The 71,161-nt window shown below is 45.2% G+C and overlaps 1 protein-coding gene across 3 annotated transcripts; it reads left to right on the top strand.

The window, feature by feature from the left end:
• Positions 1 to 35,520: 35,520 nt before the first annotated feature.
• Positions 35,521 to 70,904, top strand: SMOX (spermine oxidase). Of its 3 annotated transcripts, none has more exons than XM_065921486.1 (8): positions 35,521 to 35,676; positions 57,451 to 57,684; positions 61,689 to 61,915; positions 66,135 to 66,308; positions 66,876 to 67,230; positions 67,899 to 68,059; positions 69,905 to 69,994; positions 70,438 to 70,904. In XM_065921486.1, exons 2-8 carry the CDS (start codon positions 57,477 to 57,479, stop codon positions 70,573 to 70,575), a joined length of 1,353 nt encoding a protein of 450 aa, XP_065777558.1. In that variant the 5' UTR covers positions 35,521 to 35,676; positions 57,451 to 57,476; the 3' UTR covers positions 70,576 to 70,904. The 3 variants fall into 3 exon arrangements, with proteins under 3 accessions (XP_065777558.1, XP_065777556.1, XP_065777557.1); XM_065921484.1 differs by having other exon boundaries at positions 66,471 to 67,230; XM_065921485.1 differs by lacking the exon at positions 69,905 to 69,994 and having other exon boundaries at positions 66,471 to 67,230.
• The last annotated feature ends 257 nt before the right edge of the window (positions 70,905 to 71,161 follow it).

The following is a 71,161-nucleotide window of genomic DNA, read 5'->3' as shown; positions in this document are numbered from 1 at the left end:
AGAGATTTTTAAAAAAATCATAAGTGGGTGTTGAATTTTGACACAAAGCTTTGTCTGCATCTATTGAGATGATCATATGGTTTTTATTCTTCAATTTGTTTATGTGGTGCATCACATTGAATGATTTGTGGATGTTGAGAAAAATCCTTGCATCCTTGGGATGAATCCCACTTGATCATGGTGTATGATTTTTTAATGTATTGTTGGATATGAATTGCTAGCATTTTGTTGAGGATTCTTTTTTTTTTTTTTTTTTTTGCATCTATGTTTATCAGTGATATTGGCTTGTAATTTTCTTCTACTGTGGTATCTTTGCCTGGTTTTGGTACCTGGGTGATGGTGACCTCATAGGATGAGTTTGGAGGTTTTCCTTCCTCTGCAAGTTTTTGGAACAGTTTCAGACATATAGGTGTTAACTGTTTTCTGAATGCTTGATGAAATTCTCCTGTGAAGCCATCAGGTCCTGGACTTGTATTTGTTGGGACGTTTTTCATCACAGTTTCAATCTGAGTGCTTGTGATTGGTCTGTTCATATTTTCTCTTTCTTCTTGGTTCAGTCTAGGGAGACTGTACCTTTCTAAAAATTTGTCCATTTCTTGCAGGTTGTCCAAATTATTGGCATACAGTTGCTCATATTCTCTTATAAGCCTTTGTATTTCTCTAGAGTCAGCTGAACTTCTTTTTCATTCCTAATTTTATTGATATGAATCCTCTTCCAATTTTCTTGATCAGTCTGGCTAAAGGTTTATCAATTTTGTTTATTTTTTAAAAGAACCAGCTTTTACTTCCATTGATTTTTTTTTTAATTTTTAATTTTTCAGTGGGTTTTGTCATACATTGATATGAATCAGCCATAGAGTTACATGTATTCCCCATCCCGGTCCCCCATCCCACCTCCCTCTCCACCCGATTCCTCTGGGTCTTCCCAGCCCACCAGGCCCGAGCACTTGACTCATGCCTCCCACCTGGGCTGGTGGTCTGTTTCACCACAGATAATATACATGCTGTTCTTTCAAAACATCCCACCCTCACCTTCTCCCACAGAGTTCAAAAGTCTGTTCTGTACTTCTGCGTCTCTTCTTCTGCCCTGCATATAGGGCCATCGTTACCATCTTTCTAAATTCCGTATATATGTGTTAGTATACTGTAATGTTCTTTATCTTTCTGGCTTACTTCACTCTGTATAATGGGCGCCAGTTTCATCCATCTCATTAGAACTGATTCAAATGAATTCTTTTTAATGGCTGAGTAATATTCCATGGTGTATATGTACCACAGCTTCCTTATCCATTCATCTGCTGATGGGCATCTAGGCTGCTTCCATGTCCTGGCTATTATAAACAGTGCTGCGATGAACATTGGGGTGCAGGTGTCTCTTTCAGATCTGGATTCCTCAGTGTGTATGCCCAGAAGTGGTATTGCTGGGTCATATGGCAGTTCTATTTCCAGTTTTTTAAGAAATCTCCACACTGTTTTCCATAGTGGCTGTACTAGTTTGCATTCCCACCAACAGTGTAAGAGGGTTCCCTTTTCTCCACACCCTCTCCAGCATTTATTGCTTGTAGACTTTTGGATAGCAGCCATCCTGACTGGCATGTAATGGTACCTCATTGTGGTTTTGATTTGCATTTCTCTGATAATGAGTGATGTTGAGCATCTTTTCATGTGTTTGTTAGCCATCTGTATGTCTTCTTTGGAGAAATGTCTGTTTAGTTCTTTGGCCCATTTTTTGATTGGGTCATTTATTTTTCTGGAATTGAGCTTCAGGAGTTGCTTGTATATTTTTGAGATTAATCCTTTGTCTGTTTCCTCATTTGCTATTATTTTCTCCCGATCTGAGGGCTGTCTTTTCACCTTACTTATAGTTTCCTTTGTTGTGCAAAAGCTTTTAATTTTCATTAGGTCCCATTCCATTGATTTTTAAATTGTTTTCTTTGTTTTTATTTCATTTATTTCTGCTCAAAAAATCTTTATGATTTTTTCCTTTCTACTAACTTTAGGTTTTGTTTGTTTTTCTTTCTGTAGTTGGTTTAGTTGTAAGGTTAGATTGTTTATTTGAAATTTTTCCTGTTTCTTGAGGGAAGATTATGTTGTTATAAAGTGAAAGTGAAGTCGCTCAGTTGTGTCCGACTCTTTGTGACCCCATGGACTGTAGCCTACCAGGCTGCTCCATCTATGGGGTTTTCAGGCAAGAGTACTGGAGTGGGTTGCCATTTCCTTCTCCAGGGGATCTTCCTGACCCAGGGGTCAAACCCAGGTCTCCAGCATTGCAGGCGGATGCTTTACCATCTGAGCCACCAGGGAAGCCACCTTTTGCTTCCTATCTTCCCTCTTATGGGATGCTTTTGTTGCATCCCACAAGTTTTTGATTGTTGTGCTTTTGTTTTCATTCATCTCTAGGTATTTTTTAAAATTTCTTCTTTGATTTCTTCAGTGGGTGTTTAGTAGCATATTTTTTATCCATCACGTGTTTGTGTTTTTTAGATTTTTTTTTAAAAATCATAGTTTATTTCTAATCTCATAAGTGTTGTGATTAGAAAAGATGCTTGATTTTCTTAATTTATCAAGGTTTGCCTTGTCTTCCAGCATGTGGTCAGTCCTGGAGAATGTTCTTTGTGCACTTGAGAAGAATGTGTAGTCTACTGCTTTTGGATGGAATGCTCTATATATAAATTAAGTCCAATATGTCTAAAGTGTCTTTAATTTTCTGTCCATATAATCTGCCCCTTCATGAAAGTGGAGTATTAAAGTTATTATTAATAATATTAGTAATGTGTTACTATCAATTTCTCCTTTTATGGTGGTTAGTATTTTCCTTACGTACTGAGGTGCTCCTATGTTGGGTGCATATATATATGTAATTGTTATATCTTCTTCTTGGATTGAACCCTTGATCATTATGTAGTGTCTTTCTTTGTCTCTTATAACAGTCTTTGTTTTAAAGTCTATTTTGTCTGATATGAGTATTACTATGAGTATTATGCTATGTATAATTACTATACATAATTACTAGTATGTAGTTACTGTTACAGCTTTCTTACAATTTATTATTACCATTTACATGGAATACCTTCGTCCATCCCCTTACTTTCAGTCTGTAAGTGTGGCTAGGTCTGAGGTGGGTCCCACATAGACAGCATATATACAGGTCTTATTTTTGTGTCCACCCACGCAGTCTGTGTCTTTTAGTTGGTGCATTGAATCCATTTACATTTACAGTAGTTATCAATATATGTGATCCTATTACCATTTTCTTAATTGTTTTGGGTTTATTTTTGGTAGGTCTTTTCCTTTTCTTGTGTTTCCTGTCTATAGAAGTTCCTTTGCATTTGTTGTAAAGTGGTTTAGTGGTGCTGACTTCTCTTAACTTTTGCTTTTCTTTAAAGCTTTTGATTTCTCCATTTAATCTGTATGAGAGTCTTGCTGGGTATTGTATTCTTGGTTATAGTTTCTTCCCTTTCATCACTTTGACTATTTCCTGCCTTTTCCTTCTGGCTTGTAGAGTTTCTGTTGAGAAATCCGCTGATAACCTTATGGGAGTTCCCTTGTATGTTATTTGTCTTTTCCCCCTTGTTGCTGTTAATATTTTATCTTTGTCTTTAATTTTTGTCAATTTGATTACTTTGTATCTCAGTGTGTTCCTCCTTAGGTTTATCTTGCCTGGTCCTTCCTGGACTTGACTGACTATCTGCTTTCCCACATTGGGAAATTTTTGCACCTATTATCTCTTCAAATACTTTCTTGGGCCCATTCTCTCTCTTCTTCTTCTGGGGCCTCTATAATGTAAATGTTGATGCATTTAATGTTGCCCCAGAGGTCTCTTAGGCTGTCTTCATTTCTGTTTTGCAGTAGTGATTTCCACCATTCTGTCTTCCAGGTCACTTGTCCATTCTTCTGCCTCAGTTATTCTACTATTGATTCCTTCTAGTGTAGTGTTCATCTCTATTTGCTTGTTCTTTAGTTCTAGGTCTTTGGTAAACATTTCTTGCATCTCCTCCATTCTTTTTCTGGATCCTGGATCATCTTTACTACCATTATTCTGAATTCCTTTTCTGGAAGTTTGCCTATCTCAACTTCATTTAGTTTTGGGGGGCGGATTTATCTTGTTCCTTCACCTGGGTCATAAACTTATGCTTTTTCATTTTGATTAGCTTTCTGTGATTGTGGGATTGGAGTTCTGTGGGATTGTAGTTCTTCTTGCTTCTTCCGTCTGCCCTCTGGTGGATGAGGCTAAGAGGCTCGTCCAAGCTTCCTGATAGGAGGGACTGTCAAAAAGACAAAGATAAAATATGAAAAACAACAAGAGAAAAAAGGTCAATAACATATAAGTGAACTCCCATAAAGTTATCAGCTGATTTTCATTAGGAGGGACTGGTTGTGGGGAAGTCTGGATCTTGCTGTGGTGGGCAGGGTCTGCTCAGTAAAAGTTTAATTCTATTATCTGCTGGTGGGTGGGGCTGAGTTTTCTCCTTGTTAGTTGTTTAATCTGAGGCCACTCAGCCCTGGAGTCTACAGGCTCTAGGTAGAGCTAATGGTAGGGTGAGTGGTGACCTCCAAGATGACTTACATCAAAGGGCACATCAAGACTGCTGCTGCCAGTGCCCCCGTCCCGGCAGTGACCCGCTGTAGACCCGTGCCTCTGCAGGAGACCTTACAGCACTCACAGGTGGGTCTTGCTCAGTCTCCTGTGGAGTCACTGCTCCTTTTCCCTGGATGCTGGTGCACACAAAGTCTTGTGTGTGCCCTCCAAGAGTGAAGCCTGCTTTCCCCAGCCCTGTGCAAATCCCGCAGTCAAATCCTGCTGGCCTTTGAAGTCAGATTTCCTGGGTATTCCTAGTCTCTTTGCTGAATCACTAAGCTGGCAAGTCTGATGTGGGGCCCAGAACCTTTACACCAGCACAAGAATTTCTTTGGTATTATTATTCTCCAGTTTATGGGTTGGCCACTGGTAGGTATGGGGTTTGATCTTCTTGTGATTTTGCCCCTTCTACTGTCTTATTGTGACTTTTCCTTTGTCCTTGGATGTGGGGTATCTTTTTTTGGTGGATTCCAACATCCCCCTGTCAATGGCTGTTCAAAAAGTAGTGGTGATTTTGGTGGTCTTGCAGGAGATGAATGCACAACCTTCTACTCTGCCCTCTTGAACCAATCTGAATATTTTGTACATTTTAATGTTTAAACATTTCTGAATTCTGGAAGTAAATAAACTAGGGTATGATATATTGTTGCTTTAACTATCTAGTTGGATATATATATTTTTAGAATTTTGTATTGAATTCTCATATCTATGTTTATGAGAGATATTGGTCTGTTATATTTCTTTCTCATTTTATTCTTGTTTGATTTGGACTTTCAGGATTTTCTGACTTTATAAAATAAATTGGGGCATGTTCTCTTATTTTCTGGAACAGTTTTCATGAGATTGGAATGATCTGTTCCTTGAACGTTTTGAAGAAACTGCCTATAAACCCATCAGAGACTATTTTCTAATGGGTAGATTTTTTTTAAAGTTTTGATTACATTTCTCAGATGTTTTTCAAATTATTTAGCATTTCTATTTCTTCTTGAGTCAGTTTGGGATAGATACAAAATGAGGACATTACCCATTTCATCTGAGTTTTCATGTTTAGTAGCAAAAATTTTTCATAGTTTATAGTTGTTTATGGTTTAAATTTCTGTTTTTTTATGTAATTAATTCTTACTTTTATTATTTTATTTTTTCTGCTTTCTTCAGACTTATTTTATTATTCTTTTCTTCCTGCCTAATGCTGACTGATTAACTCAACAATTTTCAAGCTTTCTATGTGTAGACTCTAGAAAATACAAGGAACTAGTGAATATAACAAAGAAGAAACAGACTTACAGATATAGAGAACAAATTATTGGTTACTAGTGGGGAGAGGAAAGGGAGGAGGGGGAGAGGATTAAAAGTTACAAGTTATTACATACAATAAATAGATATAAAGATATATTATACAACACAGAGAATATAGCCAATATTTTATACCTTTTAACCATGAATGGGGCATAACCTTTAGAATTGTAAATCACTGAACTGTACACCTATAGCATGTAATATTGTACATCAACTGTACTTCAATTAAAGAAACCAGTTTTCAGTCTTCCTTCTTTTCTACTGTTATTATTGATTATTTTATATCAATTTTATGCCATATTTCCTAGAAGTAGAGCCTAAGAGCCTAAGATAAGAATTCTTATGTATATAGTTATTGAGAGAGGGCTCTCAGAATAAGGGAGCTGAGGGAAGCTGAAAAAAGTAGAGAAACGAGTTAAGCAGGGACATGGGCTCAGTTGAAGTCTCCCTGGGCCTGATGCATGGGGAGCTCTGGAACAGGACTGGTCATAGAACTGTTCCTATCTGGAGGCAAACAGGTTGGACATTTGTATTCCTACTTGAGTTAATGACTGGTTACAGATTGCTGGTGGGAGTGGTAGTTGGGGGGCATAATCTCCCGGGTGAGATGGCTCCCATGAACTTAGTGAGGTTAATTCACTGGATGAAGGGCAGACATGAATTTCTAGCAGAAATACTCACAGATTCTGGAGACAGGCACACTGACCTGTTGAAGGGGGACAAATAGCAGCTACTACATCCAATAATATATAGGTTTCATTTTTATTATTTCATATTTGTACTACTATATGATTTTATACTAAATTTATTTTATCTATAAATGATTTATAAATGAGTTTAAAATCTTTGTTAGATTTGTAAATTAACTGTCTTGTATTAAGTGATATTTATGATACTCATTTTTTGCTATTGGTTGTGAAATGCTCCATTTTGTAAATTTATATGTGTGCTTGAGAGGAATGGTGTTTTTTTTTTAACCTCTTGTTGGGTGCTAGGTTCTACATATGCCTTTTATATCAAACTTGCTAATACTGTGGTTCAACTAATCTATATTTCTAAAAATGCTTAATATATTTTTCTCAATAATTAAAAGAAATTTAAAAATTTACTCTAATATCATTGATTTATCAATTTATTCTTATAATGCTAAGAAATTTTTCCTGTTATAGTTCATCAATTCTAAGATACACATTTCCCTCCACATTTTAACATTTTTGTGATTGGGATGCATTTCACAACTGAAGGTACCTTGTTACTGCTTTTGGCCAGGTGGAGGTCATAATGAAGTTGTCATTGCCTGAGCATGGATCACCTTAGGCATAGTTATTCTTATTAACGTCATTTCATTTGAATAATGTGTCTGTTGGTACATCATGTGTGGAATTTAATGATCATTTTACATTGCCAACAATATTACATTAACTCAGCACTGAAATAAAAGGTTGTGTACATTCTATGTACAAAAAGATAGCAGCGGGGCAAAAGCACCTAAATGATGTTGATTGAAACAATTATAATTCTTTTTTTCAAAACAGCAACCAGGGATTTTATGAAATAAAATGAAGATATCCATAGGCAGATGAAGCTGTGTTATAACTAAAAAGTCTGCTTGTCACTCACCAAGCAACGCCATGAAAGTCAGGAGAAATTCCCAAACCTCTCAAATTGAATGAAAGAGGTTTCAAAACAGTGAGAATCTGGTATGACTGAGGTGTTGTGTGGTATTTGTTGCTGAAGCTTTGAAAATCTGTTTCCCAGGGGCTTTCTGTTTTGAACAGTGCTGTTTAATTTCCTGTTATGTGATTCAATTGGGGAAAAATGAAACTATGAATTTAGGCAAATAGAGAATAATGACAAAAATTGTGCATTCTTTAAATACCTCAAAACTGTACTGTCAATTTTAAAAGCACTAAAGAAATTAATGTTACCAAAATAGTAAATCATTGTGATTTGTGTAGTTGCTGCAAACCAAAAGATCTGAGCCACAGAGCTACCGGTCTTGTTTTTGCTGAATGTATAGAGCTTCTTCATCTTAGGCTGCAAAGAATATAATCAATCTGATTTCAGTATTGAGCCATCTGGTGATGTCTATGGTTAGAGTCCTCTCTTGTGCTGTTGAAAGAAGGTGTTTGCTATGACCAGTGCATTCTCTTGGCAAAACTCTGTTAATCTTTGCTCTGCTTCATTTTGTACTCCAAGACAAAACTTGCCTGTTACTCCAGGTATCTCTTGACTTCCTACTTTTCATTCCAGTCCCCTATGAAGAAAAGGATATCTTTTTTTGGTATTCATTCAAGAAGGTCTTGTATGTCTTCATAGAACTGTTCAACTTCAACTTCTTTGGCATTAGTGGTTGGGGAATAAATTTGGATTACTGTGATGTTGAATGGTTTGCCTTGGAAAGAAATCAAGATCATTCTGTTATTTATGAGATTGCACCCAAATATTGCCTTTCAGATTCTTTTGTAGACAATGAGGGCCACTTCATTTCTTTCTAAGGGATTCTTGACCACAGTAGTAGATACAATGGTCATCTGAATTAAATTCGCCCATTCCAGTTCATTCTAGTTCACTGATTCCTAAAATGTTGATGTTCACTCTTGCAATCTCCTGTTTGATCACTTCCAGTTTACCTTGATTCATAAACCTGACATTCCAGGTTTCTTTCCAATATTGTTCTTTACAGCATTGGACTTTACTTTCACCACCAGACACATCCACAACTGGGTGCTATTTCTAATTTGGTACTGCCTCTTCATTCCTTCTAGAGCTATTTCTCTGATCTTCTCCAGTAGCATACTGGACACTACCAACCCGGGGGGTTCAACTTTCAGTCATATCTTTTGCTTTTTCATATTGTTCATGGGGTTCCCAAGGCAAGAATACTGGAGTGGTTTGCCTTTTCTTTCTCCAGGGAACCATGTTTTGTTAGAACTTTCCACCATGACCTGTCTTTCTTGGGTGGCCCTACACAGCATGGCTCATAGTTTCATTAAGTTACACAAAGCTGTGGTCCACGTGATCATTTTGGTTAGTTTTCCATGATTGTGCTTTTCACTCTGTTTGCCCTATGATGGATGAGGATAAGAGGTTCGGGTAAGCTTCCTGATCATAGAGACTGGGTATGGGGAAAACTGGGTCTTGCTCTGGTGGGCAAGGCCAGGCTCAATAAATCTTTAATCCAATTTTCTGCTGATGGGCAGGCTGATTATAGCACAGATCATCAACTCGTTATTGCCACATTCAGACTTAAATTGAAGAAAATAGGGAAGACAACTAGGCTGCTCAGGTATTCCCTAAATCAAATCTCTTATGATTACATGGGCTTCCCTGGTGGCTCAGAGACTAAAGAATCTGCCTGTGACATGGGAGACCCAGGTTCGATCACTGGGTTGGGAAGATCCCCTGAAGAAGGAAATGGCAACCCACTCCAGTGTTCTGGCCTGGAGAATCCCATGGACAGAGGAGCCTGGTGGGCTACAATCCACAGGGTCACAAAGAGTTGTACACGGCTGAGTGACTACACACTACACTTATGATTATACAGTGGAAGTGACAGATTCAAAGGATTAGATCTGATAGACAGAGTGCCCCAAGAACTATGGATGAAGGTCTGTAATGTTGTACAGGAGGTGGTGATCAAAACCACTCCCCCCAAAAAAAAGAAATGCAAAAAGGCAAAGTGGTTTCTGAGAAGGCCTTACAAATAGTTGAGAAAAAAGAGAAGCAAAAAGCAAATGAGAAAAGGAAAGATATATCTATCCAAATGCAGAGTTCCAAAGGATAGTAAGGAGAGATAAGAAAGCCTTCTTAAGTGAACAATGCAAAGAAATAGAGGAAACAATAGACTGGGAAAGACTAGAGATCTCTTCAAGAAAACTGGAGATACCAAGGGAGCATCTCATGCAAAGATGGGCACCATAAAGGACAGAAATGGTATGGACCTAACAGAAGCAGAATATATTAAGAAGAGGTGGCAAGAATACACAGAAGAACTATACAAAAATGGCCTTAATGACCTGAATAAGCACGATGGTGTGATGACTTACGTAGGACCAGACACCTGGAGTGGGTGAAGTCAAGTGGACCTTAGGAAGCATTACTGTAAATGAAACTAGTGGAGGTGATGGAACTCCAGCCGACCTATTTCAAATCCTGAAAGATGATACTGTGAAAGTGCTGTACTCAATATGTCAGCAAATTTGCAAAGTTCAGCAGTGGCCACAGGACTGGGAAAAGGTCCATTTTCATTCTAATCCCAAAGAAGGGCAATGTCAAAGAATGTTCAAATTACCACCCAATTGTATTCATTTCACATGCTAGCAAGGTAGTTCTCAAAATCCTTCAAGGTAGGCTTCAGCAGTACATGAACTAAGAACTTATAGATGTACATGCTGGATTTAGAAAAGGCAGAGGAACCAGAGATCAAATTGTCAATATCTGTTGGATCATAGAAAAAGCAAGGGACTTCCGAAAACAAAAATCTACTTCTGCTTCATTGACTATGCTAAAGTCTTTGACTATTTGGATCACAATAAACTGTGGAAAATTCTTAAAGAGCTGGGAATACCAGACCACCTTACCTGACTCTTGAGAAGCCTGTGTGCAGGTCAAGAGGCAACAGTTAGAACCAGGCATGGAAGAATGAACTGGTTCAAAATTGGGAAAGGAGTACATCAAGGCTGTTTATTTAATTTTGCCTTTTTGCATTTCTTTTTCTTGGGGATGGTTTTGATCACTCCTTAGGGGAAGGAGGCTTCCCCAAGGCCGTATATTGTCACCCTGCTTATTTAATTTATATGCAGAGTACATCATGCCAAATGCTGGGTTGGATGAAGCATAAGCTGGAATCATGATTGCCGGGAGAAATATCAGTAACCTCAGATATGCAGATGACACTGCCCTAATGACAGAAAGTGAAGAGAACCTAAAGAGCCTCTTGATGAGGTTGAAAGAGGAGACTGGAAAAACTGGCTTAAAACTCAACATTAAAAAAACTAAGATTATGGCATCTAGTCTCATCATATCATGGCAAAAAGATGGTGAATAAGTGGAAATAGTTACAGACTTTATTTTCTTGGGCTCCAAAATCTCTGTGGATGGTGACTGCAGACGTGAAATTAAAAGACACTTGTTTCTTGGAAGGAAAGCTCTAACAAACCTAGACAGTGAATTAAAAAGCAGAGACATCACTTTATCGACAAAGGTCCATATAGTCAAAGCTGTGGTTTTTCCAGTAGTCATGTATGGATGTGAGAGTTGGACTGTAAAGAAAACTGAGCATCAAAGACTTGATGCTTTTGAACTGTGGTGTTGGAGAAGACTCTTGAGAGTCCCTTGGACAGCAAGGAAATCAAATCACTCAATTCTAAAGGAAATCAACCTTTGATATTCATTGGGAAGACTGATACTCCAATGTATCAGCTGAAGCTCCAATACTTTGGCCACCTGATGCAAAGAGCCAACTCATTGGAAAAGAACCTGATTTTGAGAAAGACTGAGGTCAGGAGGAGAAGGGGATGACAGAGGATGAGGTGGTTGGATGACACCATTGACTTAATGTACATTAGTTTGAGTAAACTCTGAGAGATAGTGAAGGACAGGGAAGTCTGGAGTGCTGCAGTCTATGGGGTCACAAAAGTCAGACATGACTAAGTGAATGAATAACAACAAACCAAAAGATGTTTACTAGGAATAAGATATTAAGATAGTTTAATTTCCAAAATAGAATACTGCAGAGAGACAAACAGGGAGTTATGAATTCGTTTAAGGATAGGAAAGACATTCCCAACTAAACTGGGTCACCATAATTTTAAATTATAAAACAACTTCTGAGGAGAATTTCTCCAATGATTCATAAAATAATGGAAGGATGCTGGCTGGGCCAACTAAATCCATCTAGAATAGATATGGACTTCCCTGGTAGCTCAGCTGGTAAAGAATCTGCCTGCAATGCAGGAGACTCCAGTTCACTTCCTGGGTTGGGAAGATCACCTGGAGAAGGGCATGCAACCCACTCCAATATTCTTGCCTGGAGAATCCCCTTGGACAGTGGAGGCTGGTGGGCTACAGTTCATGGGGTCGCAAAGCATTGGACATGGTTGAACAACTAAGCACAGCACAGAATAAATATTTGGGAACCATGGGCAACAAATCCACTTGGTACATTAGTCATGATGGATTTCATTAGCAATTATTTGAGATGTGAGGTAATAAGCTTAAGTGATGCAAACAATGAAAATACACATGAGAGGGCCAACGACAGAGAGTGCAGTGAGAAGTTCTAAAATATCTCTGTTCTTAATGACCTAGAGAAAAGATGGGGACAGAAGCAATAATTGAAGAGATAATAGCTGGGAATTTTTTGAAACTATTGAAAGATACCTATCCACAGATTCAAGAAGTTTATTTCAAAACAGTCTACAAAAAAAAAAAAAAAAAAAAGAAAGAAAGAAAGAAAGAAAAGAAATCTTCACCTAGATACATTATAGGGAAGCTACAGAGAACCAAAGACACAGAGAAAAATCTTAAGAGCAGCCAGAGAGAGAAAAAGAGAAGATTACTTTTAATTAGCTGTCAAGAAAAGTGAGAAGAAAGTGGAATAATATTTTCATTATATTTCTTGAATAAAAGCCCATAGAATTTTATACCCAGCTAAAACATCTTTCAAGAAAGGTAAAGCAAAGGCATTTCCATAAAACAATACATTTAAATTATGAGTTTATCCCCAGCAGGACTTTACTAAAGATTGTTCATTCAGAACTAAGTAAATGTGCTCATGTGTTTTTCCATTGTATTCACTTTCCAATACTAGATGCACTCCCTTGTCATGGCTTTCCTACGAGACCAGTTCTTAGGACTTTCTGAAGTAGAAAATAAAAGCACTGCTACCAAATGCTTTCAGAATGCTGGTTGAGGGAAAGTTATTTCAAGGCCAGGGTATTTGCTGCCATTAGAAAGACTATGACTGTCTTTATTTTGAAATATGTGATAGAAACCAGAGAGAGAAAAATATGACTTTAAGGAAAAACATTACAGAATCATTTCATGACTTTTCTACTGTTTAAAATGGAAATCTAAAAGGAACTCTTAATTCAATGACAAAACAAACAATCCAATAAAAAAATGGACACAGGATTTGAATAGACACTCCACAAAAGAATATATAGAGATGAGAAAAATGCACATGAGAAGATGCTCTACATGTTTAGTCATTATGCAAAAGCAAATTAAAACTACAATGATCTGTAACAAAACACCTACCATATTACCCAGCAATCCAACTGTTAGGGATTTCTTAATACTAGATAAACCTGTTCACACATATATCTATATGCAAATGTTTATAGCAGTTTTATTCACAATCTCCCCAACAAGCAAAAACCAAAATGTCCTTCAACTAGTTAGAGGATAAACTGTGATACAGCCATATAATGGAATACTACTCAGCAATACAAATGAATGAACTACTAATATACCCAATATGGATGAATCTTACAGGCATTTGGCTAAGGGAAAAAAGCCAGTCTCAAAGGCTACCTGATGTGTAATTTCATTTTTTTTTCCCCCAGAAGAAGTAAAACTATAGGGACAGAAAACAAATCAATCAATTCTGGAGGGTGGTTGAGGGATAAAATTTCATTACCAAAGGACATATAACATAACTGTAGTGATGTTTCAAAATGTGCAAAACTGAACATGAAAAAGAGTGAGCATTCCTATATGTATTATAATTTATATCTTAAAAAAAGAAAAAATGCAGGCATCTTCAGGGTACAGTCTCACTTTCTGACACGTAAATAAATACTGTTCATCTCTTTCTTTCACTCTCTCTCACCCACCCACCACCACCACCAGCACAGCTCCCCAAAACAAAAACACTGGTCCTTGTTCTGTCAAGTTTCCAGAATTACTTCCACTAGCCTTCTATCTCCTTTTAGCAGATGACTTTCCCACCTACTGTACCAAGAAAAATTGGATTAGATGAACACATCTGACCTTTCTCTCCTCTACCTCAAGGTGGTTTTTCTTATTTTTATTTATTTATTTTATTCCTTAACAATTTTTTTGGCTGGGCCATGCAGCATTTGGGAATCATAGTTCCCCAACTAGTGATCAAACTTGCTCCTCCTGCATTGAAAGCACAGAGTCTTAACTGCGGACCACTCCAGAAGTCTTAAAAATAATTATTAAAAAATAAAATAATCTCAGGAAAAAAGTATAATAACTTGGTGGTATTACCAGACACTAGTATCCCTTGACATTTTAAGATCATATGAGGACTAATTAACCATTTAAGACTAAATGGAAGAAGCCAATTTGAAATGATTACATACTGTATGGTTTTAACTATATGACATTCTGGAAAAGGCAAAATTATGGAGACAGTAAAATGATCAATTGTTGCCAGGGGCTTGGGAAGAGAGAGGGGTGAATTGGTGTAGCACGGAGATTTGGGGGGCAGAGGAACTATTATTCTGTATGATACCATAATAGTAGATATATTTCATTATACATTTGTCAAACCCATCAAATGTACAATGCTGAAAGTGAACCCTAATGTAAGCTATGGGCTTTAGTTAATAATGATGCATCAAAGTTCAATTATTGACTCATCAAATATGACAAATGTACCACTAAAATGGAAAATGTTAAAAACTGGGAAAATTAGGAGAAAGGGTGAGGAAGTGTATAAGACTCTGTACTTCTTGCTCATTTTTTTGTTTCCTGTAAACCTAAAACAGTTTTATTTATTTATTCATTTTTTGTTGCGCTGGGTCTTATTTGTGGCATGCAGGATCTCTCATTGTAGTGTGCTGGTTCCAGAGTGTGAGAGCTCAGTTGACCCTCAGCATGTGGGGGTCTTAGTTTCCTGACCAGGAATCAAACCTTTGTCATCTGCATGGGAAGGTGGATTCTTAACACATGGACCATCAGGGAAGTCCCTAAACTATTTTAGAAACCTATTAATTTTTAAAAAATTGATGCAGAAGAGTTGAACTTTAGTTGTGAAGTTTTAGGAGTAATCAATTTTACTTCACTTGAAATTTCACTTGAATACACATAAAAAAAAAGACACACATTAAAAAAGATACACATTACACATTAAAATAGCAATAGTAGTGATAGTTCAATGATCACACCTTAAAAAAACAAGATACACATTAAAAAATGTGTAAGATACATTTTACACATTAAAAGATACACATTAAAAAAATACAAGCTTCTGAATCAGGACACATCTTAAGATAAATGGTATTTTAGATTTGATGAAATATGGTTTGATAAGACATATATGTCTAAATATGTCTAAATGTATTCTTTCATTATTTTTAATAAAATAAAATCTAAGATTAGAACATATTGTTTCATAGTTTAATTGGTGCTGTTTTTCTTTTTAAGTGGGGCTTGCAGCCGATGGTGTCTCAGATTAGGTGAAATACAGTATAGGTGTACACTATAAAAACTGGATAAATAATTCATACTTAATTTATCTATTGTTGACTCTGGTGGAGGGATTAAGAGGGGATTATAATTTGAATTATAATATTTTATTTCTTATATTTAAAAATGCTAAAGCAACTGACAAAATATTTATGATGATTAAATCTCAGAAGTAGAAGCATGGTGTTATGTCTTTTCTGTCTATTTTTCGTATTTAAAACTTTTAGACAACAAAAATACCTGAAAAACTAAGTTGAAGGACAACAAAAAGCTCAGAAACTTATTTTATTTACTCTGAAGTATTGGACAATTGGGGATAGTAGAGCTTGAAGGAAAAAGTTGAGCATACATACACAAATATGGCATGATTTCTCTTAGATATCTGCTGCTGCTGCTAAGATCCTTCAGTCGTGTGTGACTCTTTGTGACCCCATGGACTGAAGCCCGCCCAGCTCCTCTCTCCATGGGGATTCTCCAGGCAAAAATACTGGAGTGAGCTGCCATGCCCTCCTCCAGGGGAAATTCCTGACTCAGGGATTGAACCCACGTCTCCTGCCTGCATCTCTTGCATTGGCAGGTGGGTTCTTTGCCACTAGTGCCCCCTGGGAAGCCCATATCAGATATATAACAATAGTTAAATTCATAGAAACAGCAGAATAGTGATTACCAGCGTTGAGGCCAGAGTAGGAAGGTGGGATGGGGGGAAGGGAAGTTTTTACTGAACAGTTTGGGATGATAAAAAAGTTCTGGAAATACGTAGTGATGCAGCTGTATAACATATGTATTAATACTTAATGCCACTGAATTGTATACTTAATGTGGTAAATTTTATGTTATATGTATTTTCACACCCCAAACCCTCCCCCCTGAACCCCCCTCCCCACAGACACTAGTTGGGTAGGGGAAATCAAGACTTTTATTTTAGGCATGTTGAGTTTGAGATGCTCAAAGGTAGTTAGACAAAATTCCAGGCACAGGGGAAGTGATCATAGGCTATAGATGCAGATTTAACAGTCAGCATGTTAGAGCCATGGGCTAGAGGGAGTGTAGGGAAGGGAAGATGGTCAGTTCCAAGGCTAGAGCCCTTCATTATTCAGGAGGCACATCCAGTGAGGTAGGTGGAGAACCAGAAGAGAGTGGGACCAAAGAAATCTAGAGTCGAAAATCTCATCAGGATGCTGGGAATGAGGGAGTGGTTGGGGATTCAGCAGAGTGTGAAGGAAGGAAGGCAGACTGAAGTGGATTGAGAAGGGAGGAAGTAGAGGTGGGAACTATCCATAATACTTTGAAGAAGGTATTTTAAAAAAAAATTTATATTTACTTCTTTGACTGATTCAAGTCTTAGTGGCAGCACATGGAATCTTTGATCTTTATTGCATCCTGAAGGATCTTTAGTGGCCTCATGGGTGATCTAGTTTCCTGACCAGGGACCAGATGTAGGCCTTCTGCATTGGGAGCTCAGAGTCTTAGCCACTGGACCACCAGAGAAATCCCTTGAAGAAGTTTTGCTTTCAATATTAGGTGAGGAATAGGATGGTATCCAGAGGCAGATATGGAGGTCTAGGGAAATTCTTCACCTCTCTCTTTTTTTTTTTAAAAAGATGAGAAATGCTGGAAGATGTTTGTATGCTTGTGGTAATGATCCAGTATTCTCATAGGAGAGAAAGTAAGGGAAGAAACAGGGGAAGAGGGAGAACAAAAAGAGGAGGGACTTCAGTGACGTGAATGGTTTTTGATGGACACACGTTCTCCTCTGTCTCTGAGCAGGGTGGGCAGAGAGAGTGGAAGTAGGTCTGATGATTTAGTGGTGGGAAGAGGATGGCGTCTGTTTCCTCAATAAAGAGTGAAGCCATGGAGAAGATGGTGTCTGTTTCCTCACTAGCTGGGCTGGACACATGAAGAGATTTGAAGACAGAGAACACGTGAGCCGGTCACGGCAGAGAATAGGAGCGGCAACACCTACAGAAAGTGCAGTGTGCCCAGCAGGCAACACAGAGGGCTCTGTAGCCCAGGATGCAAAGAGACCAGTGCTTAGATTGAGTGACTCTCCCTGAAGCAGTAGTTTTCCAAGTTTTCTGGGGTGTGTGCAGAGAGTGCTAGCAGGTGCAGCTAACTCAATCAGTTATTCTTAAAGTGTACCTTATCAGTCAGCAGAATGAGACTCTCCTTTGAATTTGTTGAAAATGCAAACAATTGGGTACTACCCCAAACCTATTGAATCAGAAACTCTGGGGTTCAGCCTAGCCATCTCTGTTTTGTACAGGCTCTCCAGTTTATTTGGAAAGTTTAAGAGGCTCTGAACTAGAGTTGGGGCTTCCCAGGTGACGCCAGTGGTAAGGAACCTGCCTGCCAATGCAGGAGACTTAAGAGATGTACGTTCAATCCCTGGTTCAGGAAGATTCCCTGGAGCAGGGCATGGCAATCTACTCCAGTATTCTTACCTGGAGAATCCCATGCACAGAGGACCCTGGCAGGCTACGGTCCATAGGGTCGCAAAGAGTAGGACACGACTGAAGCTACTTAGCAGCAGCAGCAGCAGCAGCAGTGAACTAGAGTTGAGGGCAAGAGGGATGATCTGCAATTTGCAGGTGAGAACTACCACCCTCTGGGGCAGAAGTTCCTAGTGGTGTGAGCTCTAGAGTGCATGTGTTTGTGCTCAGTCATGTCCAACTCTTTGGAACCCTATGTACTATAGCCCGCCAGGTTCGTCTGTCCATGGGATTCTCCAGGCAAGAATACTGAAGTGGGTTGCCATGCCTCTTCTAGGGGAACTTCCCATCCCAGGGGTGGAACCTGCATCTCCTCTGTTGCCTGCATTGAAGTCAGATTCTTTACCCACTGAGTCACCTGGGAAGCCCAAGTGTCTTCTCTCTTAACTAGTGATAGATCTATAAGCACACCTTGGAAATTGCCAAGAACAGAATGCTATGTAAAGTTAAGAGCTCTAATCTTTATGATGAAAGATTATTTCACAAGGTACACATATCCTTCAAATACACTTTTTACTTTTCTGACTCTGAATTTGAATGAGTGTTTATATCTTGATCTTTGTTCCTGCCGTGGTATTTTGAAAGGACCGCAGACTCTCCTTTCTCTCCCCAGGTCGTGTCTTCCAGGGTTGTCACAGGGACGTTCTTGAAGCCTGCTCCATCTTTCCTTATGACTCAAATCCAGCTTTCAAGTCTGTGGAGAAACAGCGATGAACTGGCCATTTTCCTTTGTGTGAGGACTTTTCCTCTGCCACTGAAATATAAAGACAAGGATGAGTCAGCCTCTGCCAACCTCCAGAACCTCCCAGTCTTCCCAGTGACTCAGAGGATGGTCTGTTTAATGGGTAAATGCTCCTCCCAGGAAGTTGGCAGCTCAAGCCTCCCCCAATCTGAGTCACCAGCCTTGAATGCTCCTATTAACACACAATTACCACTGAGACCCAGGGCTGATGCTGCTTAGTCGCTTCAGTCGTGTCTGACTCTGTGTGACCCCGTGGACTGTAGCCCACTAGGCTCCTCTGTCTATGGGGATTCTCCAGGCAAGAATACTGGAATTGCCATGCCCTCTTCCAGGGGATCTTCCCAACCCAGGGATCAACCCAAGTCTCCCACATTGCAGGCAGATTCTTTTTTTAAAAAATTAATTAATTTATTTTATTGGAGGATAATTACTTTACAATATTGTGGTGGTTTTTGCCATACATCAACATGAATCAGCCACGGGTGCCCATATGCCCCCCCATCGTGAACTCACCTCCCACCTCTCTCCCCTCCCCATCCCTCTGGGTTGTCCCAGAGCACTGACTTTGAGTGCCCTGCTTCATGTAGGCAGATTCTTCACCGTCTCACCAGAGGTGCTCCTATTAAGACACAATTACCGCTGAGACCCAGGGAGGCAAGCCAAGAAAGGTCAAGGATAAATGCAAAAGGATAGAAGATGAGAGATGAAAGGCTGAGATGTAGGAGGCAAAATCTGTTCCGCATTTGCTGGTGACCCTGGATGGACCAACGAAAGGTACACCGTCCGTATGCTGAGTATCCTACAATATTAATAGACTCAGTAGAGGGCCCCAAATAAGAGAAGATGAATCTTCCAGGAGTTTATCTGGCTGGAGACAGACACACTTTGGACCTTTTCTGTACAAAAGGAGGCGGAACCCTGAAGATGGCTTATCTTTCAGGATTTCTAGGACAAGCTATAGCCTGAGCAGGGCCTGCAGGAGGATAGGGAGGCCTGCAAGGAAGGAGGTACAGGAGGTATGATGTGGGGAGGTAGGCCCGAGGCAAGGGAGCTTGGCAAGTAGGGGCATCTTTCGGGGCACGGGGCAGCTGGTGAAAACACAGTAGCCCAAGACCTTTGTTTTGGTATTGCCTACAATGCTGGCCCTGGTTTTCTTCTCTCTGTCTTCTTCACTGCTTTCCTGTCCATCTTTGTTCTTCTCTATCCATTTCTTCCCTCTTTCCTACAATGTAAAGAGTTGTGAAGGGTCCCCTCCCGATGGGTTGTGTTTTCTTTCTTGTTCAGATGGTGACTGGTATTTGCTTACCAAGGCAGCAATACACCCATCCTGTTATTGACACAGTGGGTTGTGGTCAGCAAGGCTGTCTGCCAGCGAGGGTGGTGTGGGTGGGGGCCAGGATGCTGACACACACAGGTAGACACACACACTCAGCCATGACCAGGTCATCCTGCTCCACCAGAGTTGCGAGGTCCTGGGCTGTCCCACTCTGATGTCTGGGATCTTGTGAGACAGTCAGCTGGTCTGAGCTTGCTATGGACTCAGAGCTCAGAAAAGATAACCTGACAAGTTGAGTGCATAGTACACAGCTCCTTGGTGGATAGTGGAGGTCTCAGGAGCCAGAAGGGCAGCACTCAAAGGGGATAATGTAGAAGGCATCTTGCTCAGAGATCCCACTTCTGCCTGAGGAGGGCATTAAGAACAGAGACAGCAAAGAGCTTGGAGAATGGATCACCCTAAACCACGTCCCTTCTATGCTCTGCCTCTCTTGACTAGTTCGTGTGATTTGAGATACACATTTTTGTTTTCCTTGGTTTCCCCAAATCCTATGCCATGGCTAATATACAGGGGTAGGCTGGGGATTGACAAGGTCTTCCAGTGTTGGTGGTATGAGTGGGGAAAGGGCGGGAGTAAGGCTAGACACATGGGGGATAAATGTTTTGTTGAGGCATGGCGGAATCCAGGCCAAAAAGATGGTACTCTGTTTTCAAGGTGCTTGCCTGGGAACTGACTTGGAAGCTATAAATGGGAGAGCCCAAGTGGACAAAGACTGTCAAACAAAAAAAGCCAAGGAACAAATAAAACACATGGAAACTGAGAGTCTAGGTGGATGCCCTTTGATACTTTGAGGGGGTTCTCAGAATTCCTGAAGTCATCTGGAGCTTGCCAGGGTCCGTGTCCAGGCCTGATTGCATAACGACTATGATGGTGAAGAACCAGACAGACGTGGGTTCAGGGGTCCAACTCCAGCATTCACTACTGTGCGACTGGGGCCCATGCTTCCACTAAGAAATGACTCATTGTCTGAAACTGAGATTGAACTTGGAGTCTTGCTTGATCTGGCAATACTTCCAAACCCTTCAAAAGTCAGCCTCTACCTCCAACCTGAGATAGTTCCTGAATTATTTTGAAGTCTGGGATTTCATGGAAAAAACTCACATAAATTTAAGTTAATCTCCATGTTTCTATCCTTGTTTTGGTATAAAACATGTATGAAATTATATGGGTTAGAAAGCAAACATATTCCACCTGGTTGTGGACTAGTTAAGGCCTTGTTTCCTCCTGCATTGGCAGGCAGATTCTTTACCAGCTGAGCCACCTGGGAAGCAAAGTCTTGTCATCTCAATGGCCAATTTTTCAGGTGGGGCCCTGGAATTCTTTGCACCAGGCACCAGTGAACTAGGAAAAGAAGAGCAGGAGAGTAGGACTTTCATAAGGTCCCATTAATTCAGTTTTAAGGACTTCATTTTTGTCTTCCTATTTTACCTTTTTGATAAATGGTTAATTGTCTTTTCTTTCACAAAATCGGAATTATTTTAGTTGAAAAATACTATATTCTCTTACTTGGTAAAATAAAGGATAGTCAGGCAAGCAGAGAGTGAGAGCCTTCCAGGCAACAGGGAGGAGGCAAGAAGGCACAACCCCCCTGGAAACAGGGTGCTTTCAGAGCAGTGGCTCTACAGTGGAATAGCCAGGATGCCCAAGTGGCATCCCAGACCTCCTGCATCAAAACCTTTAGGGGTGGGACCCAGAGGTGGTTAATGTTTTTAAAGCTTCTTAGGTTATTGTGCAGCTAAGATTGTGCAACCAAGGTTGATATCCTTGCTTTGGAGCTTTGCTACTCAAAGTCTGGCCTGAAGATCAGAGGCCTCAGTTTCACCTGGTAGATGGTTAGAAATGCAAAATCTCAGGTGCCATCCCAGATCTGCTGAATCAGAATGTGCACGTAACAAAGTTCTGGGTGCTTTGTATGCAGTCTGAGAGGACCTGATTTAGTGGATCTGTCAGGAGCCTAGTCTTGATGGGGTGGTCTTGGCAGCAGCTGGCCTCCTTCAATGGGAACCTGAAAGCCATGGGTGCTGGTCCCTCCACCAGCCTGCTCAGTATCTCCCGTTCTTGGGCGTACAAAGTTGAAGACTTAAGTAATGGAACTTATGTTTGTCTGGGTCTGTTAGTGTCTTGTCATTAATGCATCACTATTCCATCAGAATAACCATACAGTGACCAAGGATGTTGGCTGAAGATCAGGGAATCCTGTCCTGGAGGAGAAACCTAAGGATTCCAAGTCAGGGTGTGTGGAGAGGACAAGCGAAGTATACAGTTTGGTTTTGACTTCAGATGCAGTATTCATTTACTGCATGCCTGGTGCTGAGCCAAGTAATCTCTTATTTTCTAACTCTTTCTTTAATCAGGTGGAATGGACATCACTTGGGCTTCCCAGGAGGCACAGTGGTAAAGAATCTATCTGCCAATGCAAGAGATACAGGTTTGATCCCTGGGTCGGGAAGATACCCTGGAGTAGGAAACCCACTACAGTATTCTTGCCTGGAAGATTCCTGGACAGTGGAGCCTGGTGGGCTGTAATCCGTGGGTTTGCAAAGAATAGGACACAACTGAGCACTTACAAAAGGCTGGGGGAATGAGGATACTCTTTATTTGTCCTTTGGTATCAGCAGCTATTGCCAGAATAGTGCTGGGTAACAACCATGAAACCTCAGTGGCGTATAACAACTAATATTTATTTCTCATGTGTATGTGGGTTGACTGAGATGACTTTGCTGATCTCATGTATCTACAAGTTGGCTGGGTGCTGGGGGATCTAAATTTGCATCAGACAGGCACTTCAAGATGATGGCCCTAGTGAGCTGGGCTTTAAGTGCTGGGTGGAGCTCTGGTCTGCTTCTCTTGTCTTCACTCTGCGGCCCCAGGCTGAAGGGCAGTAATTATCTAGGGGAGAATTTCTAGTGGAGATGGTTAAAGCATAAGAAAAGTAGAAACACGCAGAAACTCTTAAGACTGAAGCTCAAAACTGACGCACTACCATTTCTACCTGATTTCAGTGACCAGAGAAAGTCATATGGTCAAGTCCAATATCAGTGGGTGGGAAAATATACTCCACCTCTCTGAGTCCATGGCAATATTATGGGTACACAGTACTACATAGGGAAGTGAAGAATTATGGCCCATACATCAACTCACTGCATCCTCTAACCAGAAACTATACTTCCTTGGGAATATGTGATCCATCCCTTCTAGAACTTTATAAACTCTCCCATGGGAGAGATTACTGGCTGTTCACCAAAAATCACTTTCCTACCCTTCCTGGTCTCCTAGCTAGAACACATTTCCCAGCCTTCTTTGTAGTTAGGTGACTATGTGACTCATTTTGATCAATGGTATATGAGTTGAAGTAGCGCCATTTGTCAAGCTAAGGCTTTCCAAAGCTGCAGGTTTTGTGCAGATAACTATAAGACTCGAATAGTCACTGAAGGTGCAAAATAGAATGGGCCTAGATCCTTGAATCACTGTGTGGCTGAAGACCGTTATGAAATGGGAACACTTCTTTATCATGTGGGTAAGATATACATTTCTATTATGTTTGAACCACTGTATTCTTGGGTCTCTTTGTTATAGGAGGCAGTATTATTGTTACTAATACACTTATTTATTTTTTATTAATACACTTCTTAAAGTCCTTTCTTTGAGGGCTCTGTTCTTTTTTAAAAACTTTGTATTTTGTATTGGGGTATAACTGATTAACAAACAATGTGATAGTTTCAGGTGAACAGCAAAAGGACTTGGTCATATACATACATGTATCCATTCTCCCCCAAACTTCCCTCCTATCCAGGCTGCCACATAACATTGAGCAGAGCTCCATGTAGGTCCTTGTTGGTTATCTGTTTTAAATATAGCAGTGTGTACATGTCCATCCCAAACTTCCTAACTATTCCTTCCCCCGCATCCTTCCCCCACCCCACCACCAGCACCCAAAAGTTCATTTTCAGTCTGTGAGTCTCTTTCTGTTTTGTAAGTAAGTTCATTTGTATAATTTCTTTTTAGATTCACTATAAGGGATGATAAATGGAGTGTTTCCTGCTATGTCAGTAAATAAGTATGTCACAGTCATCAGTTATTCCAGCCCCTCAATGTGAGTTCCTAAGGGCAATCAGGAAGGAGAAGAATATTTGTGATTTAGCAGCCATTAGGCTGCAGTCACTCCCTGCCATGGGCCCTTAAGAACTCAGAATGTGAAAAACACAGGATACTGGCCCCAGATAATTGAGATACATATGAAAGGAATGATTTCTGTGAGCCCAGACCCTTGCATCTTCCCATACACAGAAAATCACTAAATTCCTTAACTTGGGATATCCAGTTTCCTTTAAGTAACAATAATCTTTTGATGTTCAGGCTACCTGGACTTCGTTGCAAAACTGTATTACTTGGCTCCTCCCCTCACCTCCTTGGAGCACTTCTCTCAGGTTTACTTGAGATGCTATCTCCTGGGCTTAAGTCCTAAAAATTCCCACTTAATAAAACATAATTCTCAACTTTCAGGTTGTGACTATTTTTTAAGTCAACAGGGATGTCATATAATATTTCTCTTCCTCTGTCTGACTTACTTTGCTCAGTACGACTACCTCCAGATCCACCTACATTGCTACAATTGGCATTATTTCATTCTTTTTAATGGCTTAGTGATATTCCATTGTATATAGGTACCCTATCTTCTTTATCTGTTCCTCTGTCAGTGGATATTTAAGTTGCTTCCATATTTTGGCTATTGTAAACAGTGCTACAATGAACATTGGGGTGCATGTATTCCTTTGGATCATGTTTTTCTCCAGATATATGAAGGACTCTGTTCTCATAAAACAAAGAGATCTGACTCCCTGAGATGGTGGGTGTGGAAGTGCTTAGTAAACTGTGTAGTTCTCCACTCAAATGAAGTCTTACTATGATTAATGCTTTACTAATGTTTCAATTCAAAATGTAGTCTAAGTCAGCTGTATTGTTGTGGTAGAGACTGATGCCAGTAATTATGGCATTCTAGAAGGCTTCCCTGGTGGCTCAGATGGTAAAGAATCTGCCTGCTATGTGAGAGACTTGGGTTTGATCCCTGAGTCAGAAAAATTCTCTGGAGAAGGGAATGGCTATCCACTCCAGTATTCTTGCCTGGAGAATTCCATGGATAGAGGAGCCTCTGTCCATAAGGTTGCAAAGAGTTGGACATGACTGACTGAATAACACACATACACACACAGAAATCCTGATACTTCAGACATTAGTTTTTACATAGTTTGTTCTTTTAAATGTTCACCCCCATCCTGAGAGACAGTCTTTTATCACTACTCCCATTTAAAGGATGGCAGACGGGAATCTGGAAAACCTGCTCAAGATCTCAGAGGGTCAGGTGCCTGAGCCTGACCTTTTCCTCTTATAGTTCTGGGAGAAAACAATGAGGGAGTGTCTTAACTCCAGGTCACACTGCACCAATCAGATTCCAAAGTCTCCTTGGGGGAAGAGAAAAACAGGTTATACCCAAGGCTGATGCTTGTGGTTAGATTTGTAAGGAGCATTTAAAGTTCCAGGCTCCTTAAAACTGCCTACCCGAAGAATCTGTTCTTGAAGATAAGAGAGAGGTATTTCTTGGAGCTTCTGCTTTGTGGTAGATATCTGCAAAGATGGTTACTAAGGACTCCTGTTCCTGTATTGCACATTTGTTATGGGTTGGATTATATCCCTCCTAATAGATATCTTGGATATGTTGGAGTCCTAATCCCCAGGACCTCAGAATGTGACCTTATTTGGAGGCAGTGTCTTTATAGAGGTAATCAAGTTAAAATGAAGTCATCAGGGAAGGCCCTAGTCAACTGGTGTCTTTATAAGGGGGAATTTGGGCACAGAGATAGGCATAGGCACAGTGAGAGAATGCATGTGAAGATAAAAGGATGAAAGCTGCAATTGCCAGAAAATAGTCAGAAGCCAGGAGAGAGGAATGAAACATATTCTCTCTATCTGATAAAAGGAATCAACCCCCTGACACCTTGATCTCAGGCTTTTAACCTCTAGAATTATGAAACAATATATTGATTAAGCCACCCAGTTTGTGTGACTTTGTTGCAACTGCCCTAGCAAACTAATATACCATCATAATCCTCCCATCAAGAGGTAGAGTAAACTTATTCTTCCCTTGAATCTGAGCTGGCTTTGTGACTTTCTGTAGCCAATACAATGTGACAGAAATAATGAATTGGCAGTTCTGGGCCTACCTTTTGTGTTTTTTTTTAATCAGCTTTTCCCTGTAGTTGATATATAATCTTATAGCTTTGTGATCAGAAAAGATGCTCGAAATGAGTTCAATTTTTAAAAATTTGCCAGGGCTTGACTTATGACCCAAGAGGTGATCTATCTTGGAGAATGTTCAATGCGCACTTGATAAAAAAGTGAAATCTATTGTTTTGGGGTGAAATACCTGAAATAAATTAGGTCCAACTGGTCCAATATATCATTTAGAGATTGTGTTTCCCTACTTATTTTCTGTCTGGTTGATCTGTCCATTGGTGTGAATATAGGATTGAAGTCCCCTACTATTACTGTGTTACTGTTGATTTCCCCTTTGATAGCTGTTAGCATTTGCCTTACGTATTGTGGTGCTTGTATGTTGAGTGCATATATATTTATAATTGTTATATCTTCTTCTTGAATTGATCCCTTGATCATTATGTAGTGTCCTTCATTGTTTCTTGTTAACAGTCTTTAAGTCTATTTTATCTGATGTGAGAATTGCTACTTCCACTTTTCTTTTGAGTTCTATTTGCATGGAATGTCTTTTTCAAGCCCCTCACTTTCAGTCTGCACATGTCCCTAGGTCTGAGGTGGTTCTCTTGTAGCCAGAATATGTGTTTTTTGCATCCATTCAGCCAATCTGTGTCTTTTGGTTGGAGCATTTAGCCCTTTTACATTTAAAGTAATTTAATTATTGATATGTATGATCCTGTTACCATTTACTTTACATTTTGGGTTTGTTTTGTATGCCTTTTCCTTTTGTGTTTCCTATCTAGAGGTGTTCCTTTAGTGTTTATGTAGATGTGGTTTAGTGGTACTGAATCCTCTTAACTTTTGCTTGTCTGTGAAGCTTTTGATTTCCTCTTTGAATCTGAATGAGATCCTTGCTGAATTAGAGTAATCTTTGTTGCAGGCTTTTCCCTTTCAATCTGTTTAACTATATTCTCCCATTCCCTTCTGGCTTGCAGAGTTTTTGTTGAAAGATCAGCTGTTAGCCTTGTTAGCTGTTAGCTTTGTAGCTCCTAGGGATCTGCTTGTATGTTATTTGTTGCTTTTCCCTTGCTGCTTTTAATATTTGTTCTTTGTGCTTAATTTTTGTTAGTTTGATTAATACATGTCTTGGCAAGTTTCTCCTCAGGTTTATCCTGTATGGGACTCTCAGGGCTTTTTAGACTTGTGTGGCTATTTCATTTCCTGTTTTAGGGAAGTTTTCAACTATAATCTCCTCAAATATTTTCTCATGCCCTTTCATTTGTTTTCTTCTTCTGGGATCCCCATGATTCAAATGTTGGAGCACTTAACATTGTCCCAGAGGTCTCTGAAATTGTTCCCATTACTTTTTATTTTTACTGTGTTCTGTTTTAGTTATTTCCACCATTCTATCTTCCAAGCTCACTTATCTGTTCTTCTGCCTCAGTCACTCTTTTGTTGGTTCCCTACAGTGTATTTTTAATCTCAGTTATTGTGTTGTTCATTGTTGATTATTTGCTCTTTCCTAAGTCCTTGTTAAACATTTCTTGCATCTTTTTGATTCGTGCCTCCAGTCTATTTATCCGTGCCTTCATTTTATTTTCAAGATTTTGGATCATCTTTACTATTATTACTTCTGACTTCCTTTTCAGGTTGATTGCTTGATTCCTCTTCATTAATTCGATCTTGTAAATTTTTATCATATTCCTTCACCCACTGCATTTTTCTCTGTCTTTTCATTTTGTTTAATTTACTGTGTTTTGGGTCTCATTTCTGTAAGCTGGAAGGTCACAGTTCCTCTTAATTATGGAGTCTGTCCCCCTGGGTGGGGTTGGGCCAGGGCTTTGTGATGGTTTCCTGGTTGGGAGGACTTGTGCCTGTACTCTGGTAGATGGGGCTGGGTCTTGTTTCTCTGGAGGGCAGTGTCCTGTCCAGCAGTGTCTTTTAGGGTGTCTATGGGTTTGGTAAGGTTTTGGGTAGCCTGTCTGCCATATGCAGGGTTGTGCCCTGTTTTGCTGAAGGATTGGGGTGGGGCATCCAGCACTGGAGCTTGCTGTCTTTTGGGTGTTGCTTGGCCTTAATGTTGAGATGGAGGCCTTTGGGAGGGCTCTTGCCTATTAGTCTCCCATGGGGCAAGAGTTCTCTGGTGGTCCAGATTCCTGGACTCGAGTTCCTTACAGTAACATGAAGATTTCACAGGCCACACAGCACAGAAAACAAAAATCTCTAGACTAATGGTGAAAAAACTCTAAATAGCCAAGAACTCACAAAGGGATTCACACACTTATATAGGGAAACAAAGGAAGAAGAAGAAGAAAAAGAAAAAAAGATGGGTAAGAAAAGGAGTCAGAAGACAGCAATCAAGATTATCAAACCCCTAATTGAAAATTAATAGTAAAAATTAGACTCTCAAAGATACAAAATCAGAAACAAAAGATCAAAAAACAAAGATCAAAAGCATGGAAAAAAATTAGACTCAGAAATACAAAATCATAAACAAAACATCAAAACCAAAAATTAAAAATTTGGAATTTATTTTAAAAATAGTGTTTTTTTAAAAAGGAAGAAGTAGGTCATAAAAAAATTAAGGGAGTAATAAAGAAACATATTAGGACAATATGAGAAAAAAGGGAATGGGGGGAATATATATAGAGCAGTAGTGAGAGTAATGACCAAGTGATTCTTCCATTTTCCTGCTCCAGTTGATTTGCCTTCTCAGAAAGTCCTCCAATGTACCTAGGAAGGTCTCTGGATCTGTTGTGGGCAGTGTGGGATCAGTTCAGAATCAGATCTTCCCTTGCTCCAGCTTGTACTTGTTCTCAAAGTCTACAGTTGTCCCTGAAGTGCAGTCTTGGGCTAATTGCAGGAATTTAAACCATTGCACCTGCCACTTCCAGGGTGGTTTCCCCTTCTTTCCTTTGCTTACGCAGACCTTGGTGTTCTGCTTTGGTTTTGGGCCTACGTCTACTTGTAAATTTCTCTCTAGTGTCTGTTCTCTGCCCAGAATGAGGTGGGTGAAGGTAGCTGCTTATTAGGGCTCACTTGCTCTGTTGTGGTGGGAAAGGGTAGAAGTACAGCAGATGCTGCTGGGGTGTGTGGGGAGTGCTCGCCGAAGCTGGTCCCTGCAGGAGGTTGCCACAGTCAGAGGTGGGTCTTGCGTTTCCCTATAGGAGTTGGTCCTGGGTTGTGACACCCTTGGCAGAGCTGAACCACTTGGGCTCCCAGGAAGACATGGGTAGCAACCCGAGGCAGCTCACAGCTTGGCAATAATTGTGATTTCTGGGGTTGGGACCATAGCGCCGCCCTGCCTTCTGCCTCTGGCATTCTCAGCAGCTTTTCTGCCTCTGGGGCTGTAGCCTGTAGCTGGCTCGCCCCCCCTTAGGCATTAGCTAGTGCAGGGTTCCTTTGTTCTGTGAGCATGTGGAGTTAGAGTACTGTGTTAAAGACTTCCTGCAGGAATGATCTTTTGCTCCTCAGGCTTTTTCCCTGGTCTGCCTCTGCAGTGTCACATTAGCCCCCTCAGAGTATTTTCATGGCAGTCAACCCTGGTCCTGTCCCTATGGACTGACCCCTGAGGCCCGAGCCTCTGCACTCAGCCCCCACTCGCTGTGGGCAGGTGCGAGCATGTAGGCTGCTTCGCAACTGGGAAGTGACATTTGGCGTGATCTCTGTGGTGAATTTTCTCTGTTTTGCCTTCAGAGCACCTGTCTCGCTGCGCTCCCCTCTGAGGTTCCCAAGTTCCCCTCTGACCCTGTCTGTGAGTGGGTAGGAAACTAGGAAAGTGTGTGGAAAGTTTTCTTCCTTCACAACTCTCTCCCTGGGGGGTAGCTCTCTGTCCAGAACTTCTTTGTCTCCCTTTTTTTGTCTTTATCTTTTGCCCTACCTGATTCTGAGGAGATTGGTTTGTTTTCCTGGAAGTCTGGGGTCCTCTGCCAGTGTTCAGATGTTTTGTGGGAATTGTTCCACATGCAGATGATTTTTTGATGTATTTGTGGGGGAGAAGGTGGTCTCCCCATCTTATTCCACCACCATCTTGCAGGTCCTCTGGGGCCTAGGTCTTAAGATGGCTAGCACATTCCATTTTCACCCTCTGGGACGTCAAGCTGCCAGGTTGTTAGTATATTCTGTAGAGAGAAGCCACTTGGATTGTTTGATCTCCAGACAAGCTTTCAGTTGATGTCCCTGGTCAACACTGAATGCAACGGAAAAATTATCTAGCTGAGCCCAGTGAACCCAATGAACTCTGAGGAAGAAATCATTGTTGCTTTAAGCCACTAAGTTTTGGGGTTGGTTTGTTACACAGTAATAGACAATTACACCAGGGGCTTCCCAGTTGGCTCAGATGGGTAAAGAATCCACCTGCAATGTGAGAGACCTCGGTTTGATCCCTGGGTTGGGAAGATTCCCTGGAGGAAGGCAGGGCAACCCATGCCAGTATTCTTGCTTGGAGAATTCCATGGACAGAGGAGCTTAGTGGACTCAGTTCAGGCAGGGCCCAGCTTCCATGAAAGGCTTGACCCCTTGGACTGAGACTCTGTCATCACCAGGAAGCCCTGGAGATGCTCACAGGATTAAATAGAATGAAACTGTCAAAGACACTCCCTCCTCCCCGCCGCCAAAGTAGAGCAGCCAGAGATTACCAGGGAGCAGAATCTCAAGTAGAAAATAAATGAACAAATAACCTCCAAATCTTTGGGGGTTTTTGTTTGTTTGTTTTGTTCCTTAAGGAAAAAATGACCCTCACACTTAGAGTTGCTTCGGGTTTTATTAAATTGAGGATGAGGCAGTGGGTACAAGTGAAAAATATTTTCTTACAGAGGCCACCTCCACTCAATGTTGTGTACTGTGAAGGGACAGGCTCCAGTGATTTGAATGCTCCCCTTCCCACCCCACTTTCCTCTCCTTGCAGATAAACTTTCGAGATTGATACCATGCAGGGTCCTGTAGGGCTTCTGGACACAAAGCCTTTCTATATCCCCCATTTCTTTGATTATAGTAAATAATCTTCATGCAGCCTCCATGACCTTCCCTGAGTTCCAACGGGTAAATTCAAACAGTTGATAATTAGGAAAGGGAGGAGGAGTGAGACCAGGGAGAAACAGTCAAGAGCAGCCTTGGGGCAAGTTCTTGTTTCCCCATCAAGGGATTGTTGTTGTTGGGTTACTAAGTTGGGTCCGATTCTTTGTGGCCCCATGGGCTTTAGCACGCCAGGCTCCTCTGTCCTCCACCCTCTCCCAGGATTTGCTCAAACTCATGTCCATTGAGTTGGTGATGCTATCTAACCATCTCATCCTGGGCTGCCCCCATTTTGCTTTTGCCTTCCATCTTTCCCAGCATGAGGGTCTTTCCCAATGAGTCGGCCCTTCGCATCAGGTGGCCAAAGTATTGGAGCTTCAGCTTCAGCATCAGTCCTTCCAATGAATATTCAGGGTTGATATCCTTTAGGATTGATTGGTTTGATCTCCTTGCATTCTAAGGGACTGTCAAGAGTCTTGTCCAGCACCACTGTTGGAAAGCATCAATTCTTTGGTGCTCAGCCTTCTTTATGATTCAACTCTCACATCTGTACATGACTACATGACTCCTTGATTGTGTTGCAGGGAAGAACCAATTCTGACTCCATGATGTATCTGTTTCTTTGACTTTAACCTTTGTTTTTCGTTGTTTTTGCTATTATAATCACACATAACAACCTGCCTTGGGGAACCTTGCCCCTCTGCCTGAAGAGATTAATACATCCCTGGGCTTCCTTTGTGGCTCAGCTGGTAAAGGATCCACCTGCAGTGCGGGAGACCTGGGTTCAATCCGTGGATTGGGAAGATCCCCTGGAGAAGGGAACGGTTACCCACTCCAGTATTCTGGTCTGGAGAATTCCATGGACTATATAGTCCATGGGATTGCCAAGAGTCAGACACGACTGAGCAACTTTCACTTTCACTTTCCCTGAGGTTGGGGCTTCCCAGGTGGTGCTAGTGGCAAAGAATCCACCTGCCATGGCAGGAGACCAGGTTTGCTCCCTGGGTCAGGAAGATCCCCTGGAGGAGGGCATGGCAACTCACTCCAGTATTCTTGCCTGGAGAATCCTCTGGACAGAGGAGCCTTGCAGGTTCTTGTAGCTCCATTGAGTTAACAAAGAGTCGTACTCAAGTGAAGCAACTGAGCACAAGCACACACTCTCTGAGGTTGGCCATTCCAGGAGATATTTGCGAGATAATAGTCTTTACTTTAAGTAAGGCTTTCTTATCTCTCCTTACTATTCTTACTCTTACTATTCTTTGGAACTCTGCATTCAGATGGGATACCTTTCCTTTGCCCGTTTGCCTTTTACTTCTCTTTTTTTCTCAACTATTTGTATATATTGCATTTCTTTTTCTTGGGGGTGGTTTTGCTCACCACCTCCTGTACAATGTTATGAACCTCTGTCCATAGTTCTTTGGAACTCTATCAGATCTAATTCCTTGAATCTGTTTGTCACTTCCACTGTATAATCACAAGGGATTTGATTTAGGTCATACTTGAATGACCTAGTGGTTTTTCCCTACTTTCTTCAATTTAAGTCTGAATTTTTCAGTAAGGAGCTCATGATCTGAGCCACAGTCAGCTCCAGGTTTTATTTTTACTCACTGTATAGAGCTTCTCCTTCTTCAGGGCTGCAAAGAATGTAATCAATCTGATTTCGGTATTGACCATCTGGTGATGTCCATGTGGAGAGTCATCTCTTGTGTTGTTGGAATAGGGTGTTTGCCACGACCAGTATGTTCTCTAGGCAAAACCCTGTTAGCATTTGACCTATTTCATTTTGTATACCAAGGCCAAACTTGTCTGTTACTCCAGGTATATCTTGACTTCCTACTTTTGCATTCCAATCTCTTAGGATGAAAGAGATTTTTTGGTGTTAGTTCTACAAGGACTTGCAGGTCTTCATAGAACTGTTCAATTTCATCTTCTCTGGCATTAGTGGTGGGGGTATAGACTTGGCCTTTACTTCCTCTACTCTTCCCCCATTCTGTCCTATAAAAGAAGCTGGAATCCAGACCCTGAAAAGATGGTTATTTTGAGATATTTGTCAGCCATTTTTTTCTGTCAACTGGCTTTCCGAATAAAGTCATATTCCTTGTCTCAATAGCTTGTTGCTGGGTTAACTGGCCTGTCATGCTGCAAACAGACCAAGTTTGGAATTGGAAACAAATATATTGACTTTGTTGGCAAAGTGATATCTCTGCTTTTTAATTCACTGTCTAGGTTTGTCATAGCTTTTCTTCCAAGGAGCAAGGCATCTTTTAATTTCATGGCTGCAGTCACCATTTGCAGTGATTTTGGAGCCCAAGAAAATAAAATTTGTCATTGCTTCTACTTTTCCCCCTTCTATTTGCCATGAAGTGATGAGACCAGATGCCATGATCTTAGTTTTTTTTTAATGTTGAGCTTTAAACCAGTTTTTTCAATGTCCTCTTTCACCCTCATCAAGAAGCTCTTTAGTTATTCTTCACTTTTTGCCATTAGAGTGGTATCATCTGCATATTTGAGGATGTTGATATTTCTCCTAGCAATCTTGATGATTCCATCTTGTGATTCATCCAGCTTGGCATTTTGCATGATGTACTCTACATATAAGTTTCATAAGAAGAATGACAATATACAGCCTTGTAGTACTTATTTCCCAGTTTTTGAACCAGTCAGTTGTTCCATGTCTGGTTCTTCTCAGGAGACAGGCAAGGTGGCCTGAAACCCCCATCTCTTTAAGTATTTTCAACAATTTGTTTTCATCCCCACACAGTCAAAGGCTTTAGTGGAGTCAATGAGTAGCAGCGCATGTTTTTCTGGAAATCCTTTGCTTTCTCCATGATCCAACAAAGGTTGACAATTTAATCTCTGGTTCCTCTGCCTCTTTGAAATCTAGCTTGTACATCTCACTTCATGTACTGTTGAAGCCTAGCTTGAAGGATTTTGACCATAATCTTGCTAGTGTGTGAAATCAGCACAACTGCCTGGTAATTTGAACAGTCTTTGGCATTGATCTTCTTTGGAATTGGAATGAAAACTGACCTTTTCCAGTCCTGTGGCCACTGCTGAGTTTTCCAAATTTGCTGGCATATTGAGTGCAGCACTTTAACAGCATCATCTTTTAGGGTTTTAAATAACTCAGCTAGAATTCTGTCATCTCCACTAGCTTTATTTGTAAAAATGCTTCTTAAGGCCCACTTCCCTTCACACTCCAGGATGTCTGACTCCAGGTGAGTAACCATACTGTCATGGTTATCTGGGTCATTAAGATCTTTCTTGTATAGTTCTTCTGTTCTTGCCACCTCTTCCGTGTCTGTTAGGTTCTTTCTGTTTCTGTCCTTATCGTGTCCATCCTTGCATGGAATGTCTCCTAGATATCTCCAGTTTTCTTGAAGAGATATCTAGTTATTCCCCAGTCTATAGTTTTCCTCTATTTCTTTTCATTTAAGAAGGCCCCTTTATCTTTCCTTGCTATTCAAAGCATACACACAACAATCTTTGAGATATTTTACAGATACTGAAACCTGCTCCAGGTGGGGGAAGTTAATGATTAATGATGGTATGCTGCCCACAAGCATGTAGACCCCAGACCAGTTGGACCTGAAGGTTAATGATGCTGACTCCTACTTACCTCACCACCAGCCCAGCAGAAGAATGTCCAGGAGCTGATCATGCCCTCTTTAAACAATTAATATAAAACTTCTCACTATCTTCCCCAAATTGGGACACATAGTTTTGAGGGCATGAGCTAGCTGTGGCCTGCTTTGCTGGCAAAGCACTAAAGCTATCCTTTCCTGTTTCACCCAAGACTGTGTCTCTGAGATTTGATTGGCACCAGTGTACAGAGATGCTGAGATTTCCGCACCAGTATCGATGTGAGGTGGCATGGGAGGGGGTGCTGGTGGCTGGGTGCGCAGTGGTGTTGCAGACAATCTGAGGCTAGAGGTACCCCTTAGGGAACCACCCCGCCCCCCGCCCCCAACTGAGATCCAGTGGATCTGCGGAAGTGAAGGGAGCTCTGGGAGGAGAGAGAGGCTCCTCTGCCTTTCGACGGCAGGGTTTGGAGTTCTGCGGGTAAACTGAGTCCAGGGGCCTAGCTCTGCTTGCTGCCTGGCAGGCAGCTTGGGCTCCACCTTACGCCCAAGCACAGGGCAGGCAGGGCTGGACTAACTGCTTTTCTTTTGGGGGACAGGTGGGAACGTTAGGTGCCCAGATTGAGGAGGGGACGTTGGAGCTCAGGTGGGGAGCGCTGAGTCCCGGTCCCTCTGCAAGAAGGGACACAGAGGTCCTCTGCCAACGCGGCCTCCAGCCTCCCCGCCTCTGGCCAGCCGGGCCGGGAGGAGCTCGGCGAGTCCCCGCCTAGAGGCGGAGCGGGGGCTGGGCCTGAACGGATTGGGCGGGGTGGGTCGGGGACGCGAGGCTGAACGGGGCCCCACACAGGCCGCGGCGGCTGGCTCGGGCCCCTAAGGTCCCAGCGGCGGCTGGAGGAGGAAGCCAGGCGGCGGAGGAGAAGGGGAGGCGGAGGAGGCCGAGGTGGAGCGCCGCTCGCGGAAAAGTCTCTTCCCCCGCTCAGCAGGGAAAGGTACAGCGCCCGCCTGCTTCCCCGATCCTCGACCCCCGGCCGCCGGCCCCGTTCGGGCGCAGGCTGGGGCTGAGTCGACCGCGGGAGGGTGAGGGGCCCGCAGCAGCCCCGAGGGCTCGGCCGGTCCGGGTTCCGGCAGCTAGAGCGGCGGTCACGCGGGAGGGCGAGGGTATCCGGCGTTCCCGGAGGCTGCCGAGGGCGGTGGGTGCCGCGCCCCTTTGCTCGTGTTGCGGGAGGCGGCGGTCCGACCCGGCGGCGGTGGTTCCCGGGGCAGGGGCTGCGCTGGGGTGGAGGCGTGCGGCAGGAGAGCACCCAGAGCGCCCGGCGGGCGTCCTCGGTGGGAGCAGACAAAGCCGGGTGCTGACGCCCCGCGACTGCTGGGGCGACCCAGAGGGTGGGCACTCGGGAGGAAAGAGAAGGCGCCGGGGCGATGGTCGGGACGCTAGAAGAGGCTGGGCCGTCCTCCCAAAGGGCGTCCAGGTAGTCTCCTCGCGGGAGGTATGGGGGGAGTCCCCCGGACAGGGTGGGGAGCAGCTCTCTCCGAAGAGCCAACTAGGGGCTCACAGGCTGCAGTAGGCTAGGCTCCCTACCTTCTCGGAGAGGGGTAGGGAGTGTTGAGTGCTCAATTTGGGGAAGGGCTTAGAGATAGAGCTGGTGAGAGGCCTGGGGACCCCCTCGGAGCTTGCACCAGGAAAAGGCATGGCCTGATAAGACAAGAGCTGTAGCTGGCACCTGTGGTGAGTTGTGCCCACAGGTTGGTTGCAGGATCTGCCGGTGGTTGCACATCCCGTGCCAGACCGCGAAGTAGGTGGGTAACTTGTCTGTGTTTGGAGCAGGCAGCGAAACGGCAGGTGTTTAAGATGGGGTCATCGGAATGGGCATGCATGCATCTGAAAGTGTGTAGTGAAGGACCCACATCTGCATTTTGCATCTTTGCCCCTCCTCCCCTTTCCTCTAGTTAGCTGAGGTTGAAGCATCCCAGTTCCTGCCACAGGCTAATGCCTCCACTAGGATTCCAAGGTAGTCTGCTCCCTGTCCCTCATTCTTCAGTTACCTCTCCTCCTGGATCATTCACAGCAGTACTTCTTAACATCCTTTGGCACCCTACCACTTCCATTTTATGGCCCTCCCCCACCTTTTTTTCTTCATCCCTCATTCTCCCCCAGCTACAGATGACCTCACTTCCCTTCACAGCAAAACTTCCCAGAGAGCTGCCTGTACCTATGGTCGCTGTGTTCTTCAGCTCACTTGACCTGGCTTTGGTCCCACCGCTTCACTGAAACTGCCCTAGCAAAGGTCTTCAGTGGTTTACACTCCCCTACAAGCAGATCTTCCTTGACCTCCCTTGGTCTAGATCATTCTTTGCAATGTCCTCTCTTGACTGTTGGTTTTCTTCCTCACATACCCCCTTTCCTCCTACCAAATTACTTGTTTTTAAGGATGACTCCTTCACACAGTTGTAAATGTTGGAGGATCCTGGGCTCTGTTTTTAGCCCCCTCCTTTCTCCTGAGTCCCTTCTATTTACGTTCCCCTCAAGCTCTCATTTTTTTCTTATAATTTTTAAAATCAAACATTAATTTACTAGTGCAAATCTTAAATGCACATCATTTTCATTCTCATAATTTTATGTAGCAAATTTTATCTTCAGTTTCAACCTATCTAGCCACAATTTAATGATTTATGATGTTATAGGTATGAAAACTTAATATGGATGAAACAGAATCTTGACTACACTCCCCAAACAGGACCCTCCTCTGGCCTTCCCATCTCAGTAAAGGCCTCATAACCCACCTGCCATCAAAGACAGGAAACTAGGTGGCATCTTTTTTCCTTCTCTCCACAGCTGGTACAACATCAAGTTCTTTTGCCAAATCTATCTCAGGCCTATTCTTCATACCCTTAACTCCATGCTACTGCCCCAGGCCAAACTACCTTTTCTGTCTTGCCTGAATATTGTAGTAGCTTCTGCCTGCTTTCCCCAAGTCTGCAGTTGCCTCCTCAAATCCATTTTAACAGCAATAAGAACAATTTAGAAAAGTATTGAGTAGTCTCTCATTCCTCTAAGACCCTCAACAGCTCCCTTTTGCACTTGGAGTAAAATTTCAAAGCTTTCCCCTGGCCTTTCAGGTCTTCAATGATCTGGTCACTGCTGACCTCCCCTAGGCTAATCCTGACCACTGTCCCCTTTGCATTTTTCTGACAGCCACACCTGAATCACTTCTGCCATTTGAACACCTAAGCTTTTTCCTGCCCTGTGGCCTTTGCCTGTGCTGTTTTCTCTGCCTAGAATGTACTTCCAAGGTTTTCTACTGGACTGACTCTGCTCCTTCTTATTTTTCAGGTCGTACCTCAAATATGTCTTCCCATCATTCTTTGTAATTCATCATAGCACCTGGTTTACTTTCTTCACTGTGCTTGTCACAGTTCACAACCATTTGTTGCACTGTCTGTTTACTCTGTGTAGCGTCCTAAGGACTGGCCCACTGTTGCATCTGGAGCATCTAGCAGAGTGCCTGGAGTGTAGCCAGTACTCAGGAAATCTTCAGCCAGGTGGGAAGGTCAGGCAGTGCCGGAGCCCCCTGTAAATCTCAAGTGATCATAGGACTTTGATTTTCTTTCCTTAAACGCCGTTGTGCAAATCACTGCAAGAATCTGGGGGGACCAGTGGGAAAAAGGGAAGTAGAGACAGTACAAATGGCTTAAAGGCAGGCCTGAACACGTAGTGGGAGACTGGCTGGATTTGGGGGGTGTGGAGCTGATGTGGTCAATGATTTCCTTTGCTCCCTTCGGTGGAAATCCAGATTAGGTCAAAAGAAGGGTATATACCTGTGTGCTTGTGTATGTTTTCTAACTCAGGAGATAGAGATGGCCTGGGCAGCCAGGGCTTTATTTCAGGTTACTTTCTTGGGTGACTGCTGGGTACCCAGCCCTGGGGGCAGAGAGTTGAAGGGGAGGAAGAAGCTGAGGTTGGGGGGGGGGTCCTCTAATCCTTTATCTTCCCACCCACAGCTCTCCTCTTTGCACAGAGGAGCCCAGCTGAGAACTGAGCTGTTTGGCTAGTGCTCTCAGAATGGAGGGCTAGGAGTCAAGGGTCTTCAGATCTGGGAGCGGGAAGCTCAGCCCTAGACAGGGAGACTGGTGATGGACCAAGATAACACTGTGAGGTGAGTGCTACACCTAGAGGCTTGGGGTTCAGATCACAACTGGGTCGGCATGCCTAGGAAAGGCTTTGAGCTGGGATAGAGGGGGCAGAAAAGAGGGTGTCCTGGGTGGGAGAAATTGAGCAGAGGCCAAGAAGCTAGTCCAGGGCTCTGGTATACTCACTGGGTGCCAAGCAGTATTCTAAGGACTGTACAAATATTAGCTCCTTTCATCCTCTTAACAGCTCTATAAGTTAGGTCTTATTCCCATTTTACAGATTGGAAGACCAAGGCATAGTCATACAGCTCAGTAGTGACAGAGCAAGGATTTGAACTTAGGCAATCTGGCTTCAGAATCCATGCTCTAAGTCACTCTACTCTGTCACTTCTCTCTTACCTCTCAGATATGCGAGCTGAAGTTTTTTTAAGTGTTTTTTTCCTGATTCCCAAAGGTGTTTGGCCTTGGGGCTGGAGAGGTAGGAAAGAAGTCAAACCCTCTAAGGTAGAAGGGGTCCTTACTCAGAGTGCGTGGCAGAGTCTGTCTGTTTCATGTCTCTCCTTTTCTTTTAGGAGGGGCACTGTGCCCAGGCCAAGTAGGGTGTCATGCATAATGTGATTTCGGGGAGCTAGGGAGGGCATTTTGTTCTGGTACAAAAACAGCTCCCTGCTTGAGATGCCACCATTAGAATGTCACTTCTTTGATTCAGCATTGCCCCATTGCCCTCTTCATCTGCCTGTGGTGACTCCAGAGAGGTCAGATAGGAGCTCTGCAGATAAACTAGCCTGTTTTGGATTCCATCTAGGATGTTATGAGGTAGAGGTTCAGACTTGGCCTTGGGAAACCTAGATGAGGGTCTAAGTAGTGCTGGGTTGAAGGTGGGAGTAGAACTGGGGGAACAGAGAAATGGGAGCTGAAAAGAGCCTAATCTACTTCAATATTGGCCCTGACCTTACTTCTTTTTGTGTCTGTAAAATGAGAGTCAAGAGACTTTTTTTTCTTTGATCCCCAGAGGCTGTGGAAGCCAGGAACTCCTTGAGGTCCATGCTTGAATACCTTCTTGCAGACCCAGGGTAAAGGAGCGAGGACTTCCCATGGGATGCCAGCCTGCAGGAACTGGGCCAGAAAGGAGGGGGTGGGCAGGAGGGTGTGGCAGCCTTGTCCTTTGAGGCTTTCCTGTTTGGTCATGAGGATGCCTCGGGGCAGGTGACTTGGCCTTCCAGGGGCCTGGTTAAAAGGCAGAAAAAAGTTTTGTTGACCACACAGGGATGGAGTCTCCTTGCTCCACATTCTGACCCCAGGTTTTAAGGGATCTGCTTATCTATCTCAGCAGACCTCCCAGTCCCCGAGGAAAAGAGGGAGATTCGGTGGTGTTCTCTTCTGCATTTTCCACCTTGCTGCTGGAAGCTCATTAAGCCCATGTTTCTGAGGAGTGCTTCTTCTCCGAAGTATACAATGGGCTTGTCCACCCTGCCTGAGTCCTTGTCTACTGAACTAGAGCTGAGGGTGGACTTCCCAATAACTGGCACTGGGCCTTGTTACCTGGAATTGGCACCTGACATCTTCTGTGCCCCATCCTGGTGCTTGGAGCCACTGGGAACACAGGTCAGGGTCCCCACTAATCAGGAAGTAAGAGTGAGCCACGCCAGTTGTGATATGGTAGAACGTGGTTCAGAACGGCTTCTTGGAGGAGGTGGTGCTTTAAGGGGGCTCTGAAGTCCTGGGTGGCTTTGGTCAACACAGGAAGGGATGATTTTCCTGAGGTGGAGTGGGAGCCCAAGCCTGGACAAGTCAGCTGAAGTACTGATTGCCAAGCCACTGAGTCTAGACCTGATTCACCAGGCCCCCAAGGAGCCGTCGAAGCTTGCCATGGGTGCAAGAACTTGATTACATCAGTGGTCTATAAAAGTATTTCTCAAACTCTAGCATACATGTGTGTCATCTGGGCAGCTTGTTAATAATATTCAGGTTCCATTTCAGCAGGTCTGGGATGGGGCCCGAGTCTCTGCATTTCTAACAAGCTCCTGGGTGGTGTGATGCTGCTGGCTTATGGGTTATCTTTGTGTAGTGAGGGTTGAGACTGGGGACTTTGGGCCAGGCAGATGCAGGGATGGGCAATGATCAGGTGAGACCTGGAACAGGTAAAGGAGACTGTCTTGGCTCCTGTGGACCGTGTTGGGGGAGGTGTAGAGGCTACTTGTATGAGAGCAGGGTAGAGGGGAGTTATGAAGAGGGTATGGGATGGAGGGGCTACTCTGTTGGGAGGTGGGGCCAAGTGAGGGGCTTCTGGGGACTTGGGTCTCAGGTTGGGAACACAAACCTGATTTCTAGGTTGCCAGACTTCGAGGAGCTCCCCAAACCATGAGAAAGTATCTTAGGTGACTGCCCCAGGGCAAGATGACATGCGGGTAGCATGTAGGGCATCTTATCTCTCCCCACAGCCAAGCCGGCCTAAGGTTAGCCAATCTGGGGTGAGCACCCTTCCTCCAGCCAGGGTGTGGCCAAGGAGATTAGGGGAACAGCTGACTCCAGCCCTAGACATGCCATCTTCTCCTCAAAGCCCTGAAAGTCTCCCCAGCTGCTGAGCCATCATCCCCCAGCAAGTAACCCTTATCCCCGCCTGGCCTGCGTGAGTCCTTGTAGCTGCCCTGATGGTTGCATGAGTTGTTGTTGGGCCACGTGGGAGTGGCGAGGCCTGAATGCTTCTCTCTGCTCTGCCCCTGGCTGGGTCACTACACACAAGTGTCTGCTCTGCCTTGAGGCCTCAGTTTCCTGTAAATTGAGGGATTCAGTCCCCTCCCTGGGGAGCAGTGGGGAGAGTTGCAGGGTTTGTTGAGTAGAACACTGCATTTTTCCAGAATAGCAGCTTAATACATTTCAATCCTGGATTACTATTGAAACTCATGTGCTAATGATGGAGTAGAGTGAGTGATTTGCCTAGAAGAGCTATGCAGCTCGATTTGGGGGAATCTCCCAAGACCCCTTGTTCTCTGAGCTGTGCATAGCCTGAAGGGTAGTGTCTGAGGCCACTGGTCAAATGAGGTCCCTCTAGACCCTAGCAGAAGTGTAGGCAGTCACCTTACCCAAAGGAAGGTAGGAAGAACAGACTCTAAAGACACTGGTTCTGTTGCCCTGGGCAGTTCCAAGAAGGGCTTTCAGGCTGAGCTCCCAAAATGTCACTCATAACTCCTTAAAGGGGACCCTCTGCTCCCCTCCTTGATTCCTACCCATGTGCTCCCTGGTGTGCAGGCTGTCCTGAAGGGGTGGACTGTTGCTGTTTAGTCATTGTGTCTAAGTCTTTGTGACCCCATGGACTGCAGCCCACCAGGCTCCTCAGTCCATGGGATTTCCTAGGCAAGAATACTGGAGTGGGTTGCTGTTTCCTTCTCCTGTGGATCGAACCTGCATCTCCTGCTTTGGCAGGTTGATTCTTTACTGCTGAGCCATCAGGGAAGCCTGAGGGGATGGGAGGAGGAAGTGTTTCTCAAAGACTGCTCTGAGAAGCCTCAAGGTTTCAGGGGACAAACAAGGGAAGAAACTGGAAAAGCCAATCCACAACTCTGTGGGAGACTCAGAATGCGTTTAAAAGACTCTGACAAGTCCTGTAGAAAAGAAACTGGTATTTCCTAAACTGATTTGATCATACAAAGAAAAATTGTTTGAAGACATCCTAATAATGACTAACTGACCAATAAAACACCTGGTGGGAAGGGCTGACGTGGGAGGATGCTGTTGCACGAGAGACTATAAACATGGGTGACAGGTGGGCCCAGAAGTGCCAGGGAGGGGAGGTAGGATGGAGCAATAGCTTCCTGGCAGGGGTGGACTTGGTGGTTTGGGTTCAGTTTGGACAGTCAGTGGAAGAAAAAGGCGCTGTAGAGGGAGGGATGGCCAGGAGACTGGGACCCAGAACGAGTCCTTGGTTCTAGGACTCGGGTTCTAGGATGCTTTGCTTCACTTGGTGGGTGGGCAAGGGACCCAACAGTAGCCAGGCCTGAGTCTCAGGGATTCTGGGAGGGCCTCCTACCCCATCATTCCCTGCCGTCTTCTTGCCCTACAAGTTCTCTCCCATCCTTTCATCTCAGAGAGTGGGACTGTGATCCCTGGACAAGAAGCTAAAACCTCTCTATGCCTCGGTCTCATTGGTACTGTGAGGATAATGCTATCTCCCTCATAGGGTTGTGTGACACCCAGATTTTTGTTGCCTGCTCTTAATGTGATTGACATGGCTGCAGGCAGTGTCTCCAGGAGGATCTCGGGGAAGTGACTGTCAGAGATTTGAAAGGTATAAAGGTCAAGAGAGAGCCTCGACAAGGCCCACATGGGGTCTCATTGTTAAGATGGCTCATTATGTTGACCTTGCAAACAAAGAATAAAATCACAGCAATCCTTGAGATGACCAAATTGCCCAAAAGCCATTCTGTTTTCTCACTGGTCTACCTTCTCAAAGCTACGAGACCACCAGATTCCAGACCTCTGGCTACGTGACCACAGGACTCAACTACAGGCTAAAAATTAACCATCCCTTCAGAGAAATTTTCATTGGTGGGGTATAAGAAAGACCCTGTCAGAAAGGGAGGACGCTGGTTCTCCTTAAGGGCCAGTCACCCTCTCCTTTCACTCTAATAAATTTCCCTTTTCTTGCCTGACAGCCCGCCTTGCTCTCTTTTTCTTTGCACTCACCTTGAGGCTCGGGGTAGGGTCTTGATTAGAACAGAAGAGTGATCTGGAAGGGTGAGAGAAAGAGTGAGTGAGGACTGGCTTTCTGGGGGAGTGGGTAGCAGGGTGGGGAGATCTGGGCAGAAGGCAGAGGTTTCACATGCCCTGTGGGCCAGGTCTGGGTGTGGGAGTCTTGGGGTCCAGTGGGTGTGTGCAGAAGACAAGGGGCCTGAGGGCAGGGAAGAGGTGTCAGGGACCTGTCTTCATTCATTAGGCCACTGGGAACTGTTGAAGGTTTTTGGGCAGGGCAGTGGTTTGATCAGAACCGTGTTTGAGTGAGAAAGGTGGCTGGGTGTGAAGGTGGGTTAGGAGTACAGGACTCCCCGTTGGGCTTCCGAAGAGAATTGCTGTGCCCTTTCTTGTCTCAAGCATGGGGCCAGGAGTGAGTGAACTGCTCATATGATTCTTAGGTTATCAGAGCTGTGAGTCATTTTCCTAAAAGGTTAAGAATCTCACTTTTGTCACCTTCCCGGAAGGGGTGTCTAAAGTGTAGGGCAGGGAGAATCCCTGGGCTGGGAGAGGAGGTCAGTGAGGTCACCCTGCCTTGCCCCTTGCCACACCTCATTTCCTCTGAGGTGTGAAGACCCTGTTCAGCAGCTCAGGTGGAGGTGATGGAGTAGGGCATTTCAAACAACGATCCAGAAATTGCCGTAACAGTGCATGTAGGTAAGAGCCCTGTGTGCTGAGACAGCCCTCAGGGAGGCCCTGGGTGCTCCGTGAACTTTCTTACCCAGTTCAGCTGCACTCTCTTCTTCCTTTGCTCATGGTTCTTTCTTCTTCAAATGGCAGGAACCCAAGGTTTCTCCTGCTCTCTCTAAATCAGGAGTCAGTAGGAGGGGATGAAGAAAAACATTTGGATTCAGCCAAACCAGGGTGGCTTAGCTGTGTTGGGGCAGGTAAATTCAGTACCCCTGCCTCTCAGTCTAGATTCCATTTTTTTTTTTTTTAAATTAATTATTTTTGGTTGTGCTGGGTCTTTCACTGCTGTGTGGCCTTTTCTCTAGCTGTGGTGACTGGGTGCTAGTCTGTAATTGTGGTGCCTGGGCTTCTCATTGTGGTGGCTTCTCTTGTTGGAGCAAGGGCTTTAGGCATGCAGGTGTCAGTAGTTGCGGCTCTTGGGCTCTAGAGCACAGGCTCAGAAGTTGTGGCATTCGGGCTTAGTTGCCCTGTGGTATGTAGGATCTTCCCAGACTAGGGATTGAACCCATGTCTCCTGCATTGGCAGATAGATTCTTTACCAATGAGCCACAAGAGAGGCCAGTCCAGATTCCTTTTATTGTCTAGCTGCTAGGGGAGGGTGTTAAGGAAGGTGTGATTTAAGGCTGAGAGACGTAGCACTTGGAAATGACTTGTAATTTGTTAGGAAACAGAACAAAGAATCCAGCCACCTTCTGCAGCCTTGTCCGAGGCCCTGATGGACACATAATTCCTCTCCTTTTAGTGCATGGGGCATGAGCTATCTCCCAAACATGGGAATGCTGGCAGTGCCAGCAAGGGGCATGACTGGCTCTCAAATCTGGGTTCTAGGATGTTGGTTTGATGCCCTTTTCTCAAATCACAGACCCCTCAGAGCCTGCCTCCACACCTTCAACCATGCCTTCCTACCCACAATCAGACCTCTTCCCCAGGCCAGTCCAGCCCAGCAGCGACCCCCCCCCCCCCCCACCTCCCCAAACTACTGACTCCAGGGAGAGAGGACTGATGGATGATCTGAGTGGACAGGCAAATAGCTAGACCTTAAGTCAACTAAGTAGGAGACACGCAGGACCACCAGTGGGCAAATGTTCATAGGAAAGATTTTTTAAGTGAGGTCTTTAAATGTTGAATGCACATATCTCTTTTACTTTTTTCTGTTTTGGAAAATTAAAAAAATCATATACAATTAGTGCAAAATTTTGAGTTAATCTGAGAAAGTAACTCAAGAAAAGATGATGAATTTGATTTTCATTCTCTGGCTTTAAGAAAGAGTAAAATCTGAGCCTTAATATCTTAGTATATTTTGGATTGCCTTATGTCAGATGACAGGTTGTGGAACCTCTCTGAAACTCATTCAGTTTTGTCCTCTGTAGAAGGGGGATATTGACATGATTAACCTAAACATTCCATGTGAAAAGCTTAGCATTGCCCTCTGTACCTCAGATATACTCAGTGAAAAATAGTGGTAACAGTGATGATAGAATTATAAGAACGGACTTTTCTTTATTCTAAATGCTGGTGAGTTTTTAAATTTGTCTTTGAACTCAACAAAAGAACTTGAAGAATATGTTATTGTCTAAGCTCAGTGTTTTAACTCTGTAGGTGTTTTATGGATTAAATCATGGGGCCCACATATGCATTTTGAAATGAATACCATTGGCTTTTCTGACTTGGTTCCAGCTCTTTCTGAGGCTGGCAGGTGATAGCAGGGGAGGAGGTGGTGGTGTTCTGCTTCAGGGTTGAACTTTATGAAGAGCTCTTTACTGGGTGATCCTGTATAAGGAGAGCACAGTTAAACTACCTTGGAGTTACCAGGAGAGGAAAATCTTGGGCCAGAGAGAAGAGGTGACTGTTTAGAGGGAATTATCATTTAGCTGCTCTTAGAATTTTATTTTGTGCTACCAAAATCACCATCTTTGTCACTATTTATGGAGGGTAAAACCAAGGGCAAAGGGCTGTGGTCTGGCAAGCCTTAAGTCAGTCCCCATGGGACCCACAGCCCACCTGACTATTGCCTTGGCCAGGAGGCAAGTGGCCTCTGGGCAGCAAGTTTTGGCAGTGTAGCTAGGGTAAACTGCTGGGCGGGTGACACCTCCTGCTAGCCCTGGGTGCCTGGTACAGTTTGTACAGTGTCACTGTGGGGAGGGGTAAGGCAGAAGTGCCAGATCGAGGACTGTCCTCAGGCCTGCTGCCCCGGGAGGCTGACCGAGGGCCTGAGAGGTGGGCAAGTTCGGGGTAGAGAGCTGAGCTGGGCATTGACAAGCCTGCTTTGCCCTGCACTCTGTCTGGGTGGCCTCCACCACACCTGTGAATCTTTCTGAGCCTGTTTCCTCATCTTTTAAATGGGCACCAGGGTGTTTGGGAGGATTAAATGATGCCATGAATGAAAAGTGCCCAGCACAGGACCCGGCACACAAAGGGCTCAATAAAGAGAGATTTACTCTGGGGTCTATTTAGTAACTGGACTGTGGAGGGATGTTTTCTTCATGATCATGCATGCCACCTGTGCTCTGTGATAAACCATGTTGTGTTTGGGGGGTGGTGCGCATTGAAGAGGGAGCTTTGCAGGAAGGGAGTTTAGAATGAAGGGGAGCCTCTTCCTGCAAATGCTGCCTGAACCAACAAAAGCCTTGGATAGCCCAACTATGCCATTAGGAGCCTGAGTCCTGGGCTGAGTAGAATGGGGACCCCACCCGTGGCTCCAGAGCCTCTCCTGGAGAGGAAAATCTTTCCTTGAGAGAGCCATGGGTGGGGTCCCCACTCTACTTAAGAGCCCCCCCCTCCCCCCCCCACCTCCCGGGGTTGGAGGTGAAGCACAGATCGGCTTTGTGCAGAGTCACGAGGGGCAGGCAAGGGGGAACCGCGCCTGGCCAGCTGTCTCACAAGCCTCCGTTCTTGTCAGTGATTTTGAAAGAGTCAGCGGAAACTGCTGACTGTGCTGTCTTCCTTCCCTCCAGAACTGTGAGGCTGCGGCTCCTGGCAGGGAGAGGGGAGAAGTCCTGCCGGGAGGCTACCTCTGTCTGCCAGCTCACACCTCCCTGGCCTCAAGTGCCCCATCTTCTGAATGGGAGGATCTCCATGTGGGGACACTAGCTCAGGCCTGGGGCTGGTTAAGGCCATGCCTGCAGGTGATGCCCTATGCAGTGGGGCTGGGAGAGGGGCCCTAGGCTGTGTGTTTGGGGGCAGGCTCAGTCCGGCGATGGGAGGTGGCCTGGAGGAGCATTCCTAACTCTCCTGAAGTCCCAAGGAGAGAAGACCTGGGCTCTGGAATCAGGCCACCAGGGCCCTTCTCCTGCCTGTGGGTCCCTGAACTAATTTTTGTCTTTCCGACTTCACAGGCTTGTTGTGAGGGGAAAAGGAGACGATCCGTTGACAGAGGACTTGCAAGGGTTGGTCCTGGTGTTATGACTGGCCACCCAAGTCATCCTGACCCCATCTTTGCTCCTACTTCCACATTCCTTCATTCAGCAAATCCCTAGGAGGTCACCACAACACTTGTAGGCTCTGGTCCCCTCTTGCCTCCCACTCCCTCTGCTCTGGTGCCACTCTGTCAGAGAGGCTTCCCTGACCTCCCCAACAGAGCAGCTGCCTCTCCCCTTATCTGCTTTGCCTTGTGGCACCTGTCACCCCTGGTGACTCAGACAGTAAAGAATCTGCCTGCCAATGCCGGTGATGTGGGTTCGATGCCTAGGTTGGGAAGATTCCCCTGGAGAAGGAAGTGGCAACCCATTCTAGTATTGTTACCTGGGAAGTCCCATGGGCAGAGAAGCCTGATTGACTACAGTCCATGAGGTCTCAAAGAGTTGAACATGACTGAGCAAATAACACACACTCAGACACACACACACACGCACGCAGGCACACACATGCACACACACACACATACACCTGTCACCCCAATCCTTGATGGGGAGGCATCTGGCTGTTTCTGTATCTTGAGATCCTGTCACAGAGTAGCACTCACTCAACTTTATTGTTGTTGTTAAATACACAAAAAATTTATCATTTTATCCATTTTTGAGCATACAGATCAGTGGTATTAAATATATTCACATTGTTGTGCTACCATCACCACTATCCATCTTCAGAACTATTTTTCATTTTTCAAAACTGAAATTCAGTACACTTTAAACACTAACCCCGTTTTTCCCCACTCCCCTGTCCCTGACAACTCCCATTGTACTTTCTGTCTCTGTGACTTTGACTACTCTTTGTACCTCATATAAGTGGAATCATACAGTGTTTATTCTTTTGTGACTGATTTATTTCACTTAGCATCATGTCTTCAAGGTTCATCCATGTTGTTGCATGTGTTAGAATTTCCTTCCTTTTCAAGGCTGAATAACATTCCATTATATGCATGTACCACATTTTGTTTATTCATCCATTGATGGACGCTTGAGTGGATTCCATCTTTTGGCTATTGTGAATAATGCTGCTATGAAGGAGGGGGAAGCTGCATCTTGAGGGAAGCAAAACATATATCCCTCCAAGAACTTGAGTCGGAGCCCAAGATCCGTTAGAGAACAGAACAGATGTGATGGCAATACCCATTTTGCAGATGAGAAAACAGAATCTTCCCTGGGTCACTAAGAGTTAGACCTCATCCTTGCACTTTGGGTCCTCTCTGAGGGTTTTTCCTGTGAGCCATGGTTTCCATGAAAACCATGGTGCTAAAGGTAGTCCCAAAGGAGGAAACTATTTAGCAAGCTGAGTCATCAAGGGAAACATAAAAGTGTGTGTGTATATGTGTGTGTGTGTGTGGGGGGGGGGGGGGTTGGGGAAAGACAAAAGAGAATGAGAAGGTAAAGAAAAGGTGTCTTCCTGGGGTTCCCTAAGGGCCATGGTGACTTGGGTGCCTCAGAACAGGCCTGATATGGTCTCGAGGCTGATTTTCTCTCTCCAGATTCAGCCCTTCCCAGGGTAGTGAGTGACTATGAGTACCATCTCCCATCAGCCCTCCTCTGCCTATGGCCTGATTGATGTCACCAAGGGCAGTCTCACACCAGTGTAGTCACTGGCATAGTAATCAGCTCTGTGGTCTCTTATATTTCTGGAGTTAATGGCTTCCTAGAGGGGTGGTAAGAGTTGCGGTGTCAGGTCCTGCTCAGAGGGAGGGAATCCAGGCCATGAGATCTCATCCTAAGGGTGAGCTAAAGGGAGCCGCAGTGAAACCTGTGCCTTTAGGACTTTGCTGGGGACACAGGACACTGGCTAATAGGGTCTGGGGTCCCAGCTGGCCTCATTCAAGGTACGGGTTGTGGATGTTGGCAATTTGATCTCTAGTAGTTTGATGTCAGAGCATGATCCACTCATTTTTGCTGAAGGTGGGCGGGATCTCTAGGATGGAGACCCTGGTTCCACTGCCAGCTGAGCTTTATGCCCATCAGAAGGACCCTGCCCCTTCTCTGACTTCTCCCCTTCCTTTTTCCCCCGCCTCCACCCCTTCTCAGGCAGTCCCCGGTTTCTGTCTCTGCAGGCAGCTATAAGCTGGGTTCCTGAAACAATTCACGTAGTCTATCCCACCTTGCAGAGCATCAAGGGAAATATAAAGTAGCCGGAGGACTCACCTCCCCAGGAATGCCTTCCCGTCCTGCCCACCAGTGCCTTCGTGGGTCACGCCTTTGGCTCTGACAATCCCCCAGACACTGAGTTTAGGGCTGTCTTTTTTCCATGCAGGGCAGGCTCCCCACTTCTCTTCTGAAAAACGCTTACAAAGCCTTTTAAAATTGTGCTTTTAGGGACTTTACACATGTGGTTACAGGGAAGAGATGTGGGTAATAAAGACATTATGCTTGGAGAAAAGTCTAAGTGCCAAGAAGGAAGATGGGGCCCCTAAAGCCCCTTCCCCATCTTGGCCTGTGAGGGCCAGAGGACACTGCTGGCAGGAGGGCTCTGCAGAATGCAGCCCACATGCTTTGTCCCTTTCATTGATTGAGCTTGCAGTTGGCAAATGGCCACCGTATCTGATACCTACTCCCCACCCACTCCCTGGCAAGACTGGTGGGATAGTCAGGCTGAGTCAAGGTTGGGGGGTCGGTCATACACAGGCTGTGGGATAGTCTGGTTGATGCCAAGGCTAAGGTCCACTGATATTAGGGTTGTGGCCAAGGTTGACACTGGAGTCGAAGCTCAGATGAAGACAGGTTCTTCTACACATGAAACGGAGCTCTGGGCCCTAGAAGAGGTGGCTCCCTCTTCTGTACTAGTCTCTGTGGGGATCATCCTCCCTTCCCCTCCCTCTCTGAGGTGACCCTGGCAGGTGACCCCATCTTTTTTCTGAGCTATCACTGAATTCTCCCAGCAGTCCCACCGGGTAGCTGTATCTATCCCCATTTTACAGAAGGGAAACTTAAAGACGGAAGGAGGCAGGCATTTACACATCAGATGGGGCTTCGATAAATATGTCCAGAGGAGGGGGTACAGGTGCTATGCCTTTGGGGTGAGTTCGGAGGTATTTGGAGGTGAGACCCAGAGATGGGAAGACACTAGTCTGGGGTCATTGCCAAGAGAGGCTGGGCTGGGGCCTGAATCCAGGCCTCTGGGTTCCCAGGCCGGTGTTCTCCCCCTCCCCCTGTGTCTTCTTGGGTCACAGACTGCTCTTGCCTTGGCCCCACGTTTATCCACCCCAGCCTACCTTCCGTGACTGGTCAGGCCTGGCTCAGCAGTCCTACTTTTTTCACTTCCTGCCTGGCTAGCCTGGGTGAGGAGGGCTGGAGAGGGTCTGGCTAGGAGGAGTTCAGGCTCAGTCCTTCCCTGGGGTTGAGGGTGGGAGGAGCGTCATGGGCAGACACAGAGCCCCATTGTCAGGGCCTCTGTGCAAAGCAGCTGGTCTGGGATTTCTGGGCGTTTTTTACATTTGAAGAATAATTGCATTGTCTAGGGGGCCCTTGAGACTCCAAATCCCTCCCCAGACCTGTCAGGCAGTCCAGAGAGATTCCTCAGGACCAGTATCCCAGCTTTCCTCCCCCTCCCTCCCTCCCTCCCGTGAGGAGCCTGAGGCACAGAGGGGTTCCTTCAGAGAATCTGAGGTAGGGTTGCTTCCCCAGGGCACTAGGAGTATCTGTTGGGAGGAGACCCGTTTAAGTTCCTGAGTTTGCTTGAGGAAGGTGCAAGTGGCCCCCCAAATCTCTGGACAGAGCTCACATGAGCAAGCATGTGGCGTAGAGAAGCCTGCTTATTGGAAGGTGCCCATTTTGGAGTGCTTCAGCTGTTGGGAGTCTGGATGCTAAAGGGTGACAGGGGGTGAGCCAGGTGGGCTAACTGCTTTGGTCATAGAGTTGTCTGGGATATGATCATTCATCCTGGGGTGACCCTGAGAAAAGGACAGGGAGACAGACCATTTGGGAGCCTGAGCCTTAATTCAGAAGGGAGCCAAGGATAGGTAGACTTTTCCTTTGTTTCATTGTTTCTTCTGAGAGAAAATTCTGGAAGGGTGAGGGGCTCCTGGGAGGCTGGTCCCTTGAGGCATTGCTTTTGTTGCAGTGGTCACTATTAGGGAGGGAATTAGCCTGATAGGCTGAAGTTGGCTCCAACACTGGGGGGGGGGGGGGGATGGGGCGTCTTGCACCAACCTGGGTCGTTGACAGGTTGTGATTCACTCCCAGGGCTTGAGGAAGGGGTCACCAGTCTAGTCTGGGACCTCAGCCCCGCTCAGTGATTGTGGAACTGCAGCCTCACTCGAGTAATAGGCAGCAGGATTTCCTGGGGGTGAGATGCTCATGCTCTGGGAACAGGCTGGGGTTGGGTGGTGATGGCTGCAAAGAACTCTCATTTCCAAGATGTCTGTAGCTTCAGGAAACACCAGGGGAGCAAGCCTTGCTGGTGGTTCAGTCAGCACAGAGTTGTGCAGTTACACAGTTGCACAAACTCTGTATCCTTCACAAGGCTGTACATGTGTTCAGAGAACCCAGAGCCCCCTTCTCTAATGTGTGGGGAGGAGTGTTTTCCATAGGCCTTCAGAGAGGCTAGGCTGGGGATACCTGAGTCTTTGGTGAAGCTGGAGTACGTGTATATGTTTGGAGCGGGGAGGGAGTGTGTGTGAGTGAAAACTGAAACCGGAAAGAACAGCTGGGTTCATTCAGAAGGGTCAAGCGCTGACATGCTGAGGCCTTCCCCATAGAAGTACATAGTAGATGTTCATGAATTGTTAGATTTTTATCCCTGGCTATGCTTGTCTTGGTTGGATGGCATCACCGACTCAATGGAATGAGCTTGGGCGAACTCTGGGAGATAGTGAGGGACAGGGATGCCGGGTGTGCTGCTATCCAATGGGGTCACAAAGAGTTGGACACAACTTAGTGACTGAACAACATGCTGTCTTTAAAGGATGGAACTTGGAACAGGTCCAACAATTCTCCAGGAGTGTGGTTCAGCCGGAGGAGGCAGGCAGGCAGGCACCTGGGGAACAGTGATATGGGGTGTGGGGTTGACAAGACTTGACCTGAGGGGTGAGGGCAGAACTTCTCCTTAGGATATTTTTGAGCCTTGTGAGTGCTCTGGCCCTTCAGTGGTTTTACTGTGGTTGAGAAAGCATAAGGAGATGCATGCTGTCCCCAGTTCAGTTCTGGGCTCAGCAAAGTGGCTCAGCAAATTTAGACGTTGGAGGCCAGGACTAAAAGATGTTTTTAGTATCTGGCAATTAGGAAATTCTTCTTGGCGGGTTGGATAGGACTATCTCTTTTACTTTTTAAATTTCTTGCAGGGTAAATTTCTGAGGGTGACAAAATGAAACTGGTGAGTATGTTGAGAGAGGGCAGATGGGAAAGTGGCAGTGGACATATGCTCGGTGGCTGGTGCCCATTCTTGGCACCTGGCCTCGTAGCCTTCACTCATCCTTCTTTGGTGACCCTGCCACGGGACCGGGCCCTTCTTCCCTTTATTCTCTCTTCTGTCTGCTTTCCAATTTGGCTACTTGGGTGGGTTCAGTTGGGGCAGTGTTGGCTCTGGCCTGCAGGGGGAGGTGGTGGCCTGCAGGCCAGAGAAAATGGAAGTGAAGGGTAGGAGGCGGGTGGGGGTTGGGTGGGGAGGCAGTGAGGCATCTGGATATCTTGAACGGGAGTGGACCTAATTTCTTGAAGCGACTAGGCATGGCCTGCCTGGGGACATGGGGGCCCTACCCTCCTACCCCTGTTTTGCCTTGGAAACAGGAGCCAGAAGGCAAGAGTCTTTCGCCCTGTCCCTGCTCCTTCCCCGCCTCCTCCTCCCTCTCCCCCTCCCTGCCTGGCTGAGCCAGCACTTTTTTCTTCTCTCCTTTATCTGCTCCAAAAGTACAGGGTGTTCTGTTTCTCCTATGCATACAGATCAAGGAAGGGGATGTTATTTATTTATTTATTTACTGAAGGCAAGAGAAGGAGAGGCAAGCACCAAGGAGCGTTAAGTGAGTTTTCTTCCCCAGTAAGGCATTTTCTCATAAAATTAAAAAATTTCAAAGGAAGAGATGGCACAAACCAACGGAACACAAATGTGCTCCCTCCCAATCTGAGATAACAGAGGGTCCAAAAGTCCAGCTCAGCATTTACCCGAGGGCCGAGGGCTGAGCACACAGTAGGTGTTGCTACATGTAGTTTCCTCTCTTCCCTTCAGTTTGGATCCCGGGGTAGACTGACTCTATGGGAGGATGGAGATGCCTCATTTTGCCATCTATGGACAGTGCTTGTGGCGTCTCTGGCTTAAGGGCCCCAGGGTTGATAGGCCCATCTGGGACAAGGCTTGTGGAGACAGAGAACTGGGGTTAGCAGTGAGGGCCAGTGGAACAGGTGACCGATATGGCCCCTGTTTACCTGTTTCCACCATGACTTCATTATAGCTCAGATGGTAAAGAATCTGCCTGTAATGCAGAAGACCTGGGTTTGATTCCTGGGTTGGGAAGCTAAGGAATGGCAACCCACTCTAGTATTCTTGCCTGAAGAATTCCATGGACAGAGGAGCCTGACTGGCTACAGTCCATGGGGTCACAAAAAGTCAGACACAACTAAGCAACTAACACCCATACCACGGCACCCTATGTATGATGTCTCTTTAAGTTGAAGATCTCTGGTATGTTGGGAACTTGGGGTCCTTTCTGGGTTCATCTTAAAGGCAAACTGCCTGCCCACATTTCCCACAATCCATTCCTGAAGCCTATACCAAAGGCAGTCTAAGAAAAATTTAGTTATTTTCAATTTTCTAGTTTTTGTATTAGATGATGAGTTCTTAGATGCTTATTTTAAAATAAGTAAATACAGACAATCAAAATAAATAAATAAATAAATATCTTAAAAAAAATTTAGCTACAGAACTTTACAAATGATTTTCCTGGACAAGGCTCTTAAAAATGCTGACAATCTCTAGACATCCATATAAGGCCTTATTTAACTGTCATAATAATGTAGGTTGGGACAAGCTGGACCACTTGAGAGAGAAAGAAATGGAGATTGGAAAGCCAGGAAGTTTAGGTATCCTCCACCCCAATGTGCTCCCCCAAGCGTTTCTTCCCTCCACAGGCCTCCCAAGGCTGAAGTTACCCTACTCCTCCACGTTTTCAGAGGTGGTGCTCCAGGGAGCCAAGGAGTTCTGCCCTGAGACCTCAAGGACTTGAAGGAGTAGAGGGATGCCGTTTCATCCCAGTTACACCTTGGTCTCCCCAGGAGCTTTTCGAGAAGGGGTTCCATCTGTAAGGTCGGGGAACCACTGCAGTAATCCCACCCCTTTACAGCGTAAAAGTGGTTGTTTTGGGGGGAGCAGCCTCAGGTTGGGAGTGGGGCTGGAGGCCTAGGGAGCAACGCCCAGGCAGAGCCCCCCAGGCTTGGAGAACTGGGGCGTCGGGGCAGGGTAGGCAGTCTCCATAGCAGGGTGCTCAGTGTTTACACTGGTTTATGCAGGTGCTCCCTGCGTGTTTACAAACCTGACGTAGAACACACTTCTTGCCTTCGCCGCGGGGCGGACTCTTCCTCTCTGTCGGCCGCTGGTACAGGCAGCCACACCCTCACCTCTAATTTTAGTCCTCCCAAGGAGAACCTGGGGAGGAAGCGGAGGGAGGCAGAGGGGGAGCGGAGGAAGGGTAAGGGGGAGGGGAGGAAAGGGCTCGAGCCAGCTCTGACCTCCTTGCTCCCAGGAGGCGAACCGAACATCACTACGGTGGGGGTGGGCGAGACCGAAGACGCGCTAGGAAGAATGTGGAAGCCGGGATACAGGTTCTCCTAGGAGGAGGGGAGCCCCTGCCTCTGAAGGTCTCCGTGTCTCGGGCGCCACCTTCCGGCCCTCTAGGGAATAGGTCCTCCACGAGTCGGGCAGCATGGGGATGGGGGGTGGGGTGCAGTTTGGAGAGAGTTTGGGGGCAGGAATGGGGTGACACTTCTGCCCGTGCCCAGGTGTGACATTGGCAGGTAGAGGGGGAAGATGAGTTCAAGGAGCAGCTTCTCAGCCTGAGCATATTCAGAAAAATAACTCTTTTAAAATCTGTGATAAAAAAATGTTAGAGGTGGGATGGAAACCTAAGCGGTCAGACCTTGAAGTGTGGGAAGAAGGTTAGTGCACAGATTTTATTTTTTTACAGTGAGCCAGGAATAGTTATTGAGGTGTTTATGCATACATATATATAGTGGCACTAACCACCATTCATAGTACATTTCCTTCCAGTCCAGAAAGTTCCCTTCTGACCCTTTCACTCATTCCCCTCCTTCCAATCTCTCTTCTATAATCACAGATTCATTTTACGGCTTCATGAATTTCACATAAATAGAGTCATACAATATGGCGCTCTTTTGTTTCTGGCTTCTGTTGTCAATGTAATGTTGTTGAGAGTAGTTTGGTTCTGTTTGTTGCTGAAGAATATTACCTTGTATGAGTACACTACAAATAGCACAATATATTTTTCTATTCTTCTGTTGATGGACCTTTGGGATATTTGTTTTTGGTTATCATGAAGAAAGCTGTCATGAACATTCTAGTGTATCTGTTTGGTGGAGTATACCCTGTTTCTCTTGGGTGTTTTCTTAGGAGTGGAATTGTTGTGTCATAGGAAGGGTTTTTCTTAGCTTTATTAGATTTATATGCCCCGTCTCCATTGCCCATCAGCTACTTTCCACTCATGAATTCATTTCCTTGTTGTTAGGTCTTGAATACTATGGATAGTTTGAATAACTGGACAGTATGCAACTTCTGCCTCTGAAAGCTTAGCAAAGGCAGCTTGGGTCAGGAAGGAAGTGGGGACAGGATCAGAGCTGAGTGGCCCCTTGGGATGGCCCAAAGATACCTTCAAGCCCTTATAGTCACTCTGGGAATAGAAGGGCAACCTCTCCCAGCCCTGGGGCCAGATTCAGGGACACCTTTGGCCTCTCATCAGCTCCCTAGACTGGCGTCTCTGAGCAAGCTGGCTTAGTGTAACTGTCAATTTGATGTCTGGCCTCTGGTGCCACAGGTCCTCATGGTCCACTGTTTCCTGGGCTCTTTGCTGCTTTGTGGTGACTGAGGGGCTGGGTGGCTTGGGACAAAAAACCGGAGACCTACCCGGAATAGCAGAGGTTCATTCAATACCAGCCTCGTGGCACTTTCTTGGGGGAAGGTGGGACTGTGTCCTGCCCACCAAATTACCACCTCATTTAGGCTCTGAAAGACTAACAGAAAGCAAGAGGAGAAGAGAAGACAGCGGAAGGGAGAGTGAGGGCCAGGGAAGGGCCAGGCCAAGGAGGGAGAGTAGAGGGTCTAGTGCAGTGGGTACAAGTATCCCGGGCTTGGTTCCAGCAGCCTGAGGTCTGTACAGCATCCTGCGGTCCATGTGAGCATCCTGAGGTTGGTGTGAGCTGGACCACAGCAGTGATGCTGGGCTGTCCTGGGTTGTGCTGATCCGGGGTCAGCAGCACCAGGGTCAGTTTCTCCTAATTTTGACCTTCTTGATCATCCTCTTTCTTGCTGACTCTTGTCTCGTCCTTGAAGAAGAGGCAGTACCTAGTTGGTCTGGGGTGGGATTGATGGATTTCAGGGGTTTGGGATGGACTCTCAGCTCTCCTGTTTGCTGATGAGGGCCCACAGTACATAACCTCCTTCCTATTTCCTTCCTTATGGCTCCCTCTTTTCCTCCCTCCCCACATCCTTTGGAGATGGCTCTTCTTGCCCAGATCCTCAGAAGAGAACGAGAGGGCTCAAGGTCCTCCTTTGAGGGCAGAGGCTGGGAGCATCTCCTGGGGCAGGTGCGAAGTGAAGGCAGAGCAGGTGAGCTGTGACCCCCCTCCCTGCTCCAGGTTCCTAGGAGGCGAGTGTGGACGGTATGCAAAGTTGTGAATCCAGTGGCGACAGCGCGGATGACCCTCTCAGTCGTGGCCTGCGGAGAAGGGGACAGCCTCGTGTGGTGGTGATCGGCGCTGGCTTGGCTGGCCTGGCTGCGGCCAAAGCACTTCTGGAGCAGGGCTTTACAGATGTCACTGTGCTTGAGGCGTCCAGCCGCATCGGGGGTCGCGTACAGAGTGTGAAACTTGGTAAGTGCCGCATTCACCTCAGTCCAGTCATCTCCCAAGGTCACCTCTTGCCTCCCAGTGCCCTGGCCTAGCTGAGATCTTGTTATTTTAGTTCTTTCCCAGGGTTTAGAGTTCTGTCATGCATGCTGCCTGGGCATTTTCCAGAAACTTCCTTTGCCTCCTCAGCACCCTTCTGAGGTGTGCAGAATGGGAGTCTGGCCTCTGTTTTTGGAACAAAATCTAGGGTTCACAGTGTTTAGGTGGGAGAGGACACCCAGAACCCAACTGTCTTTGTAGTAGGTAGGCTGGTTTCTGTTTCACAAGAAGGGGAATTGTGCAAGTTTCTATTAGTTGTTAACTTTTGAATATGATTTAGTATACCATTACTAAGAGCTAGCCCTGGGACAATAGGAGCTCAGTGCAGTGGAGGTGGAAGAAGACTTTGGGCCTCCTTGTGAGTGATGGGCAGGTCTTAGGATTGTCTGGGAAGAGGATCTGTGTAGGTTTCAGAGTATTAAGGCTTCTGGAAAAGGCAACCAGTTACGAGACACATCCCAGGAGTGGGCAGATTTTGCTAGGGGTCCTAAAGGGTGGGGGATTGCCTGAAATGCAGTCAGAGGTCAGGGTTTCCTAGCCAAGGGGTCTGAGAATGAGAATGGCCCAGTGGGACTACCCATGGTGGCCTGGCGTATGGGGGTTACACTGACCCTCCATAGAATTTTGTGTCTTGTTACCTGGGCTGCAAGGCCAAGCAGATTCTGTGCATTTACTTTTGACGAATGGAGCAATTGGTTCAGAAAAGTAGGTGGTCAGGCTTAGAACAAGCAGAGGTTGAGGAGACATGGGAAACTTTTTATTTTTTAAAAAACTTTGATCACATTAAAAGTCTTTCTTAGAGCATTTCCTGAAAGGTATATGTGAAGTTATATCTGTCTCCCCTGGCAGACACAGGAGTATGTGTTGGCAGTGAAGATGGAAGTGTGCCCCAAAGCACAATGGAAACCTGAGGACAGTCAGCTGGGGGACCTCCTGGGGGAAGCCTGAGACTCAGCTCAACACCGACTGGCTGGCTAGGAGCCTTAGGGATTGGCTGGCTAGGAGATGGGATGGCTCCATTTGTGGTTCTCAAGTCCTGATGAGACATTCAGGGTCTGACATAAAAGCGGAAGACGGGAGGACAAATGGCCCAGTCTCAGTGGCAGTTGACAACTGAGATGTGCTTTGCAGGGAAGTTGGTAGAGGGAGCGAAGTGGAAGGAATGGGGCTACAGGAGGCTGAGGAGATGCATGTGGCTGGAAGCCTCCCTTGGAGGGGAGGGAGCTTGGGTGGGCCTTAGGTGATGAGGGGAGTTGGATAGCTGGTCAAAAGAAGGAACGGATGATGTATATGAGGAATCAGATCAAGGCAGACTCTGCTAGACTATGGGAGAGCAAGTCCAGGCAAGCGCGTAGGTGTTGTGTGTGCAGACACCTGGGGCTGAAAGCCCAGGCTGCAGTTGGACCTGCAGCAGTGTGAGATGCTAGCTGTGAATCCCGGTGGTAAGGGCAGTGGTGATGACCAGAAGCCCCAAGGACACTGTGGGGTATTTGTAGAGATGGTGCCCGCTACCGTGTGGTTATAAGGACGGCAGAGGTGAAAGGCCTGTGGGGGAGGACAGGAAACATCCTAAGACTGAGGCTGCTCCGGGCCACCCCACCTCCTTGTAAAGCTTGAGGGATAGGGTGGAACTCTGATGTTGCTGACCTTGAGCTGTTCACCTCATTCCTGCTTATGCCTGGATACTCCACGCCTGGACATTGCTGCCCAGTGACTATGACTTGGAACTCCCTGGTGTACCCTGGGAAGGGTCCATGATGCAAGCCCCTTTTGCTTCGTTTGGAAACTCAAAAGAAGCAAAACAAAAACAAAAACAAATGCCTTCGGGAACTTGAGGCCCTAAAGGATAATTAGTGATAAATGTCCCCAGTGACCAGCCCCCCTTCCTGAACCCTGTGGAAGAAGGACAATGGGTTTCCAGCTTTTCATACCCTCTAGTCTGCCCACTTTCCCTGGACAAAGGAACCCATACATTCCTGCCCCTGATTCCAGAGTCACCAGGAAGTTCTGTCTTACTGGCTGTGGTTTGAGGTTGATTGTTTTTTCTCTTGCTCTGTGTTTGGCACATAGATGCATACAGGGCTACAGGGCTTTTTTTTTTTGAACTGATGGTTTAATTAGAAGCAGCCCAGGAAAGAGAAGGCACAAAAAAAGAGGAATGCCCAATTCCTGGGGTGAGGGGTGATTGTTGTCTGTTATTGTTTGTAAGATAGCTATTGCTGCATAACAGACCAGCCTGAAATATGGTGGCTTAAAACAACATCATTTGATTTGCTGATATTCTGTGGCTCCAGAAACTTGAGTTTCTCTTCATGGTGGTCACAGTCTAAAAGGGTGAGGATAGAAGGCACAAGGTTTCTTGAGGCCTAGTCTCTGAAGCCACAACATTGCTTTCATTGCATTCTATTAATCAAAGCAAGTCATAAGGCAAGCCCAGATACAAGGGGTGAGGAAAGACCTCCATCTCTTGATGGGAGGACTGTCAAAGTCACATTGCAAAGGGCCATGTGTGTAAGGATAGGAGGAATTATTGTGTCCATCTTGGCAAAAAAGTTATCATACATGATGTCTTGAATCAGATCTCCAAAAACAAAAAACAAAACACCAAAAAATGTTCCTCTATATTTTCCTTTCTTTGTTTCAACTTTCCTGGGAGCTAGGCAGGGGAGGAGGCAACTGTATCACAGGCTCTGCAGCATGAGAAAAGGAAATTGAGCCCCAGAAGAGGAAATAGGCTCAGGCACAGTGGGAACTGGCCTCAGAGTATCTGGTCCCTTGGCTATGGATGGGGTGGTAAAATGAGCCACCAGCCTTGTCCCAATTTGGGCCCAGGAGTTCCCCTTACCCCAAACAGTCTCTTAAGGTTTCGCCACCTGTGCCATAGGATGAGAAAGCTTAGTTTTTTCCAGAAGTCTGTTTTAGATTGCCTTGGGGAGGAGTCTTCAAAACTGGAATGTTTTCCCTCTTTCTTCTGCCCTAGACTGAGTTAGGAGCTGGTGTAAGGCATAGTTCCGGCGAGGCAGAAAAGGAAAGACGACCTCAACAGAAGTAGGTTACCTTTATTCAGGCAAGGAGGGGCGACAGTCGGCCAAACAACCAGGCTGAGCGCCGAAAGGGATCAGGGAGGCTTCATACTTATAGGGAGGTTTGTGGAAGTGATAAGGGAAACGTCAATCAGGCGGGATATTTTGAGTATTCTTTTGTTGAGATGACACTTGTAGTTGGGCAGGGGGTGATAAGTCTTCTGAGCGGGTGTAGGGGGTGGAAGGTTTCTGGACAGGGGGTGATAAGTCCCAGATAGATGCAACCGGCCTGGAGCATCAGGATGGAACTAAAATTACGCTTTGTTTTCTCCGAAGTTAGATGATTCAGCAAGAGGTCTTTGAGACTGTAGTTCTCTTTTCTAGGCCCAAAAGACTCCTTCAGTTGGCCATTTTCCATCTGGGTGAGTGGCTTAGATTCCTGAACCACTGGATTTTGAGGAATTGGAATAAGGCCAAATGGGGACCTTGGGTCTGGAAGGCTGGGCCTCCTCACTGGGTATTTCAGGTACCTGTACCACGTGGCACCCTCTGGTACCATAGAATTTCTCCTGAGACGGAGGCACCACTGAGGAGGGAAGGCCTATTGTCTGATGTTATCACAGAAGGAGAATCTTCTAATTATTCCAGTGAGGCGACTTGGTGTTGTCAGAGTCTCTGAGGGTGGAAGTTACCTCATTTATAAAGTGGAATCCATTTTGTGCTGCATGTGGTTTCTTACTGGGAGCTTTTCACTGAAGACTTTGGTTCGTTGCCAGAGGGGGACCTAATCCCCTTCCTTGCCCTGTTGTTGGGGATGGAAGGACCCCTTGGAGAAGGAAGATGAGGCAGTGTTCCGGCCCTGTTTGAAGAGTCCTTGCTGTGCTAAGATCCTGTTGTTGTCATCAGGACACGCTATCTTTGAGCTGGGAGCCACGTGGATCCATGGCTCCCACGGGAATCCCATCTATCATCTAGCAGAAGCCAATGGCCTCCTGGAAGAGACAACCGATGGAGAACGCAGTGTGGGCCGCATCAGCCTCTACTCCAAGAATGGCGTGGCCTGCTACCTCACCAACCGTGGCTGCAGGATCCCCAAGGATGTGGTTGAGGAATTCAGTGATTTATACAACGAGGTGAGGTATTAGGGGAATAGTTGAGCACAAGGGTGTGGGGGACTTGGAGCACACCGGCACTGTGTGTGTGTGTGTGTGTGTGTGTGTGTGTGTGTGTGTGTGTGATGGCGGTGGGGGTCTAGCCAACTTGCTAGGGTTTTCTGTGATTTTGGTCATGTCTGTACATTCTCTGGGCCCCAGTTTGAGGGTAGAATGAAGACAATGAGTGGAGAAGTACTAGGGAAGAGATTATTGATACTTATGATTAAATATTTCCCCAGAAAGCCCTTAAATATCTATTAGATTTGTTACCAGGTAAATGTGTATGATTATTGTTGTTAACGTTCTTAGACACTCTTGTAAATGATAACTTTAAAAAAACCCTTATTTTCTAATTGTTCCTGGTATATAGAATTATAACTGATTTTTAAAAATTGAAGTATAGTTGATTTACAATATTATATTAATTTTGGGTGTACAGCATAATGATTCAACATTTTTATACATTATACTGCACTTAAAGTTATTACAAGATAATGGTTATATTTCCATGTACTGTACAATATATAGTTGTTGCTTATTTATTTTTATACATAGTAGTTTTTATCTCTTAATCCCATACCCCTGTTTTACCCTTCATTCCTTCCTTCTCTCCACTGGTAACCACTAGTTTGTCCTCTATATCTGAGTCTATTTCTGTTTCATTATGTTTGTTTATTTTTTAGATTTCACATATAAGTGATGACATAGAGTATTTGTCTTTCTCTGTCACACTTATTTCAGTAAATATAATACCCTCTAGGTCCATGCCTGTTGTTGAAAATTTCAGATTTTCATTCTTTTTTATGACTGAGTAAAATTCCAATGTGTGTGCGTATATATATATACACACATATATAACAATATAGTTTATATCTAAGATGTATATAAAACATGTGTGTGTATACTATATATGTAACTGTGTTTTATATCTATATCTATCTAACATCTTCTTTATACATTCATCTGTTGATGGGTGGGCACTTAGATTGCTCCCATAGTTTGGCTATTATTAATAATGTCGCAGTGAACTTTTGGGTACAAGTATCTCTTCAAATTAGATTTTCTTTTTCTTTAGATATATACCCAGGGGTAGAATTGCTCAGTCATGTGATAGTTCTATTTTTAATAGTTTGAGGAACCTTCATATTTCCCATAGTGGCTGTATCAATTTACATTACCGGCAACAGGGTAAAGGACTCCGTTTTCTCCATATGTTCACCAATGTTTGTTACTTGTATTCTTTTTGATGATAGCTCTTCTGATAGGTGTGATATCTCACTGTCATTTTTAATTTCTCTGATGATTAACTATGTTGAGCATCTTTTCATATGCCTATTGGCCACCTGTCCTTCTTCTTTGGAAAAATGTGTATTCAGGTCTTCTCCCCATTTTTTAATCAAGTTGATAGTTTTTTTTTTAATTGAGTTGTATGAGCAGTTTATATATTTTGGATATTACCCCTTATTGGTCATATTATCTGAAAATATATTTTTCCATTCAGTAGGTTGTCTTTTTGTTTTGTCAGTGACTCCCTTTGATGTGCAAAAACTTTTAGATTGAATTAAATTTGTTTTTGCTTTTGTTTCTTCTGCCTTAGGAGAAAAAAGGTGCTTCAATTTATGTCAAAGAGTGTTCTGCCTACGTTGTCGTCTAGGAGCTTCATTATTTCCATTGTTACATTTAGGTCTTTAGTCCATTTTGAGCTTACTTTTGTATGTGGTGTGAGAAAATGTTCTAATTTCAGTCTTTCACATATGGCTGTCTAGTTTCCCCAGCACCACTTGTTGAAGAAGCTGTCTTTTCCCATATATATTCTGCCTCCTTTATCATAGACTAACTGTGTGTGGGTTTATTTCTGGGCTCTCTAGTTTGTTCCATTGATCTGTGTGTCTGTTTTTGTGTCAGTACCATGCTGTTTTGATTACTGTAGCTTTGTAGTATAGTCTGAAGTCAGGGATTGTACCAATGTCTTATTCCGGTTTAAAAAAAGTTAATATTTTTAGTAACTTTGCTGTGAACTGCAAAAAACAAGCAAGATAACTTGTAGGTCTTGCCTTCTGATAGCTTCCATTTATAGTGTAATGACCCTTCACTTTAGGTTAGTAAACTGGTCAACACTCACCTATTATACATTTTTTATATCTCTTGAGCATAGGAAAGAAGAAATGACTCTTGCTTTGGGTTGTCCCTGCTCAATGGAAGGCAGGAACACTCACTGTCTTATGTTGTGTACAATCCTATAGTGTTGTGTGTTCTCACTCAATATTAAGCAAGTAAGAATTAGTATTCTTGAAAGTAGACCTTCTTGGTGTACTGAGAATCAGTCCTGTCCTGATTCCTATGTTACCGTGAGTGCTTCAAGCATGGATGCCTCTTGAGAATGACATTCAGGGTTCATAACTTACTGGTTCTTTTAAACGTTCTTGAAGGTAGATCATCATCAACTTCTGCTTGTGGGTCTGATTTTTGAAAGCCAAGAGTGTGAGTCATGGAAAGTAGGACAGATAAAGGTAGGTTATCATTGGAGAAGGAAATGGCCACCCTCTCCAGCATTCTTGCCTGGAGAATTCCATGGACAGAGGAGCCTGGTGGGCTACAGTCCATGGAGTTGCAAAGAGTCAGACATGACTGAGTGACCAACATTACATTATTATTATTATCATTCTAAGTGGTGCTGCTTTGAGTCAGAAGGAAAAGGTGTTAACCATCAGGTCAAGAGAGATTTCCTTATATAGCTCTTAGACAGTGCTGGAGGCCATTCTGAAGAGGTGTGCTCTAAGCATGTGAAGCCTTGCCTGAGGGTGGCTTCATAATAAATATGCAGCCTCCCTCCCAAGGCGATGACTTTGAAGGGCTACTCACTTGAATGTGTTGTATTTGTTAACAAATAGATGAATTTGTTCGGTAGTTATCACATATTGCTTAATTTCTGGAGCAAGATTACCTTGACTCAGGTACCAGTTTTGCCATTCATGTAGAATGGTATATACTTGTATATTCATGAGCTAGTTATTGAGCCTCTCTGAGCTTTACTTTCCTCATCTGTAAAACAGACACAGTTATTCCTACTTCATAGTGTCTTGAAGGGTAAATGAGATCCCAGTGAAAAGTGCTTAATGAGAAATGGGGTGAATATTGTTAGCTCTTACAGACCCATCCCATTTCCCTTGGGTCACATTAGGAAGATGTCATTTAACCTAGGACAGGAGACTACTCACATGACAAATGCATGTTCAATTATGGCAGTCCTAGTCAGTGGTTGACACAAAGAATCATGTAAGTCTGTTAGTCCTCAGCTGGGCATTTTGGTCTTTAGTTGACATAAGCTGACTGGCTGGCTACTCTGTTTCTTATCTCCAAGGGGAAAAATCTAAGGGGGAGGAGGCAAGTTGAAAGCCTGACTCCTTGGCAGTGGTACTAGGTGAGGAATTTGCTGAGGACTTCAGTTAAAGCCAAACACCCAGCATCTTGTGACTGTTGGGAGAAGAAAAAGGAATGATTTAACTTGCTTTCTTCTTTATATGCAGAGAAATGTTTAATTTATGTTTCTATATTATGTGGAGGCTTTTCCCTTGGGGGGGTGGTGGGGGTCGGGCCATACCACCTTTCTTCCTCAGCAGTCCTAGAGCTGGGTTGCAGGGTAGACACATTCCTGTCAATGTATGGGCCCCTTTTGCCCTTTCCCCTGCAAAACATCAGCCAGGACACAGCTCCATACTGCCTTCCCGGGAGAGGGTGAAGCAGATACACTTGGACAGGAATGTCAGGGGAGAGTCCTTGCATTTGGTTCTTGAAAAAGGGTTATCTGTGTAGACGTGGGTTCTTTAGTGGGTGGTATGCTTGGCTATGTAGAGCACTTGAAAGGGCAGTTCCTTTCCCACACACTGTACAGGCAGCAGAGATTTCACTTTGTTCTAAGCAGGGGTTCGGTAAGAGAGCTTCTGGGGCCCATCCCACCTCCTGTGTCTGGAGGCAAGGAAGCCAAGTGTGCAGGTTCAGTTTGCCATCCCCAAACCTCCATTTTGTTGGTGCAGCCTCAGTATAAAGCTGAGCACCACATTACTTCACCACGAGGTGCCATGGGCTCAGCATGTCCAGGAGCACTTTGGAGATGGTGAGTATTGAGTTAGAACCCGTGGGTCTGAGATGGAGGTGGGATGAGTGAATGTGTTTTCAGTCTCCTGGGATCTCTTTGCAGGTCTATAACTTGACCCAGGAGTTCTTCCGGCATGGTAAACCAGTTAATGCTGAGAGTCAGAACAGCGTGGGGGTGTTCACCCGAGAGGAGGTGCGCAACCGCATCAGGGGTGACCCTGATGATCCAGAGGCCACCAAGCGCCTGAAACTCGCCATGATCCAACAGTACCTGAAGGTATCTTTGCCATCTCGGAGCTCTGTTGAGTACAAATGCCAGAATGAGAGAGACTGACCCTGGGGAAGTTGGGTCCGAGAAGGGCAGCACTGCCCCAAAGTCCTGCTTCTGTCCCTGCCCAGCCTTGGCGGTCACCTGGCTCCCCTCTGGCTCTTCCCACAGGTGGAAAGCTGTGAGAGTAGCTCGCACAGCATGGATGAGGTGTCCCTGAGCGCCTTTGGGGAATGGACTGAGATTCCTGGTGCCCACCACGTCATCCCCTCGGGCTTCATGCGGGTTGTGGAGCTGCTGGCTGAGGGCATCCCAGCCCACGTCATCCAGCTGGGGAAACCCGTCCGTTGTGTTCACTGGGACCAGGCCTCATCCCGCCCTCGGGGCCCTGAGATTGAGCCCCGGGATGAGGGTGACCATAATCGTGATGCCGGGGAGGGCAGTCAGGGTGGAGAGGAGCCCCGGGAGGAGAGGCAGGATGAGGAGGAGCAGTGGCCAGTGGTGGTGGAGTGCGAGGACTGCGAGGTGATCCCGGCAGACCATGTGATTGTGACCGTGTCGCTGGGCGTGCTCAAGAGGCAGCATGCCAGCTTCTTTCGGCCAGGCCTGCCCGCCGAGAAGGTGGCTGCCATCCACCGACTGGGCATCGGCACCACTGACAAGATCTTTCTAGAATTCGAGGAGCCCTTCTGGGGCCCCGAGTGCAACAGCCTACGGTTTGTGTGGGAGGACGAGGCGGAGAGCTGCACGCTCACCTACCCGCCCGAGCTTTGGTACCGCAAGATCTGTGGCTTTGATGTCCTCTACCCGCCTGAGCGCTACGGCCATGTGCTGAGTGGCTGGATCTGTGGGGAGGAGGCCCTTGTCATGGAGAAGTGTGATGACGAGGCAGTGGCCGAGATCTGCACAGAGATGCTGCGGCAGTTCACAGGTGCGTCCCGGTCCTTGTCCCGCCACCGGCTCAACAGGCCTCGCTCTGTCTGTCCTCCTCTTCTAGACCCTCTGAGTCTCCTGAACCAGTACTAGCATCCTCATCCCCAGGTTGTGAAACTGAGGCGGCGCACCCCTCGGGAGAGATGCTGTAGGTCACTGTGTCTTAGCTTTGGCCTCCTAAATTGGAAGCTCTCTCCATTTGCAATTTGAGACACTCAAGATCACAGGCTCTGTGTTTCTTCTCTGTTTCTAAGGCTGATGGTGAAAAACTCAGATATCACCCCCAAACCTCAGATTGCCTACTCATGTTGTCTTGCTAAGAGATGGGCTTGTGGTTGTTTTGTCTGATTTTTAGTTGAACGTCTTTCCTGCACTATCCCAGAAGAGCCCCACAAGAACCCCTGAAGTTGGAAGGGGGAACATGATTATCTGGGATGTTTTTCAGATAGGAAAATTAAGGCCCACGGAGAGGGGGTGTTTTTCTGGGGTATTACAAGGAGACATTGAGGGGTATACAGCTTGAACCTCAGCCTCCCTCCCTCCCTTCTTCATGCCTGGACTTCCTGGAGCCCCTGAGGTACAATGGGAGTTGTCTGCTCAGGAGTGTCTTCTTTGTACAACCATTTCTTATCCTCCCTCCCCCTGGCTCTTCTCACTCCCCAACAGGGAATCCCAATATCCCAAAGCCTCGGCGAATCCTGCGCTCGGCCTGGGGCAGCAACCCCTACTTCCGGGGATCCTATTCATACACACAGGTGGGCTCAAGTGGGGCAGATGTGGAGAAGCTGGCCAAGCCCCTGCCGTACACAGAGAGCTCCAAGACAGCGGTGAGTGTGGGTGTGCTGGGCAGGCGACGGGCTGCAGGGTGAGGGGTCTGTGACGGTGGGTGTTTGGTGTGTGTGTTTGGTCCAGGGGAGGAGTGCCAAGGTAAGATAGGTGGAGTAGCTCCTGTAATGATGGAGAAAACAAGAAAAAGGACACTTAACATCTGGAAGAACAGACAGAGTCAAACTAGGATATCTTAAATGCTTTCTTGAGGCTATAAAAACCAACACTTTTAATTCTCTGCTGTCCTATATGGTAGCCATTAGCCACACTTAATTTAATTAAAATCTAAAGTAATAAATACAACATTTTGTTTCTCAGTTGCATTAGCCAGATTTCAAGTTTGAGAGCCGCCTGTCACTCATGGTTGCCACGTTAGGAGTGTGTCACTATGGAGCATTTCTGTCATTGTGGAAAGTTCTGTTGGGCAGCACTGACCCAGTATGTTTTGCTTATTTCCCCCAATTTGTTTTAGAAAATAAAACAAAATACTGACCTTCCCCCCAATTATAGTAACTATATAGTAAAACATATAGAAAAATAATAAATTGAAATTATTTATATATATTTCGGTTCCTATAAAGTAGATTTTGAGTTCCCCCCACCAAGCATACCCATACAATAGATGTTAAAGCCCCAACAGAATTATATTTGAAATAATCCTCTGGTGTAATTGATGAAGAAGACAGCAGTTAAACAATGTGTTGTGCCTGTCCTGGCTGTGCTTAGGAAAGGCTGCTGCTATAGCCGTCCTCCTTCTCTTGTCCCCTGCATCAGTTAGGACTAGCTCACATAACAAAAAGCAAAACAAACTGCGGTTTAAACAAGACAGAAGTTTACTTAGGTCACACAAAAGGAAATCTGGAGGTTGATGTTGGGGCCCAGTATCAGTAGCACCTGGCTCCATCTTCCAGGCCACCTTGGGATCCAAGAGGGCTGTGGAGGCTGCTGCTCTTGTTCTCAAGTCTGTGACAGGCTGATGAGTGAAAGAAGGGAACCCTTGGGAGGAGTCAGTGCCCCTAAGCATTAGTGCACTTGAAGTTGCTTGGCTAGAACTTAGTCACATGACTTTACCAGCTGCTAGAGAGACTGGGATACATCTTTTTTTCCCTGGATGGCAGTGGTGGTGGTGGTTTGGTCGCTAAGTCATGTCCAACTCTTGCGACCCCATGGACTGTAGTCAGCCGGGCTCTTCTGTCCATGGACCCAGTTAAAGGTCAGGAATTTTGTTACTGAGGAGAAAGAAAGGATGTGGAGTAGGCGGCTTGCCCTCTGCCACTATATGTGCCCCCCTTTCAGCTTAACCACTTCTGCAGGTTCTTTATTGGTGGGTTAAAACCTCACTACTCAAGGTGGGTGGTCCATGGACCGGCAGACTGGCACCATGTGGGAGCATGTTAAACATGCAGACTTGCAGCCCACCCCAGACCTGATGAATGAAAACCTCATTCTACAAGATCCCCAACACATTCAGTTTGAGGTATATTGGAATAAAATCCAAACTCAAGCTTGGAATGCAAGCATTTGTTCTATGCTTGGACCCCACCTAAACAGCCTGCTTTCTTGATGTTAAGCTTGGCTCTGCCAAAATTCTCACCATCTCTTAGACAAGGCCTAGGAGATGCATTTCTGCCCCCATTTTTCCTTCTTCCTGAAACATCCTTTGCCTGTTTATTTATCCAGCATCTTCTGAGAAGAAGCCCAAAGGTCCTGTCCTCTGGGAAGCTTTGTGTGATCTCCCTGACAGAGGGCCTCTTTTCTGGGCTCTCAGCACCTCGCCCACACACCCATCACATCACGTATGATGCCATTTAGTAATTGGGTTTCGTGTCTGGCTTCCCCACCAGCAAGGAAGCTCCTCAAAGCAGCTGCCTGGTCACCTTTTATCTTCCAAGTGCCCAGAACAGTCCCTGGAACCTAATAGGGGCTCCATAAAGGTTTGTTAAATTACTGCCTAACTTTATTGAGTTCTTATATTCTTTCAAGGTTCTGAGTCCTTTAGATACATTATTTCACTTAATCCTTACAATCACCCTCAGAAGTAGATGATATAAACTCATTTTGGAGATGAAGAAATCAAAGCTTAGGGAGGTTAAATCATTCCCAAGTTCACTAGTAAGAGGCAGTGTGAATTTCTGAAACTGTAGAGCCAGTACTCACAAAAACCTCAGAGCAAAAAGGACTGAGGCCCGGATGTTTGGGGAAGAAGCAGGGGAAGATGGGCAGGTGGGATGGGCAGCTCCTCATCCTATGGAAATAGCAATACCTGCATCTCAGATGCCCGCTTATTCCTTTCTAACTTGTAGTGTGGATGGGGGTTCTGGGCAGACAGGTAGCCTTTCTTGCTCCTCCATTTTCACTTCCCTGTCCCCCCGCCCAGCCTATGCAGGTGCTGTTCTCAGGTGAGGCCACCCATCGCAAGTACTATTCCACCACCCATGGTGCTCTGCTCTCTGGCCAGCGTGAGGCTGCCCGTCTCATTGAGATGTACCGAGACCTCTTCCAGCAGGGGACCTGAGTGCCTCATTGCTGCCGAGCGTGTTCCTTAAAGAACCACTAACTCGTGACTGCCAGCCCTGCCCCTTGCTGCTGTGTACTCCTCATTTCTGAATCCTCTCTAGAATGGATTTGTGTCTTCTGTAGAGCTGACATCTAACTGGCTTCAGACCTGGCCCTGTAGCTTCTTCTTTTCTCCTTCCTGGGTGGTGGCCAGGGTGGGGTCCGTTGATTTACCTCTGTGCTCTGATCTCTGACCTCCCTATGCTTCCCCTCATCTCTAACCTTGTTATTGTAAGTGCCTTCAATACTTTGCATTTTGGGATAATAAAAGAGGCTTGCCCTTCCTGTGCTCCTCAGCTTCTCTCTTCCATTTTTCTTAGCCTCATGTGTGTGTGTGTGTATGTGTGTACATGTGTGTGTATGTATGTCTTTGTGTGTTTGTCATATCTTCTTTGAGGGGATCATGGGGCCATCTATGGTCTGGATATACCCCCAGAAAGGAAGATGCCTGCCTTTAGTGGAAGGGGCATCCTCTTACCCCAGTCTGTTTCTGATTGTTTCCCTTCCTGCCAGTGAGACCCCTTAGGAGTAAGAGTCCCTCATTA

This window comes from Muntiacus reevesi, chromosome 2, assembly GCF_963930625.1.
Source record: "Muntiacus reevesi chromosome 2, mMunRee1.1, whole genome shotgun sequence".
Classification (NCBI taxonomy): domain Eukaryota; kingdom Metazoa; phylum Chordata; class Mammalia; order Artiodactyla; family Cervidae; genus Muntiacus; species Muntiacus reevesi.
This window is presented reverse-complemented; position numbering and strand designations above follow the sequence as displayed.

What these genes read in the sequence shown, in the direction of transcription:
- SMOX (XM_065921484.1), top strand. Translation starts at nt 57,477, where the DNA reads ATGCAAAGTTGTGAATCCAGTGGCGACAGCGCGGATGACCCTCTCAGT. An exon ending in CAGAGAGCTCCAAGACAGCG is followed by an intron (nt 68,060 to 69,904) that starts GTGAGTGTGGGT and finishes CTTCCCCACCAG; the next exon opens with CAAGGAAGCTCCTCAAAGCA. An exon ending in CTAATAGGGGCTCCATAAAG is followed by an intron (nt 69,995 to 70,437) that starts GTTTGTTAAATT and finishes CCCCCCGCCCAG; the next exon opens with CCTATGCAGGTGCTGTTCTC.